Source organism: Adiantum capillus-veneris, chromosome 18, assembly GCF_014529385.1.
Source record: "Adiantum capillus-veneris isolate H3 chromosome 18, ASM1452938v2, whole genome shotgun sequence".
Taxonomy (NCBI): domain Eukaryota; kingdom Viridiplantae; phylum Streptophyta; class Polypodiopsida; order Polypodiales; family Pteridaceae; genus Adiantum; species Adiantum capillus-veneris.
In genome coordinates this window covers 85,611,465-85,683,553 of record NC_140948.1, presented here as the reverse complement: position 1 = coordinate 85,683,553, position 72,089 = coordinate 85,611,465, and the positions used below count along the sequence as shown (strand labels likewise).

The 72,089-nt window shown below is 40.7% G+C and overlaps 1 protein-coding gene across 1 annotated transcript; it reads right to left on the bottom strand.

Moving 5' to 3' along the window:
• Positions 1 to 32,687: 32,687 nt before the first annotated feature.
• Positions 32,688 to 64,679, bottom strand: LOC147435969 (uncharacterized). Its single transcript, XM_086487813.1, has 4 exons — positions 63,938 to 64,679; positions 62,421 to 63,856; positions 43,994 to 44,018; positions 32,688 to 32,935 (listed from the first exon to the last, which is right to left on the bottom strand). Exons 2-4 carry the CDS (start codon positions 63,420 to 63,422, stop codon positions 32,688 to 32,690), a joined length of 1,275 nt encoding a protein of 424 aa, XP_086343939.1. The 5' UTR covers positions 63,423 to 63,856; positions 63,938 to 64,679.
• Between the last annotated feature and the right edge of the window lie 7,410 nt (positions 64,680 to 72,089).

Below are 72,089 nucleotides of genomic sequence, written 5' to 3'. Positions count from 1 at the left end.
TATATCTCCTCACATAATCACTCATATTATCATAGCTTAGCTTAGTAATTAGCATGGTAGAGGAGATGAGCATGCATTGAAGCTTGGCTCTTGGTTGGATTTCCATCACAAAGCCAAGAGTTGTTGGTGTAGGCCTCCCTTCTCACAAGCTTGGAGTAGGTGATAAGATTTCCATTAAAGCTTGAGAAGGAGAGAGAGTCTTCTTTTCATCACACATGAGATTGTGTGAGTGTCTGTGTGATAATGCCTTGCAAAAATCAGCCCCCTATCTCCTTGGTCGACCCCTCTTGCTATTTTCTCATGTTATCATCTCATTGGACCTCCCTAGGGCTAGCCGATGACAATTAAGCAGCATAAGTGATAGCCTTCTGACATGTGTCCCCCTTTCCCATTTTGTGAGAGCTTAAGGTAATTTAATAATTCAGCTAAACTCTCATTGGACCCCTTTGCCTCCTGGCCAATAGGAATCAGGCAAGCCATTGGGCTGTTGAATGCTCATTGGACCCCTTGGGAGACTGTCCAATAGTCTTCTAGAGGACTTAATTCTCATTGGTTCTTTTATTAAGTGTTTTTAATTATATTAAACTAGATTTACTCTAGCCTAATTCTCATTGGTCCACCTCCAAGGCCATCCAATAAGAATTGGGTACACCTTGTGGGCATCTGGGCTAGGGAGCTGACATGTGTCCCTCATTCCCTTTGTGTAAAGGGAGCTTGTGTGTGTGTGTGTGTGTGTGTGTGTGAATTTATAGGGATTTGTGTGTGTGTGTGTGTGTGTGTATGTGAATTTATAGATGGCCCCCCCTTTGGATCCCTACTGTGGCCGGTCTGCTAGCTTAACCAATATTCTAGCTTTTTCTCCCCTAGCACTTCCCCATATTAAATGATCATTTTAACATGAGAAAATCATTTAGGAGAATTAGATATTGATTTTTATGACATTCTGTTCTTTGAAAGTGTAATTTTCAGCAAAATCCACCACTGACACTACCACATCTTCAGGGAAGATACATAGAAAATCTTTAAACGACTTGACCTGCCATCTGTAAACAAAATTGTGCTTTATAAACTTACTTAGATGATCCTTGAACAGTATGAAAAGATGCCCGCACTGCATCTCATTGTGAGAAAGAACTTTTCTTTTCTTCTTTTTCCCTGAATTTGTTTCGCCAACTTCAAGGTCTTAAAAAATCTGAACTGTTATTATGCGTGTACCACTTAACTCTTCAATCGGACAAATTGGTAGCTTCTTTGAAGGCCCACATGAAGAGCATTCGCCAATCAAACACTTCAGTGCAAAAAAATTAGACCCGCTAGCCTTCGAGCATAAAACTGACCCCCAAAGCTTTGTAAGGCTAGGGCACTGATTTGTGTGCGCACTACATTTCAAATCTGCACCACAAATATCACATTGACAAATACACTCTTTCCCATGTACACCATAAGAAATCTGCCTTATATGGTTTACAACATCCCTCAAGAATGACATTTGAATATGAGTGATGCAACAGCAACTGTAGCGATCTCAAAGATTGCGTACAAAATAAGGTTTCAGATTTTCAAATATCCTTTGGTGAATTTGTACCTCTGGGTGACTCTGTTTGAAGGCAAGAAATAATTCTACCTGCATTAAATAATAATATTCAGTACACTTATTGGCAAAATCATAACTTATTGTTGACATGCAAAACTGAGATCAATCTGGTGGGAGCTAGTATAAGAATGGTAACTAATACTTTTGTGATCAGTGGAAGGAGAAAAGTTACAAGAGCCTGAGTCTAATAGTAGAAAGAACTCTAAGACCTGGTTGTTATCAGACTACCTAAGGGTAGCTACCACGTTAACAGTGGTAGCTACCAGGTTGACAGTGACAGCTACCAGGTTGACAAAGATAGCTACCAATCCACCAGGATTGCCATGGCAAATTGGTAGCTTCCACCAAGATTGCCATGGCAGACTGGTAGCTTCCACCCGGATTGCATGGCAGAGTGGAAGCTATTACTCTCAGAATGGTAACTGATATTTTGTGATGAGTGTAAGGAGAAAAGTTACAAGAGCCTGAGTCTAATAGTAGGAAGCACTCTAAGACTTGTGGCTACCTTTACCATGAGTAGCACTGTAAGGCTAGTTGTTATCAGACTACCTAAGGGTAGCTACCAGGTTGACATTGATAGCTACCATGTTGATAGTGATAGCTATCATCCACCAGGATTTCCATGGAAAACTGGTAGCCTACACCAAGATTGCCATGGTAGACTGGTAGCTTCCACCAGGATTGCATGGCAGACTAGAAGCTATTACTCCCAAAGTGATAGCTCCAGCTAGCACTAGGATACTGATAGATACCAAGTTGAAAATAATAGCTACACGTGTCATAATAATCAATATCTAATTCTCCTAAATGATTTTCTCATATTAAACTGATCATTTAATGTGGGGAAGTGCCAAGGGAGAAAAAGCTAGAATATTGGTTAAGTTAGCAGACCGGCCACAGTAGGGATCCAAAGGAGGGAAAATAGGGATCCAAAGGGGGGGCCATTTGCAAAAGAGCCATGTGAAACAATGGGCCAAAAAGACCCTAAGGTTCAGCCCATTAAGACTTCCAAAATGCTAAGGTTCCAAAATTCAAAGGTTGTGTCCAAAGGTCAACCCTAGGAAAAATTGGATGCTTAGTGTGTGCCCTAAAAGTCTTTCTACATCCCTACATGGGAGGGGGCGAGCCCCAAAGCTAGGGGATGAGAGAGAAAGCCACACACACACACACAGGCTCCCTTTACACAAAGGGAATGAGGGACACATGTCAGCTCCCTAGGCCAGATGCCCACAAGGTGTGCCCAATTCCTATTGGAAGACCCTTGAAGTGGACCAATGAGAATTAAGCTAGAGTAAATCTAGTTTAATTAATTTAAAAACATTTAATAAAAGAAACCAATGAGAATTAAGTCTCCTAGAAGACTATTGGGCAGTCTCCCAAGGGGTCCAATGAGCATTCAGGAGCCCCATGGCTTGCCTGATTCCTATTGGCCAGGAGGCAAAGGGGTCCAATGAGAGTTTAGTTTAATTATTTAATTACCTAAAGCTCTCACAAAAGGGGAAAGGGGGACACATGTCTAAAGGCTATCACTTATGCTGCTTAATTCCTATTGGCTTGACCTGGGGAGGTCCAATGAGGCAAAGGCCAGACTTATTTAGCAGCTAGGGCTCGCCCAAGAGAGAGGGGGGGCTGATTTTTGCTTGGCATTGACACACACTCTCTCACACTTGACCATGTGTGAAGGGAAAATACTCTATCTCCTCCCAAGCTTTAATGGAGAGCTCATCACCTACTCCAAGCTTGTGAGATAGAAGCCTACATCAACACTCTCTTGGCATGTGGATGCAAATCCAACCAAGAGCCAAGCTTCAATGCATGCTCATCTTCTCTACCAAGCTAATTACTAAGCTAAGCTATGCTAATATGAGTGATTATATGAGGAGATGTACTTCTTTCTCGTAAGATACTTCTTTTTCCTCTCAATCTACTCTCATACCCTGCTAGCTCTCACCATCTTCGAAGGTGTGTGAGGTCTTGGGTCTGAGAACGGGGATAATTCAAGTTGTGTTTGATTAAGTGTTTTGCTTGGTGTATGAAGCTTCCATCTTCATTGCACTAGCTAGTCTTGAAGGAACACAAAGAATTGTATTGTACAATGTCTCTCTTGATGGGAGAAACCATAATACAAAGCCTTTTGGAGGGGGGACCGGCTCCATGCAAATCCGGTCCTCAAATGTTGTCAATAGCTTAATTGCTTTCTCTTTTGAAAGTATTGTCGATGCTATCTAACTAGGTGTTATGCTTTTTGTTGCTCTCTCCACCCAAGCACTCTTGTAATTCTCATTAGGAATCAACTCTAATGAAATGCCCACTATGTTCATGCTAAATTTCGCTACACATAAGATTTTAGGCCATTAAATGTTACATTGGTATCAGAGCTCAAGGTTTCTCTTTTCTTGCTCAAGAAGGGAGGTCCTCAAGCTAGCTACAAATGGTTGGTATTATTAATTGCCTGTGAGTAAGTAGAATAGGGATTTTTCAGCCTTGCAGTGCGCCTGCCTTTGTGCAGTTAACGGGGCATCACCGTCGAGAGCTATGGTCTTAATAGTGGAGTCCTACGGGGCTTGCCTACGGCTCAACCACTATTGAGCTATTAGAAGCTTGACAGGAGCCGGTGCTGTTTTGGTGTCGAAAGTCCCTCTCTTCTATTCCTTGCAATTAATGGTATTCGAGCCGCGGGTACAGTAGCTTGAGTGCTTTTTCTAAAGGGGTAAAGAGGAGTAGCAACTAGGGCTTGAAGTGCCAAAGTACACCTAAAAAGTTTACACCTAAAAGTTGTTAGAATGGCTGACAATATTAAAGAGAGTGAAATTAATGTTGATAACTTTGATTTTGCTCATGAGCAAGCTACTAATGATGCTTCAATGCTTGTTAACTATCTTGTTTCTAGGCTTCAACAAGCCATGGGCAATCCATCTCTCCAAAGTGAAGTGCAACGGCAGCTCCGTGCTCACGGGATTCTCCAAGCTCATCACCATGACGAGAGAACACCTAGGAAGCCTCCTTGTGAGACTACCAAAAGAGGTCTCTCTCCGATTCGGGAAGAAGAAGAGAATCCATATGAAGGGCTCAAGAACTTACTTCTGGATGATGCATCTCCTTCCCAAAGGAGAACTCAAGAGCCTCCACCGAAGGAACGAGAAAGAAGCAAGTCTCCCGCCACCTCGGCGGAGATGGCTCCACGAAGACGGCGGGCTAAACGCTCTCCATCACCACCAAAGCGGAGAAGACCATCACACTCTTCTCCACGCCATAATTCAAAGAGGGATGATAAAAAGCAAGAGAAGAAAAAGGCGAGAAAGAGGACACCCTCTTCTCCATCTTCTTCATCCTCTTCCTCTTATGAAAGCTATGGTGAAGACGACAAAGATCAAGACAAGAAAAAGGCGAGAAAGAGGTCACCCTCTTCTCCACCTTCTTCAAATTCTTCATCTTCTGAAGAAAGTGATGGTGCAACTTTTGAACCATCAAAAAGAAGAGGCCATAGGAAATCCTATGCCGCATGGAAGAGGTCATCCAAGCTGAAGAAATTCAAAGAGGGAGGGAAGAGCATCTCTTTCCTTACCTATGATGGCACCTTCGGTGCTACAGACAAAGTTTTGGCCTTTATCCAGCAATTTGATGCGGCGTTTGGAGATGAGGGCTTCACGGAGTCCTCTAAGCTACGCCATGTAGCTATGCACTTTCAAAAGTCCGCCAGACAATGGTGGTCTAGCCTACGAGCCAACGGTGAAGCTCCACGAACATGGAAGGATTATGAAGCAGTTTTTGGCCACCGATGCCAAAGACAAAGTACTCACGGAATGGCGAAGCTTAAAGCTCTCTCCCAATGAATCCATCCACAAATATGTAGACAAGTTTTGGGACCTCCAACTCAAAGCCACTGTCTTCAAAAAGTTGGATTTTGGAGAGCAAAAGCAACAATTTTGTGCTGGCTTAACCGAAGAAATGGCGGAGTATGTCAACTCCCAAAGGCCACGTACCATATCGGCGGTAATACACCATACTATGGTGGCCTCGCGAATCAATTTCCAAACGGGGGGTAAAAGAAATAATAAACCCCCGGAAAACAAGGGCTCCAATGAGCCTAAGGGGAAGGACAATGTCCAAAAGTCTCCTAAGGGCAATTCCAACAAAGCTAAAGAGAAGGGAGTTTACAAAGGAAAGAATAAACTCTCTCCTGAAGAGCTTGAGCGTTATCGTAAAGATAACCGGTGTTTCAAGTGCGGTGAACAAGGGCATGCGTACCGCGCTTGTCCCCAAAAGAACAACCGCCAAGATCCTCCTAGAGCTTCTTTGGTTGAAATCCAAGAGGAGGAGATTCACCAAACTCACCACAAAGGATCTCCTCTATGCCATGCTTGGGGAAAGGTAAGAGAACATGATGCTTTTATTCTCTTTGACCCTGGTTCTACTCACAATTTTATATCTATGGAGTTAGCCACCAAGCTAGGCATACAATCCTACGAGATGGGAGATATCCTACCCGCAGACAGTGCCTTCAAGGGGCAAGAAGCTTCAGTCACTCCCTTAATCGGGAAATTGAGGCTTCATGTCCAAGGCTATGTGGACAAAGAGGACTTCTTTATCTCTCCTCTCAAGCATGAGGATGTAATCCTAGGGGCACCATGGTTTGACCGCCTGGCTGCCCATGTTAAATTTCCTGAAAGGAGAATCTCCTTTAAGTTCAGGGAAAAGGACATGTATATAGATGCTAGGGAGATGGGTAACACCATCCCCATTGTACATACACTAGCTATCAACAAGTCAATAAAGAGCTCTATTTCCGTGTACATGATTTTTGTTAAAGATTTTCAAAATGAACCTAATGCTTTAACAAAAGAAAATAAAAGCAACCAAAAGGAATTAGAGTTATCCAATTTTCTCAAGCGGTTTCAAGATGTTTTTATTGACGACATCCCTTGTGAGCTACCTCCTAAACGAGGTAATGACGACCATGCAATTGAACTTCTTCCAGGAAGTTCACCGCCTAACAAACCTCCTTATAGAGTTTCTCAAGCTCAACAAGAGGAGATTATGCGGCAAGTGCATGACTTAGTTGAGAAGGGCATGGTTAGGCCTAGCTCATCTCCATTTTGCTCACCTGTGCTATTAGTGCAAAAGAAAGACGGCACATATCGTATGTGTGTCGACTATAGAGCACTAAATAGGATCACTATCAAGAATAGGTTTCCCGTTCCACGGGTAGAAGACCTATTTGATAAGCTACAAGGATCGACCTACTTCAGTAGGATTGACCTAAAAAGTGGCTATCATCAAATAAGGATAGTTGATCAAGACATTGTAAAGACCGCATTTCGTACTACATTTGGTCTTTACGAATACATTGTCATGCCTTTTGGCTTGACTAATGCACCAGCCACATTCAACCGCTTGATGGAGAAGCTGTTCAGGCCTCATCGAACCTTCACTGGAGTGTTCTTTGATGATATTATCATCTACTCTAATTCATTGGAGGAACACAAGCAACACCTCCAGGTAATATTTCAAGTTTTAAGAGAGAATAAACTCTATGTTAATCGAAAGAAAAGTAAATTTTTCTTGCAAGAGATTCAATATTTAGGTCACATTATCTCTCAAGATGGCCAAATGGATCCATCCAAGTTAGAGGTAATAAAAGGATGGCCTAAACCAAGGAATCTTCATGAACTAAGAAGCTTTATAGGTATGTGTGCATACTATAGACGCTTCATAGAAAAGTTCTCACAAATTGCAGGACCATTACATGACCTAACAAAGAAAAATGTTAGGTATACGTGGTCTGCTAAGGAGAACAATGCTTTCAAAAAGCTTAAAGAAAAGCTTATCTCTCAACCTGTGCTTACACTACCGGATCTCTCAAAACCATTTGAGGTCCAATGTGATGCTTGTGGTGATTGCCTTGGGGCTGTTCTGCTCCAAGAAGGGCACGCCATAGGCTATGAGAGTCGAAGGCTCGACCCTGTTGAGCAAGCTCTAGGCATATACGAAAAAGAACTCCTTGCAGTTCTACATGCCTTAGACTCATGGAAGCACTATTTATTGGGGACTCCTTTCATTCTGCGAACGGATCACCAAAGTCTTAAGTACTTCATGACGCAGACCAAGCTCTCCGACAAACAAATGAGGTGGGCAAATTTCCTTTCGCAATTTCATTTTCATATTGCTCACATTGCTGGCAAGCATAATCAAGTAGCCGATGCACTCTCAAGACGACCGAGAGTGAATGCGGTTTCCATAGCAACTCACAATGATCTATCTTTAATGATAGATGAGTATGCTATTGATCCCGATTTTAGAGATGTGATTTCAGCCCTTGCATTAGGGAAGAAAGAAGAACCATTTACTTTACAAGATGGTTATCTTCTCTATGGCAATAGACTATGCGTTACTAACTCACTACGTGAGAAAGTAATGTATGAATCTCATGCTCCCCCATATGCAGGGCATAGAGGGATTCAGTCTACCCTAAAGGGAATTGAAACATATTTCTATTGGCCTACCATGAAAGTGAACATACACGAGTATGTTTCCAAATGTGTGGTATGTCAAAAGACAAAATTTGATAGAGGGAAGCAACTTGGATTGCTTCAACCCTTCCCAATCCCTAATTCACCGTGGGAGAGCATATCCATGGATTTTATCTTTGGATTGCCTAAGTCTATCCATGGGAATACGGGAATATGGACGATAGTAGACAGGTTCAGTAAACAAGCTCATTTTATACCTGTCAAAAAGACTATCAAAGCCCATCAAATGGCAACCCTCTTCATTTCACAAATTTTCAAGTACCATGGCTTGCCAATGTCCATAGTGTCGGATAGAGATCCTAGAATGACCAGTAATTTCTGGAAGGGTCTCTTTGAGAATTTAGGAACAAGGCTAAACTTCTCTTCGGCTTATCATCCACAAACTGATGGCCAAAGTGAAATAGCTAACCTAACTATTCTCGATCTACTAAAAGCCTATGTAACGGAAGTAGATCAAAGATCCCAATGGGAGAAGTACTTACCCTTAGTAGAGTATGCTTACAATAACACTGTACATACTTCTACAGGAAAAGCACCTTTCGAGGTAATTGAGGGAAGATCAAAAAGTCCCTTGCTACTTAAGGTACATGGGAAGATCTTCGCTGCAGATGAGTATAGCCGAGACCTACAAGAATCTTTCCAAAAGATTAAGGATGCTATCTCTATCTCACAGCAAAGGCAAAAGGCTGCTGCTGACAAGCACAGAAGAGCGCAAGCCTTTAAAGAAAACGATTGGGTCTTGTTAAAGTTTCCCAAGGCTCGATTAAGGCACACGACGGGCAAGAATCCTACGGGCCACCAAAAGTACTATGCTAAACTAGCAAAAAGGTACTATGGTCCCTTCCAGATTCTTAGGCCAATCAATGAGATGGCCTATCAACTTAAGTTGCCCAATCATTGGCTCATACACAATGCTTTTCACGTGAGCCTCTTAAAGCCATACAAAGGAGAGCCACCTCAAGAACCAACTATTGAAGACCCACCGGAGATCGAGGACCACGAGGAGGTGCCGCAGCCCGAGTCCATTCTCCGACATGAAGACAAGGTATTAAGAGGCGGTAAGACTATCAGACGATATCTTATTAAGTTTAAGAATTATCCTTTTGAAGATGCTAGATGGATGCAAGGCATACAATTAAAGGATAACCTAAACCTTGTCAATGCTTACAATGTTTCCCAAGAGTAAGCAAATGTACAAAATGATAAAAATGAACAAAAAATTTTGTCTTATAAGACTCTCTTTTTCTTTATTTGTGCACAAAAATGAAGTAGTATGCATGCTTAGATCAAGTTTGTGGGGACGACGTCTCCCAAACACCAAAGTAGAGCTTGTCACTCTACTATGGAAGACTGATAGGACTAATGTGCAGACATGCTTGCGGCAGCCTCAGGCTCTCAAGCGCCAAATGGACTAGTCATCCATTGTGGAATGATGTCGTAGGGTAACATAGGGATCCTCTACCCGCTATGAAAAGGACTCATGAACATGCTTTATCTTCTCTACACCATTGTCGAGGATGACTATGATTTCAAGAGAGAGGTAATGTCATAATAATCAATATCTAATTCTCCTAATTGACTTTCTCATATTAAACTGATCATTTAATGTGGGGAAGTGCCAGGGGAGAAAAGGTTAGAATATTGGTGAAGCGAGCAGACTGGCCACAGTAGGGATCCAAAGGAGGGAAAATAGGGATCCAAAGGGGGGGCCATTTGCAAAAGAGCCATGTGAAACAATGGGCCAAAAAGACCCTAAGGTTCAGCCCATTAAGACTTCCAAAATGCTAAGGTTCCAAAATTCAAAGGTTGTGTCCAAAGGTCAACCCTAGGAAAAATTGGATGCTTAGTGTGTGCCCTAAAAGTCTTTCTACATCCCTACATGGGAGGGGGCGAGCCCCAAAGCTAGGGGATGAGAGAGAAAGCCACACACACACACACAGGCTCCCTTTACACAAAGGGAATGAGGGACACATGTCAGCTCCCTAGGCCAGATGCCCACAAGGTGTGCCCAATTCCTATTGGAAGACCCTTGAAGTGGACCAATGAGAATTAAGCTAGAGTAAATCTAGTTTAATTAATTTAAAAACATTTAATAAAAGAAACCAATGAGAACTAAGTCTCCTAGAAGACTATTGGGCAGTCTCCCAAGGGGTCCAATGAGCATTCAGGAGCCCCATGGCTTGCCTGATTCCTATTGGCCAGGAGGCAAAGGGGTCCAATGAGAGTTTAGTTTAATTATTTAATTACCTAAAGCTCTCACAAAAGGGGAAAGGGGGACACATGTCTAAAGGCTATCACTTATGCTGCTTAATTCCTATTGGCTTGACCTGGGGAGGTCCAATGAGGCAAAGGCCAAACTTATTTAGCAGCTAGGGCTCGCCCAAGAGAGAGGGGGGGCTGATTTTTGCTTGGCATTGACACACACACTCTCACACTTGACCATGTGTGAAGGGAAAATACTCTATCTCCTCCCAAGCTTTAATGGAGAGCTCATCACCTACTCCAAGCTTGTGAGATAGAAGCCTACATCAACACTCTCTTGGCATGTGGATGCAAATCCAACCAAGAGCCAAGCTTCAATGCATGCTCATCTTCTCTACCAAGCTAATTACTAAGCTAAGCTATGCTAATATGAGTGATTATGTGAGGAGATGTACTTCTTTCTCGTAAGATACTTCTTTTTCCTCTCAATCTACTCTCATACCCTGCTAGCTCTCACCATCTTCGAAGGTGTGTGAGGTCTTGGGTCTGAGAACGGGGATAATTCAAGTTGTGTTTGATTAAGTGTTTTGCTTGGTGTATGAAGCTTCCATCTTCATTGCACTAGCTAGTCTTGAAGGAACACAAAGAATTGTATTGTACAATGTCTCTCTTGATGGGAGAAACCATAATACAAAGCCTTTTGGAGGGGGGGCCGGCTCCATGCAAATCCGGTCCTCAACTGTTGTCAATAGCTTAATTGCTCTCTCTTTTGAAAGTATTGTCGATGCTATCTAACTAGGTGTTATGCTTTTTGTTGCTCTCTCCACCCAAGCACTCTTGTAATTCTCATTAGGAATCAACTCTAATGAAATGCCCACTATGTTCATGCTAAATTCTGCTACACATAAGATTTTAGGCCATTAAATGTTACAACACGTACACCAATACTACCATGGCAATGTGGTAGAAAGAACTATCAGACTGGTGGCTACCTTAGCATGACTATGAGACTGTAAACTAGCAGGTTGAACGTGGGCAGATTTACCAAGAACACCATAGCAGATTGGTAGGAACCCCTATCAGACTAGTAGCTACCTTTACTCAGGACAACATGGACGCTACCAAAGTCTGACAATGGTAATTATAAGGATCACAGTGGTAGCTACCAGTCATGTATAGTAAGCTACCTATTTGGCAGTGGTAGTTACTACGTCTAAAGCAATGTGCAACAATAAGAAAAATGTACAACAGTCAACTGAATTACAACCAAACCAGTGCCATAATTGTCAATGAAAATAAGCTTGTAGTTACTCAAGAAGTCAAAAAAAACATGGGTTTGCTCAAGAAGATGAACTAGGTGTTTATCGAACACTTTGCGTGCAATGCGCTTTCGACACACATCCTTTTTGTTGGGCAATACGCGAGTATTGTGAGTCCAGAAGCTCGCCACTATGGCCTTCACTTCCTTTGTAATTACATTATTTTTGTATGGTTGTCGCCTACACAAATGCAATGGTAGTTCTGTATGATTATGTTTCAATCGAGATCTAGCTGCATAGAAGTTCCTTCGATGGATACCAAGAAGCCTCGATGCAGCTGCTATATTTGTTTTTATGCTTGTGGAATTCATAACCATCATGATACTCGCCCGTTTAATAAACAACTCTACCGAGCTTTTTGGTCTCTTGATTACCGTGAGAGTGTTGTGCATTCCATTAATCAATACCCTCTGCTCATCATTAGAAACCTCACCTCCTATAGATTGAATTTTCAGGTCTCTCAATGCTCGATGCTTGAGTTGCCTTGTTGTCAAGACCCTCTGTGCACTGCTTGAAAAACTTGATCACCTATGCAGTAATTTTGCGGTGCTAAAATTCATTAATATCAACGTGTTTAATTCTATCTTTCCTTTCTTTGATTCTCCCACGATATGCGCGCTTTTGGTTTGCTTCATAATCCTTGATTACACTCTGTTTGCATGATCTTCACTTGGCTGAGTCACAACAAAGGCATGTGCTACTTGTTAAACTCACAACATCCTCAACTAGAATGATTTCCACCATCTTGTGAGTCTTTGAGAGGTAGAAAGAGGATGCCACCGTGGGTACCTTGTCCAAAGCTAAGCCCTAAACACTAGCTAGGGATTCGCATGCAATGTGTGTGTGTGTGTGTGTGTGTGTGTGAGAGAGAGAGAGAGAGAGAGAGAGAGAGAGAGAGAGAGAGAGAGAAGTGATCGAGGAAGGAAAGCAGATGGGAACCATAGCAAGAGAGAGAGAGAGAGAGAGAGAGAGAGAGAGTAACGAAAAGGCATAACAACCTTCGATCGTGGTCTCTCTCACGCTTTTAAAAATATCATTATTAAATTCACTCAAAAGTTTCCCTCCACCTTTAGATTTGGGAGGTAGCTACTAGCGTGCTAGTGTGTCCGGGACACAGATAGTAAGTCCACGTATTCATGCATCCACCCGTAGGTTAAAAATTCACTACCAGTAAATGGAGTTTTTGGTTCAGTGCCAAACCTTGGGTTTAAGGTGTACCCATTAACCTCATGAGAAGAAGAACAAAATAGAACTTGGAACAAAACCGGATAATTTGGGAGGTCTTACCACTCATGTGTGGCAGTGTCTATACCTTGTACAATCTATTTTGACTAGGAAAAACATGAAAAAGGTGGATATAAAAAACATCATTGTCAATAGAAAATATTGGACATTTCGTGTCTCCCTCAATCACATGAATTTGATTTTTACCCTTTTGAAAGCATCTGTTTGAAGGATGATTTATTTTACCACTCTGAACACACGGATTCTTCTTGAAATGGTCCTTTGTCTGGTGATTGTTGCACCCACAAATGGCACAAGATATGGTACCAATGGATGGTCGAGACAAAGTTGAGGTAGAAGCACAATTACTGACTGCATAGGCACTGGAAGTATTAAAAGAATTGATGGGGGAAACAATATATGCACTAGGAATTATGGGAGAATTGGTACGGGTTACCCTTCTTCTTCCTGCAATGAATTGATGATACCATCCGAGGAGGGAAGCGGATCTTTGTCCTTTAAGATGGTAACAATCTGATGGAATTTATCAAGCAACTTTTGTAACAAAACATCTATGGGATCTTCTTTTGGCACTGGGGCTTCGACATAAACAAGTTGAGTTTTAATACTCTTCAGTCGGTTGACTAAAGATGTAATGTTTTCATCAACATGCATAGCAAGAGAGTACAACTCCATCTTGAGACTCATCATTGAATAATTAGCTTTAGCACCAAAAACCTTCTCTAGCTATATCCAGGCAAGACTAGAAGATTGCACATCATCCAAGTAATGAATAAAATTATCTTTGAGAGATGTGAGCATAATACCTAATGCTTGCTCAGAATTTCCACCATGCCAGTTGGAGCCGAGTTCAGTGAAAACGGCCAAGGTAACCTACCTATCAAAGGAACAGCTTGAAGAACGTAATACCACAATCTTCACTAGCAAGTTCAAGAGCAAAGATGGAAATCAGGTAGAGTTGCAGATGCTACCCAGAGAAGTTTATGATGTAGCCGTGCACTTTTCAGGATTTAAGCAAATCTTATAAATTCTATAATTTTCGAATACATTTTTGAAATGTTCAAAATGATCAGCTTGTATTGATGAATTTACACATAAATCATCCATATATGCTTCCAAAAAATTCCTAAAATATTCTTTAAAATCATGGCTCATCAATCTTTGAAAGGTGGCAAGAGCATTAGTTAACCCAAAAGGCATAACCCTATAGGCAAAAATACCCCATTCAGATCCAAAGGCAGTTTGATATTGATCTAGGATCAACCAAAAGTTGATTGTACCTCAAAAAGCCGCCTAAAAAGTTGTACGCTTCTTTTCTTGCAACCTGTTCTATAACATGCTTGGTGATTGGAAGAGGGTAGTTATCTCTAATGGTCGCTGCATTCACTTTTTTGAGATTGACACATACCCTTAAGTTTCCATTTTTCCTGGGTTACCACCACAATTGGAGACACCCAATTTGTGTGTTCAATCTCATAAATGAATTCGGCTTCCTTGAGCTTGTCTATCTCTTTTTTTATCATTTTGGCAAATGTTTCATTATAAGTATATGGACATTGTCTACTTGGTTTTACATCATCTCTTATAGGTATGGTATGCTGACAAATTTTTGGATCAACACCCTTCAAATCTTTATAAAACCAAGCAAAGATATCTCGATATTCTTTCAGTAAGCTTAGCAAAAACTCTTCCTCTTCTTCAGTCAAGTCATTCGCAAAATGTAGGCGGGTCTGGGCTCTTCTTACTACAAGACGTGCTTTATAGTAGCGACGCTCGTAGTGCGACGCTCAAACATAAAAAAGCACAGCGTTGCTATATGCATCGCTATGTTTAAAGTAACATAGCGACGCTCATAGCGGCGCATATAGCGACGCCGTCAAGGATAAAAAACATAACCGAGAGCGTCCAAAAACTCAGATCTCATATCTGAGTTTTTGACGCGCGCTCAAGCAAGCAAGATAATGCTCTCCCTCTCTCTCTCTTTCTTCTACACACACACACACACACACACACACACACGAGGAGAGGAAGGGGAGCCAGGTATGCTCCTTCCCTCTCCTCACTCTCATGTTCCCTTCCCCTCTTTCTCTCTCCCTCTCTCTCTCTCTCTCTCTCTCTCTCTCACACACACACACACACACATGAGGAGAAGAAGGAGAGCCAAGTATGCTCCTTCCCTCTCCTCACTCTCATGGTCCCTTTCCCTCTTTCTCTCTCCCTCTCTCTCTCTCTCTCACACACACACACACATTGTGTTTTTGAGAGAAAGAGAGATAGAACGAGAGAGCGAGCACAAGCATAAACAAAAAACGCACACACACATGCATAAACAAAGAAAGCACACACACATTGAGAGAGGAAAAGAGAGAGAGAGAGAGCATGCATAAACCAAAAATGCACACACACATGCATAAACAAAGAATGCACACACACACATTGAGAGAGGAAAAGAGAGAGAGAGAGAGGGAAAAGAAGAAGAAGAAGAGAGTCTTAACATCGTAGGAAACTATCCCAAGAGACCTTAAAGATCTAGTCAACAGGAGTTAAACTCAAGACATGTTATTCATTAGGGAAATGGCATAACCAATCTATCACACTTTGGTGATAGAAAAGTTATACCATTAATTTCCTCCTTTTTTTATTGGCGTGCACACACACCCGAGAAGAAGAGAGTTTAATTTAATGTCATAGGAAACTAATTAAAGAGACCTAAAAATCTAGCCGACGAGGAGTTGAACTCAAGACCTATTATTCAACAGGAAAATGGCATAACCAATCTACCACACTTGGGTGATAGAAATATTAGATTAGATTTAGGTTATTTACCTGTTATTGAAGAGGGAAAATGGCATAACCAATCTACCACACTTGGTTGATAGAAAGTTTATACCATTTTCTCTTTTTATTGGCACACACACACACACAAGAAGAAGAGAGTTTTATTGTCGTAGGAAACTATCCCAAAAGATGTTAAAGATTAGGTTAGATGTAGACTTACATTAAATTAGATTCAGGTTTATTTAAGTTAAATTAAATTAGATTTAGGTTTATTTTTAGTTAGATTTACATTTGATTAGATTTAGATTTATTTACGTTAGATTTAGATTTACGTTATATTAGATTAAATTTAGGTTATTTACCTGTTATTGAGGAGGGAATTGGCATAACCAATCTACCACACTTGGGTGATAGAAAGGTTATACCATTTTCTTCTTTTTATCGTTTAAGATAAGGTTAGAAGAAATGGCGAGAAAATTTCCGGCGTTCACAGCCTCGACAGCCCATGCGGACCAGCAATTCCACCTGCATGTTCGATTGCTACTACCATACAATAAGCCGTCATGTTCAGCTAATGGAAGAGCAAATTGAGACTACACAGAAATTAGTGATGCAAGATGATGATTCCAAGGGTCACACACACACACACACCACATCCCGTCAAATCTAGATTAAGAATTAAGTGCCTTGAGCAGACATCAGCTACATTGCAAGAATGGCGTACCTGCATGCTACAAACAAAGATCTACTGTGAAAAGATGTTGAGATGCTGTGAAATGCTACAGCTAGAGAAGAGGAAAAGGGGTTTTGTCCACTACATGCAGTATCATGTAGACGTGGGTGTGTAGATTTCTTGTACCCACAAATATAGGAATTCACCAATAAAGACGAGACTATAACCCGGTGGTTTTGATCTCCGTGCACCTCTAGAATGAGGTGTGCGGGGATTGGACATGACTAGAGAATGTGAGGTGGTTTACAGTGTGAAGAAAGAGAGAGAGAGAGAGAGAGAGAGAGAGAGAGAGAGAGAGAGAGAGAGAGAGAGAGAGAGAGAGAGAGAGAGAGAGAGAGAGAGCGAGAGAGAGAGAGAGAGAGATAAAAGACGAAGAATGAAAATAGAAGATTAAATTTGTTGTCCAGGCTATAAGATTTTTACCCTCATTATGAGTAGTGACGAGGATGTGGGGCCGTCCAACCGAAACACCTATCTCTCAACAAGGATCTTATGTCCTTGTAACCATTGCAAGCATGTTTTGCGACGGACAAGACACGTTTCTTTGCAGCACATTCACGAATTTGGCGAGTTCGATCCTTCTATTATAGATCGAGTTGTTGCCAATTATAACTCGTCGGACTCTGACGTTGGCCAACAGGCAGCAATCTTGCAACCCAATAGACGCGTTCGTAGGCGCTTTGGTCAAGCAGCATATGTGAGGCCACAAGATGTAGCCTCTAACAGCTTGGGGGATGATCATGCAGACCACATTCCCAACGAGGCAATGTTTGAGTCCGAGATTGTTGAAATGATCGAGACGATCATGGATTCAGAAAGGCTTATCTATGATGATATGAAAAAAGAAGTTGACACGCCATTGTATAATGGAGCACGTGTGTCTAGATTGAAAGCGCTCCTGGTTCTTCTCAACATGCAGACAAAGTTTGGATGGAGTGACACTAGCGTCACAGCGCTTTTCAAGTGATCTATTACAATTAGTTTACTTTAATAAAACTCTAAATTTATAATGATCTTATGTATTTTTACACAATTGTACCGTATTTTTATGTTGTGTAGATTGCTCAAAGAGCACATACTACCAGCTGATAATGTGATGCTAGATTCTCGAGAGGAAGCAAGAAAGATTTTGCGAAACGTGGGGATGGATTACAATTCAATCCATGCTTGTCCTAATGACTGCATTCTTTTCAAAGGGGAATACATAGACATGGAGAAGTGTCCGAAATGTGATTCCGAAAGATATCGAGTAGATCTCCACGGAACAAAAATTCCGCAAAAGGTTTTGCGACATTTTCCTCTGCTCTAGTAGGTGATATTTCATCCTACAAAGTCTGCATCAAACTGGTGGTACGTCATAGAGGTAGCCCCTCGTAGTGCATGGACGTATGAAGGCTACCATGTGCTAATCACAGCGGCACCAATGGAGGAGATCGGAGAAGATGCTCAGTCAGAACCCGTGGAGGTGGTGCCAGACGAACATCAAGCTGCTACTCTCTGTGGGGTGCATGCAGAGGATCTACAAAATGAAACAGAGGACATCTGTTTACACGGAGAGCTCTATATAGATATAGGAAGTTATGATGAGCTATGTGAGGATGAGAGAGAGATCTCGTAAAGCCATAAATATTGTATTTGAACAATTTTGCTCCGTTTTGTAAATTCAAAGTTATGCACTTGCCTCTTCCATCACTCAAGTTGAATAGAAGAAGAACGCTTTCTGTTGCTGATAGCCTTTGAACATTCCAAAGCTACAAGCACATTTAAGTTCTTGTACGATTCTCCGGCTCTTTAAGTATTTGCGTCATTGCGTCATTGTATTTATATGCAACATTGCATCATTGGATTTTTAATGGTCTTTACGTCCACTCCAGGTACGTATGTTCTAGGTATGTTCTCATAAGCAGAGACGACGAGCACCTCCTCTCTCTCTCTCTCTCTCCCTCCCTCTCTCTCTCTCTCTCTCTCTCCCTCTCTCTCTCTCTCTCTCTCTCTCTCTCTCTCTCTATCTATCTACTTGTCTATGTTTTCTACTCCATTCATTCAATATTAAGTTTAAATGTTCGTGTGTTTAATGCAAGTATGGATGATGAGGAGTTTCTTTCTTCTTCGTCACCCCAGCAGAGACAGTGGTACGTGGAGCGTCATCGCTCTGGCGCACCATCACACGTTCCTACTCCATCTGCATCTCCCTCTCTTTTGGAGTCCTCAGCGCGCTCCAAAGCTTCGGTGTCGACGAGACGATCTTCACACTCGTCTAGGCACGAGCGCTCTAGTGGTGGCGGTGGTGGTTGTTATGGGGGTGGCGCCACCGATGCTTCGACACCGCCTTGTGCTCGATGAGGCTCTTTACCCTCCTTTTCTTTGCCCGTCCCGACACCAGCCATGGCATCGCCATCGACACCAGGTTTTGCGTGGCTGGCTGTCATTCCCCGCAGCTACACACCACTAGCTACCTCTCCAGGAGTCACTCCAGTGGACACTCCTCTCTTCAGGGCTTAGACTCCAGTGGAGACACCTGGCGTCCGTACCCCCGTTGACACGCCGCTAGAGACCCCTTTCGAGACACCCAGGTTCACGCGTCAGCGGAGAGAGGGCTTGCCTTACTCCGTCAACTTCAGCGGCGGCATCATCTTGGATGATGAAGGAAAGAAGGTGATTGCGCGCATGCGCGGTCTTTGCTCTCAGGTGTTTAGACACTACATACTAAACACCTAGAGTGAAGTACCAAATGAATTAAAAGACAGAGTCATCAGCATGCTTCATGACCAGTTTCCCGTTCCAACACGGGATGACCGCTTCAATGAAGATGTGATGAAGGTTCGAATGCGCGAATACTGCAAGCACAAGTGCTCCGAAGTGCAAAAAGCAATCAAGCATGCGTGGAGCAGACCAGATTGGCTGGCCAAAGAAGATTGGAAGCATGCGAAGAAATAAGTGCGCAAGAATCCCGAAAAGTGGAAGCTCCAAAAGGAGGCAGCTAGAGCGCGAGTAGAGGCAGGAAGCTCGCACCACTTGGAGAGCGGCGGGTGGGCATCATTTGAGGCCGATTTTGTAAGTGTTTTCACATCTATGTTTGATAGTTTAGGGTTTATGGGATTTGAAATTCTAACATAATGGATTCTTTGTATGTTTTGACAGTGGTCGTTTACAGGTCGTGATCCCACACCGTACGAGCGTGAGTACGCAGGCAGGAAGGGCATAAACGCCCTTATAGACATCGTGACTTCTCGCGGTGGCATGGTTAGTATTAGGGTTTATTCTTTTCTATTTATTGTATTGTTTTATAAACGTTGCTATATGTTTATACTTACAAAAAGCTATCTTATTGTTCTTTTTTGCAGAATCCGACAGATACGCCGCTTCGACGCGATGAGACGTCTGATTAGACGACGTCAGTTTAGCCATACCTAGATATCATTAGTTTCTTTTTGACATAGATTATGTATCATGAGACGACTTTTATACGTCTTTTTGAAAACCATGTATATTTTTTAAATAATGACAATGGTTTGTAACTATTACATTTGCAATGATTAACAATCAAGTGATTTTGCTGCTGTGTACAATTGTCATTGATTTACTTTTATCAATTCATGCTTGTCATTTTTGTATCTTTATTTTGCAAACAATACGTACTATGGATGATGGAGTTAATGATTATATTGCCTTGTGGGTGACTATTTTGGGTCTATATTTACCTTTGCACTTTTTTTCAAAAGTAAATAGACAAATGAAACATTCAATATGGTTGATGGTCGAATGCCCTGCCACCATGAGCGTCGCTATATAAGGCTCTCGAGTGTCGCTATATAAGGCTCTGTAGCATCGCTATTGATGGCCCTGCAGCGTCGCTATATAGCGACGGCTATAGCGACGACCATAGCGACACTTATAGCGACTTCCCCGTATCGACGTTGATAGCGACGATCTTAGCGATGCCGGGGGTTATAAAAACCAAGTGTATTTCCATCGCTAAAAGCGTTACAAGTGTACACAACCTCTTGTAGTGTCTCTTGGTTCAGCTAGATCTATTTTCTTTGCATTTTTAGGTCCTTCGTATGACTCATCATGTTTTCTCAATTCCCTTACAGGTTGTTTGACTATAATCTTTCGGTCGTGGAGAGTATATTTCTTGTATTGGGATAGAACACTCATTACATCTTTACTCTCTTCCTCGGTTGTTTCCATTTTTGTGGTATACATATCCTTTAGAGTTTCTTCAACTCTTGATAGTTTTCTTCATCTCTTGATATTTTTTATTTTGTTCAACTCGTGTCATGGATGATTCATCATCCTAGTGCTTAGGTTTTGATCACATTTCCTTTCTCATTTTCCTTGATGTTTTTGATGTTCCTTGTTTGTTGTGTGAAGGATATCTACCCGTGATTTTGTCTGTGACACAATCATGTGTATCTATCTGCATCAAAATATGTAATCTGCTAGAAACTGATGGTATAGGTCTAGATTTCAAATTTTTTCTCTCTTTTTCTTCTATACCATTTTTGTCTTCTTGGTTTTTGGTTTGTAAAGTCAAAAAACTTTTCCTTTCCTTCTTTTAGGAGTAGTTTGGCTTTCACATGTTCTTTTTCTGACCAAAATCATTAGATGTAGGTGCGAGCAATGCCCATCAGTCCTTTTCAAGACTAAAATCCAAAAAGCTAGCTTGGAAAGCCAAATACAAGTCAAAATCAAGTCAAAATTTGTCAAGAGGCTACAAATATATAATAAAAGCTAAGGTTTTTGTTTTTTAAGTCTAACCCCTAGCTAGACAAAGATGCAATTTTTTCAAAGCTGAAGCAATGATACCCACCTACATACCTTGTACATCATGTATGAGTTTTGGAGACAAATGGACTATGATAGCTCATCTATCGTGAATGATGTCGGATAAAGCCCTTTTAAGCAAGTTACTAACTTGGGGAACTAACTAGGGTTTGTCAAGCTTTAATTAAGTCATGTATCAAGTAGAAGCGGTATAATGATTTACAAATCACACAAAAGCTAACAATGGCAAATGTGATTTTGATCACACTAGGAACAAAGGAGTCACCAACGAAGAAAAGCCAACACAAGTGGTAGACAAACCAATATTCACAGGGTTACATACCTTGTCCTTGATAAAGCGAATCAAATGCTAGACATGGGTTTTGAATCTCAAATTTGAAAAATTATCCCCCCTGGTATTGGAGTGCAACTTGGCCTAATAAAGTTGAAGGTTTAGTTAGACAATTTCTACAAAATCCTTACAAAGTTTTCATTGACTCAAAAGATTTGAAAACCAATCATTCAAGTCTATAGATTAAAGAAATGTTTTTCGAGAATCACAAATACTCAAAATTGATAGATTTGTTAGAGCAAGTGATGGATGGATCTTTCTCTATCCATGATGATAAGAGTCAAGCTAAATGAGATTGGGTTCTTTTTTAATTTAGATATGACAATAACCCTATAATGAAAGCAACATAAAGTTTGTCATCAAGTATGATTTTCATGGATCATAGTTCTTGTTGTGGTTTGACAGAAAAACAAGCAGTGGAGCACAAGAAAGCAAACAACAACAAAGACCACATCACATTGACAACCACATCATCAGTGTAATTTATTTGGACACCGACCTTGAAATATTACTCAATTTTTCGACGAGAAAATGAATCTAAATTTAAGAATTTAGAGAGCAAAATTTTTGAAAATTTAATTTATCATTTTTTCAACAAAAAAAAAATTTAGACCTTAATTGGTCATTTTTTCCAATATCACATGTACGGATAAAAGAAATATCTCTTACAACTTTTTATATAATAGAAAACAGTGATTTAAGTAGTGCCACCTAGACTTTTCAAATAAGTATCAATGTCACAACACACCTTATATGTACTAGGGTTTTGCTAGGAGACAACATCTTGTTGAGTAGGGTAAGGTCTTTGAAATCTAGATGAAAACTAAATGAGGAAGTGTGAAGATCTTAGATCTCCTACATAAAATCTAGTCAATCAAACCTACTTGGCCCTCAATCTCCCCTACCATCAAGCTCTTCAGTCGGCATATCTTTGGCAACTAGCTACGCCAAAATACAAAACCTTATAGAAAAGTCTGGCAAAAAACATCTTAAGGTCTACACCAATGAGAGCCAAAAAAAGCTCAAAATTTTCAAAATTCTGCAAATTGGTGAGTTTTAGCCAAAAAAAAAAAACAATGCACATCATGTCAGGGACAACATGAATTTGGAGGGGGGAGTGTTGATCCGTGGGTCAACAGCACAACATAGCCCAACAAAGCCTTATTTTTTAGATCTATGAAATGTTGTGGATTATGATTAAAACCATCATTTGTAATGAGTAGTTAGTCTAGTTGCAGAGCCGAGGTGCAATGGCACTTCTAGATTATAAATACAAAGTCATTTGACCCCTTGAACTCATTAGGTTTAGCATATGGTAGCCTTAGTATATAAGGTACCTAGGTCATTTTTAAACAAAACTTTTTCATAATCAAGTTTTAAGTTGCTATTGACTCTCTATGAGAGAGGAAGAGAGAGAGCGTGAGCATGGTTGTTGTTTGAACATTCTTTTTAGTGGTAGTCTCGCTCGCTACGGAGGAAGAGCTACTGGATGCGAAATCTGTATTTGCTGACACCTCTCCATAAACCGTACAGTTATCCACTAAGTACAATGCCTCTCTCGTCACTTGCTCGAAACTTGTACAAGCTTTCAAGTGCAAGTCCTTCTTGAGAGTGTCGTTCCTCAGTCCCTCAATAAAGAGAACAGATAGTCTATCATCTTGTGGTCGTTCACGTACTGGACATCTCTCAATGTATTGTTTGAAGCGAAGTGAAGCTTCCTTCACTTTTTCGTGTTCTCTCTGTTTAAAAGCATATATTTGTGAGACCGTATTGTGCTTAATCCCTCGTTTTGAGAATTCCTCAACAAAATCTCTTAGCAAATGGTCAATGTCATGGAATCCCCCTATGTTCAGTGGTTGAAACCATGTCAATGCCGTACCTTCTAGAGTAAGACCAAATCCCTCGTATTGTGTATGGAAATCTGTTATCTGCTCAGCTCTTAAGACTTGCTTAAAGAGTGACACATGTGCATATGGATCTCCTGAACCACCATACTTCTTTGGCATACACTTGGCTACTTGAGATGGTCTCATGCGTCTATGGTCGGCTACCAATCTCATTGCTCCTGTGTCCCGGCTAAAGCTTTCTCTAGCATCATGGACTTCATGGGTTACCCTTGTCGGTTCCCCTGCCCTGAATCTACTACTAGGAGGTAAATGTGATGGTTCCTCTTCGAACCTTGGACCTAGAGTGGTATACGTGGGGATTGGAACTGCACTACCTCGATTCGTATCCATTGACTCTCTGGAATGTAATGATCCCATTGGTCCGGGCTTCGAGTACTGAGGTTGACTGAAAGAGTCAGCAGCCTAAGTTCTTTGTCCTCCTGTCGTCATTGGGTTTTGCCCTCCATTTGTTGGTGCTGGTCTTTGTGAGCTAGAAGTAACATAATACTGATGTAGAGGTCCCCCAAAGTATGTATATCCTTCTAATTCTTTCTTGCCCATTGTTGAGTATTGCCTGCCATACTTGTCGTAAGTGCCAATTTTCACTTCCGATCCCTCTGTGTAGGTAAAGATATAAAGTCTTTTTTGGTCTGTCAACTCTCCGGTGTAGGGTTCTTCACATCTATAATAGAGATCTTGCTCCCCATTATTATATTTGTATAGCCCCACATAGATGTTATCAGTGTTGATCCTTGTAGTTTCATTCTCTCTTCTTAACCTCGCACCAGGGAAATTCATTATTGGTGCTTTCTCCTCAAGTTCTTCATCTACTTTGGCTTTGGTGCCCATCAATCCCCACTTGTCCACAATGTTAGGGTTTAGGACTACCAAGTACATGGTACCCTCGTCATCTAGATATCTATCTCCGCTATAGCTCACAGGCACTAAGTCCTTGAACTCACTAGGTCTATCTTCTATCTTCAGACAATAGCGGTCCATTCCATCCTTGTAGATCTTGGCACCTTGCTCATTGTCGTACTGATATTTTATGAACAATAGCTTCATTGTGGCGGAAGGGCTTGATGATCCTGCTGCCATATTTTCTCTGTTGTTCAGGTTCAGGTGTTCCAAGTGTTCGGTGAAAATCTCGTAAGATCTCTCCGAAGAAGTATCAGAGACACTTCCTTCAAAGATCGGCTCTAATGGTTGCACCCAACTTTGGTTTACACTTCCCTCGGTTGATATGACACTTGCTGGTTCCCCTTGTTTTGGTTGGTTATTCTGGAGGTTCCTGCCCGATCTCAAATTCATCAATTCCCCTAAAGGACTTTAACTTTTCCGTCTCGGCAATTTGTTTTCCCCAAGTTTTTGTGGTCATAATTGATCCAAACTGATTGATACTTGGTCAATTGTTTAATCTTGTCAGTTGGACAACTTCTGTTTCATCAAGTGAGAATTTTGTTGCAGTTATGCTGAAAAAGACATTATACGCGTATGATGTCTTTTTTCACAGATTTAGACTATTTTGGTTATGCTCACTCTCAGTAGGCCCCTTATGCTCTTTCCACTCACAAAATTCAGTTTGAACTCTGTTTGAGCAAGTTATGGCTAATTTAGGCTTTTCTTGGCAATTTTCCGCTTTTGACTTGTTTTTTGGGTCAATTGTGATCCAAATGGGATGAAACTTGAAATATAACCTCTAGACAGCTATTACAATGGATCTGTGTTAGCAAAGTATCAAAATATGTCCAAAATTAGGTCAAAGACATCATACGCGTATGATGTCTTTTTCATCAATTTGGGTCAAAACTTGATATTTATGCTTTCTACAGTGTTTGTAACAATCTTGTCAGGACAGATATAAAAAATAAGCAGTGGATGTGCTAAAAGACATTATACGCGTATGATGTCTTTCGTCCCAGATTTTGACTATTTTTGGTTTTAAGCCTTCTCCAATGTTTATAATTGAGTTTCAAGTGTTTTTGTCAGGTTTGAATGTTAAAACAAGATCTGAATCCAAAATTTCCTATTCTTTGCGTTTCTTGGACTCCGACTTGTCTTTTCGGGTTTCTTTGAGTGTTAATGCCCTTGTTTTAAGTTGAAATTAGGGTATAACCCCCCTTTTGAACACTCTGGTAAAGTCAAAATTTCTGTTTTGGTCTCTGTTTGGTCATTTAGACATCATACGCATATGATGTCTAAAGTTCTGACACATACCTACAAAAATGGAGAACCAGCAGCCAACATTATTTCCACTAGCTCCAATGCTGGAAATGGAGGCGTACTATAATCTGATGGTAAGCAAATCTTATGTGTAGCCCACCCACTCCAAATGAAGTCATTGGTTTTTTTGGTCACATCTTTAGTTTTGTGAGGGCATTTGTTCATAGTATGCGTGTATTACAACATCAACTGTTGACAGCTATACATTTAAGTGATTTGAAGTAAATAACATATTATGTACATCTACAGTTCTTAGGAAAAAGCAGAAGAGAGACACTACAAGCAATGAATTACAACTCCCAAAATCCAGCTCTTTCTGTAATCAGGGAATATGAGAGAGTAAGAAAGAGGAAACAACGGGAGCAGAAACAAATGAAATTTGAGCGACAACATCATGCCCTCAACGATGAGGAGAAAAAGAAAATCTCCTCGGAGATTGTGAGAGCTTTCAAGAGTAGGACTGAAGGTTTTAGTATAGAAGCAAAGTGGAAAATCGGGAATCTTGTTGCTCAGCATCTGCATGTTCAGGCGATCCATGATGAGTCTTTCCAGGAGGAGGCTGCTGTACAGACCGCAATTGTCTCCAATGTCCGCAGCACACTGGCTACCGTCAAGCAGCCAGGTTCCAATGAGGAGTTGTTTTTGAAGAATTCCTATTGCAAAGGAAAACATGCCAATTGCAAAAATTTCCAGCGTCCTAAATGTCAATCGTCGCACCTTGCAAAAGGCAAAATCACGACAGGCAAAGCCCGATGTTGATGGTCGATTGTTTTGATTGGTTGCATGTCACAAGCAACACCGTCATAGCCCTATCACTGATGAAATTAAGGAATTGGTCTACACATTTTGGAAAGTGGAAACTCGCGTTTCACCGAACAAGAAGGATGTTTGTCGAAAGAGGATGGGGAGGAACAGGTACATAGAACACCCAATGCACCTCCTAGACAAGCCTCAGGTGATCAATCAAATACTTGTACCATAACTTATGCATTGTATGCATTGCATCTCTAGTGCTTGGTAACTTGTATATGCTGATCAATAGCATATTTATCTGTAGACTTTTGCTAGTTAGCATATAGAGTATGATAGTTAGCATGTCTTGGGTTCTAAATAGCATACAGAGCTAGCTGGTTAACACAAAATGTATGCTAATTAACATACCTAGTGTGCTAGTTAACAAACCTAGTATGCTAGTTACATACCTAGTATGCTCAATTGCATGATAAGTACGTTGTGTAATAGAAAGTGATTATGCTAGTTAGCATATGGATTTTGGTAGGTAGTATACAGAGTATGCTAGTTAGCAGGCCTAAATAGCATATAGAGTTAGTTGGTACCACAAAAGGTATGCAAGTTAACACCACTTATGCTAGTTAACACCTAGTATGCTCACTAGCATGATCGGTATGCTATTTAAGAAAAGGGTTATGCTGGTTAGCTATAACTAGCAGTTGGGATGGGTATGCTAGTAAGCATATGGAGTATGGAGTAAGCATACTCCATATGCTAGTAAGCATATGGAGTATGCTGGTTGGCATAAGGGGTATGCTAGTTAGCATGCCTTGTGTTCTACCTAGCATATAAAGTTAGCTATTCAACACAAGATGCATGCTAATTAACATCATTTATGCTAGTTAGCACCTAGTATGCTCGATAGCATGATGGGTGTCCTAATGCGTATACTAGTTAGCATAGTGAGTATGATAGCTAGCATATGGAGTATGCTAGTTAGCAGATACGCTGTGCTAGTTAGCATATGGACTCCTCTAGTTAGCATGCCTTGGGTCCTAAATAGCATACAGAGCTAGTTGTTAACACAATATGTATGCTAATTAACATACCTGGTATGCTAGTTAACATACCTAGTATGCTAGTTAGAATATGGAGTATGCTAGTTAGAACTAGCAGCTGGGCTGGGTATGCTAGTTAGCATATGGAGTATTCTAGATAGCATGCCTTGTGTTCTACCTAGCATACAGAGCTAGCTAGTCAGCACAAGATGTATGCTAATTAACATAATTTCTGCTAGTTAACACCTACTATTCTCAACAGCATGATGGGTGTCGTAATGAGTATGCTAGCTAGCATATGGTCTGTGCTAGTTATCATGCCTTGTGCTCTACCTAACATACAGATGGTCTGTGCTAGTAAGCATGCCTTGTGCTCTACCTAACATACAGATCTACCTGGTAAACACAAGATATATGCTAGCTAACACTCTTTATGCTAGTTAACATACGTTGTTGCATGCACATTAGGATGTTGATTGTCACTATGATTTGTTTTCATGAAATTGTTGGATGTCCTAGTAAGAAATCTGAAGACTGATTATCAATTGGATGTTGCAGGTTGAGTTCTTTTGTAGATTCAAGGAAAAAAATATAGATTGCAAGATTGGCATGAGAATGTTTGAGATGTTGAAGCCATTCTTTTGTAGGCGGCTGAAGGATAGATACACATGCTGTTGTGAATACCATGTGTAGATTTCTTTTTTGAAGGACACACTGAACCACATGTGCTCTCGTGCTTCTGGGCTGCATAGAGCAGGTTGTGACTGTATATGCAGTATTTGTGCCGCAGGTGAGAACATTAGCAAGGGTTGCTTGGCTTCACCCCACACTTTCAAAGGTGTCACACATATGTGGGAGTCTGTTCTCTGTCCAAAGCCCGCAGATGCAGTTTTCCATAGAAGGGAATGCCTGATGGGAGAGTGTTTGACATGTGGAGTGAATACATTGGAATTATGCTACTTGGAGACAGCAAAGCCAGGTAATAGTATTAATGTGAAAGTATTTGCATATGTAGAAGCTCAAGACAAGCATGAAAATAGTAGCAAAAGAAAAGATCTTTTGCACAAAAAAATGCAGTGCTAGGAGTTTCTTCAACTCTTGAAGACCAAGCTAGAGATCTTTATCACGCATAACTATGTGGCTCGATGGCAAGGATAACAATTCAAGGATTGCCTTCTTCGGTTTTCGGACGATGTCGTCGTGTCACTTGTTGATTTTGCAGAGAATTATGCCTTCAAGGAACAAAATGAGATTCAGTCAATGCATTGGCACTCTAGTCAAGTTACCATTTTTGTACACATAACATACTACTGTAGGGCAGGGGAGGTAGTCAAAACCATCCACTTCTTCATATCAGATGACATGGTGCATGACACGTTGTTCGTGCAACACTGCTTCATGCTACACCGTGACTAGTTACAACAAGAGGGTGTCACTCCTAAGCAACATTGGGTGTGGTCTGATGGTGCGGCCTCACGGTTCAAGGGAGCCAGGCCTTTTTACTTTGTTGCAAGATATGGTGGACTCACAGAGTTGGGGATGAGTTGGTTCTTCTTTGGATCAGGGCACGGCAAGGGAGAGCATGATGGTGCAGGAGCAGTTGTGAAAAGAACCTTGACCCATGAACATCTAAAACCTAATGGAGCTATTTTGTGGTGTGCAGTTGATGTGTTTGCTTATTTCCAAGCCAATCTATCGTAGGGAGCACCTTCACACTATCCTTCAAAAGAAAGGGAATGTGCCCGTGTGTTCTGGGAGGTTAAAGAGGGGGAAGTGCACAGGGAGGTGAAGTGGAATTGTGCCACAGTGGAAAAAACTCGCTCTCTAAATGCTTTTCATGGCCACAACCTTGGGGATCCACTACCCTTGCAACAAGAGCCTTGGCATGCTTCTCTGATGCATGCATGCATGGAAGATGGAATCGTTGCGTCAATAAAGCTCACGTGCAGCCTTGGGATTATCATACTCTACTACCATTACCTGATGAGGCTGTGTCAGATTCGGAAGATGAAGCAGCTGCCTATGATGACTTCACATACAAAGGTCATCATGATGTGTTGAGTAGCACTCTATGTGCTGGGGACACATTTGCTATAAATCCAGATGCTTTGACCAACATGGTCAAGTGTGTTGCATCAAAGGAGAAGGTGGAGAAGGGGTACCTCGATGAGTGGGGAAATGCAATTGATAGAGGCTCATATGTTGTGCAAGGTCTATATTATGAGCAATTGGATGCATACACCTTCAAGCTAGACCACAAGTAGTCCATCGTCCACGTACTTTCACATTTGGTACGATGTATCAAAATACCTCGATGAGTGGGGAAATGCAATTGATAGAGGCTCATATGTTGTGCAAGGTCTATATTACGAGCAATTGGATGCATACACCTTCAATCTAGACCACAAGTAGTCCATCGTCCACGTACTTTCACATTTGGTACGATGTATCAATATCCTTCTTGCTCGGATATAATGCAGTTTTATCAAAAACTTGTGTCTCTTGTGTGCTTTGTGTATACATGGCTTTGGTGTCTATCACAGAGGGGTCTCAGTTTAAGAGAGATCATTTGTACAACCTGTCTCATTGTTTTATGTGGGTATTCTAATTAGCATAAATGGTTTTCTAATTAGCATACTATTAATTCTAGTTAGCATATAAACTGTTCTAATTAGCATACCTTTTGCTGGTTTTCAAGGAGAAGAGATGGCAGCTTCCTGTATACTGGGTATGCTAATGCTAATTAGCATACTGTTTATGCTGATTAGCATAAACTTATATGTGCTAGTTAGCATAAACAATATGCTAATTAGCATAACTTTGCTGGTTTTCAAGGAGAAGAGATGGCAGCTTTTTGTATACTGTGTATGCTGATTAGTATACTATGTTGTGAGTGGAATTCGCATTCTGTGGGTATGCAAATTAGCATAGTTTACACCATTAAGAGTATGCTAATTAGCATAGGTTTGCTAGTTTCAAGGAGAAGAGATAACAACTCTCTGTATATTGTGTATGCCAATAAGCATTTCATGTATGCTAATTAGCATATTGTATGCTAGTTTCAAGAAGGGATGGTAGATTTCTATATAGTGTGTATGCTAATTAGCATACTATGCTGTGAGTGGAAGTTAGCAAAAACAAAAATCCACAGTATGCTAATTTGAGGAATGCTAATTAGCATACCAAGCATGCTAATTAGCATATTGTTCATGCCAGTTGGCATAGACAGTATGCTGATTAGCATACCATTGCTGGTTTCAAGGAGAAAACATGGCATACATATATATTGTGTATGCTAATTAGCATACTATGGTATGCTGTGAGTGGAAGTTAGGACAAACAAAAATGCTCAGTATGCTAATTAGAATGTATTCTAACTAATTAGCATACATGGTATGCTAATTAGCATATTGTTTTGGCTATGTTAGCATAAACAGTCTGCTAACTAGCATAAACGTTATGCTAATTAGCATACCTTTGCTGATTTCCGACAAGAATGTATACAAACTCAATGTTTTCAAGATGCCAATAGTAGTATTGTCTTCAAAACAAGAATAGTACAAGATCTGATCATTACTATCTGAAGTGACAGCCGGAATAGTTACAAACATTGGAAAGGCAATTTACAAATTTCCCTCATAATGTTACAAAACTGCACAGAGCCTCCTACTCTGGATAAGATCATGGTTTATCACGCTTATACACTCGCTTTTGCCCAACACCCGTTTGCTTCTTTGTTTGCTGAGCTTTTGGGTCTCGTTGGAATTCTTCTTCTTGCTGAGCTTTTGGTTCTTGCAACTCTCTTTCTTCTTCTTCTTGCTGTTGCTTCTCTAATTTTCCCTCTGTAGCCTCTCTCTCTTATGTCTTCAGCTTCTTCATCAGCCTTCCTTTGTCTCCTACGCATGGCTTCATTACGCTGAGCTACTGTATGCCGGTGCATTTCTGATTCCAGCTTCCTGATCACTTGATGTGAAAAAAAATATGGGGCAGTATCAAATGGATTTTCAGTTGTATACGCTGAACGATGCTCCGATTGCAGCCATAGGAACACCTACTACTCAAAGTATCTATCACGAAGTTTTTTTGCCACTATTCTTTGGTCTGGTCCTCTATCTTAGGAGTAACAAACCAACTTCCTTCAGGGTTCTGGCACACTTTGTACATACTATCGTCAATAATTAGACTGTTTTGTGGGCCAAAGTTGCAGTTCTTCCAAAACAATCTCAAATCCTTCAAGAATACAGGCTTATTATATATCTGCCAAGGCTGGCCAGTACAATGACCCCGTGTAAAAACACCTCTCAGCTTATCCCGCTGCTCTTTGAACATTGTTTCTAATATTGCATTCACTTTAGGTGCCATGCTGGTGCTCCATATATACACATGGTAAAAATGGAGGCACCATTCCAAAATTTTGTGGTTGTCTTTGCGACAAAATACCAACCTCCTATCTTGTACATTGTACTTTATCATTTCCCCTGCATGTTTAGGGGGAATGTCACCATGCATTGGCTCTACAGCTTGAACAAGCAGGCCATTTAAATCAAGAACCAAAGCGTGACCCTCGTCTGGCAATGGCTTTGGCATGCATATTGGGTCTGGCAGTGCATACCACTCAGCATAATTAACTTCCCCCGAGGGATGAACATAGTTGAAGTACTCATTTATTTTTGTTAAGCGTTTAAGATAGCTAGCCAGACGCTTCTCAATCTCGGCTTTTTCTTTTGTAGCTGTCTAGCCTTGGCAATATGTTGCTTTTGTATGGTTTTGCATGCAATGGCATAATTAAAATCATGCAGGGCAACTAACAGCAATTTCTCTTGCCCTGTGACACAAAAATGGTATCGAACAAAGACATCATAAAGGACAAGCAAAAACTACTGAACAATTGCACAGTAAAATAATATTGAAAAGAGTTTTTCCATTACAAATATCTAGAGAGATACATGCCACAGGTTGTGGAGCTTGCTAACACTACATAACTTGGACACAATAGGGAACAGATTCAGCATAATTTCTTGCAAGCACGTGAGCAAATGGCTTTCTTTTCACCTCTGCTATGGTCGTTTATGTCATCCAGGGTGCTCGGAGGGGCAGCACATTTCTTGTCCCCAGGTTCTTCCAGAATCTCTTTAAATTTCACTTTGTTTACAAAACCCTGTAGGGGGATGTCATCACCGGCGTCTTGCACAGTCAGCCCACTGTCAGTACTAAACCTTCCTCTTGAGAACTCCTACCTTCCTCCCGCACACTCCTAACTGTTTCCTCTTAGATGCTTGTTTGATCATTTGTAGGGGGCTTGGGTTTGTGATGATCAATCATAATAAAATATTCATCATCATCATCATCTGTTCCTTTACCATTTGCAGTAGCCTCGTGCGCTTTCGGATTCTGTCGCATTACATCTTCCCTTTCTTGCTGTCTATCCAACTCATCAGATTCATCATTACAGAGCTTCTCTTCTTTCCTTTGATTGACAGGTATCTTGTCAGGTTCATATCCTGCATCATTGATACCTATGTATTCCATTCACCTGTTAATTTTCATCGATACCATTATGATTGCTTGTATGCATAATGTGACAAGTAGCATTCCATGTATGGTAGGCATCTATATCCTGTAGACATTCATATTGTCTATGCTTACTATGCTAACTAGTATACAATATGTGCTAACCACCATGATTAATATGCTAACTAACATACAAAATATTCTAACAAAGAAGTGTGAATATAGTGTGTATGCTAACTAGCAGAGAATGTATGCTAATTAGCATATATAAAATGTTAATAGGAAAAATTGTGTGTATGTTAATGGTATGCTTATGTTTGATAATGTGGCAATTAGCATACATGCTATGTTAATTAGCATAAATGGTATGCTAATTAACATACAATGTATGCTACCATAGATGGTATGCCAACTAGAGGATAAGTCATGCTAGTAAACATAACGTCTCTGCTAATTAGCATACCATTTTTGTTGGTTAGCATATTGTGCATGCTAACTAAAATATACATTACGATAACAAGCAAAGAGGTATGTTAGCTATAATACAAATTATGCTAGCTAGCTCAAAATGTATGCTAACTAGAATAGAGGTATGCTAATAAGCATCCACATTTTGCTAGCTAGCAAAGAAGGTATGCTAACTAAACTTTGAATGCTTGTTAGCATGCACCAAATGCTAGCTAGCATATAGAGTATGCTAATTATCATACCTTTTTTATAGTTATCATACTTGCATGATAGCCATCATACTAAATGTTCTAATTAGCATAAGAGGTATGCTAATTATCATATATAATATGCTAATTAGCATATCTTGCTAGCTAGTTAGCACACATGGCTAACAAGGCATGCTAATTAGCATATATAATGTGCTAATTAGCATACTTTTTATGCTAATTAGAACATTGTGTTTAGCCATGTGTGCTAACTAGCTAACAAGGTATGCTAATTAGCATATAAAATATGATAATTAGCATACTTTTTATGCTAATTAGAACATTGTGTATGATGACTAGGATGCAAGTATGATAAGTATAAGAAAAGGTATGCTTATGCATGCTGATTATCCTACCTTTTTCCTAATTAGAATACTTGCATGCTAGCCATCATACAATATTCTAATTAGCATAAAACGTATGCTAAATAGCATACCCTATATGTTATTCAGCACACTGTGTGTGCTAATTTGCATACCCTGTATGTTAGTTAGTGCATAGGGTATGTTAATTAGCATACTTTGTGTCTAACTGGGAAACTCTCTATGCTAGTTAGCATGCATAGTTTGTTAACTAGCATAGGAGGTATACTTATTAGCATACAAAAATGCCAAGTAGTATTCACAATGCTAACTAGCATACAGGGTATGCTAATTAGCATACTTTGTGTCTAACTGGGAAACTCTCTACGCTAGTTAGCATGTATATTATGTTAAATAGCATAGAAGGTATGCTTATTATCATACAGACTATACTAACTAGCACACAAAAAATGCCAACTAGTATTCACAATATGTTAGCTAGGATAACTATCTGTGCTAACTAGCATACACAGTATGCTTACCACCATGACAATGTATGCTAGCTCTATCTCATAGTATGCTTACTAGCATAACTAGGTTTGAAAACTACCATACACAATATGATAGACACCATACCCACTAAGCTAACCAGCATACCAGTTGTGCTACCTACCATACCTTCTATGCTAACTAGCATAAGTAGGTTTGACAACTACTGATAGCCGTTTTTCGGCTCTCTGTAATTTCCATAGCGAGTTACCTCACCCTATCAAATCACTCAAACACTGTGGTTGCCCTCACCCTTTCACTATATATAGGTGTGTGTGAGTTAGGGGACTTTTCCCATATCTTTTTAAAAACCCTCAATTAGCTAGTCACTGGGCTAGTTGAGCCAAATATATATATATATATATATAAGTATATTATGGCTCATTTGTGTGTAAATATTTCATTGTATATAGGGCTTAAATAAAAGGAATTTTCATAATTATTTTGGTATTTATTTAAATATTTCTACCTATGGTGTATTATTTATGCTATGTACATTGACTCACCATTACCATATTTTTTCTTACCATTTTGCATACTCTTTATTCCATATAAAAAGAATTTCATGCAAGCTTCTCTTATTTTTGGTGTAACTCCATCCCAACAAAAATCCAAAAAAACTAGTTCTATTTATGTGTATATTTTTTCACTATTGTGATTTTTTCCTTCCTACATCTATTCTCTATTACTCCAATAAATTAGACCACCAAAAATATTCATCTTTTTATGGTAGACTTATAATGAGAGAGATTTATTTTGACCCCTTTATATTTTTTCCACCTATATTATTTATGTTTGACATGTATTTTTTTAGACCCCTCAATATTTGATTTTCTTAGTTGTACGATTCACTTATATCATGATCTCAACAATATCTTCAATTATAGACCTACCAAATAAGGTCAAGGGTATGTGGCATGCATGCATGCACTATGGGGGGCTCACTCTTGGAGATATTCAAAAGAATCATCCAAAGAAGGACCTCACAAGGACTTTGTGCAGTGGAAAAAAACAGTTGGTTTTGCTGAATTTTTAAAGATCACATGCTCTCCGAATTTGAAAAGGTGATACAAAAAGTTGTATCTCGTAGGCTGAACTTTTACCTCCAAATTTTTCATATTTTTTTGAGCTACGAGCTGTGAGCTATGATTTTATTGGTGGACTCCAGTTTGCCCATGCTATGCAGCCACACTCCCTTTTCCACTTTATCATTTTCCTCTTTCACACACACTTCTCCACTCATCATCCCCACCTCTCTCACCACTCCTCTCTGCACCCTACTCACCTTCTTCTCAACCTTGAAGAATAAGAGAAACCATGGTGAACTAGTGTCTCCTACACACACTTCCATTCCAAAATTGACCACCTAGTCTCATTTTTCCTCATCCATATTACCTATATCTATAAAAAAAACCACAAAATTCAGCCTCTTCTCTTGAAAGACAGCACCATGATTAATCATATTCAATCACCTTGGCTCTCAAGGAAGGTCAAGAGTGGAGAAAAAACGTACCGTCAAAGCTAGTGGACCGTCAACAAGCGTCAAAATTGACCCTACTCAAGACACTTGGAGCATCAACATTGTAAGAAATCCATGTTTTCTTACCTATTAAGAGTTTTTCTTTCTCCAAGATTTGATCTATGAATGGAAGAGGATATGGGTTCTTCTTAGTGGCTACGTTTAAGAATTTAAAATCTACACAAATCCTCCATTTTCCATCCTTCTTTGGACTGACTACTATTGGACTCACCCATTCAGTGGTCTCCACAAGGACTATGAACCTTGCCTTCAATAACTTGTCCACCTCTTCCCGCAAGGCTTCCATTTGCTCTTGACCCATCCTTCTTAGCCTTTGCTGCACAGGCTTAGCACCTTCTTTCAGCTCTATATGCATCTCTTCTCCCTTGAACCCTCTGATCTCTTCATATGAAGTAATGAACAAATCAGGAAAACTAGCCAGCATGTGCAAATATATCTCCTTCTCCATAGCTGAGAGGTCTCCACTAATCATTTGTGTCATCAATTCCTGCTTCTTTGACAATTCAACCTTGGTTTCCATCAACTCTTCAATCACTTCATAAGGCCCTTCACTTTCATCTTCAACCTCATTCGCAAATGCAACTAAACCAGACTCCTGGATCCCTTTGTCCATTAAAAGCAATGCAACATCAGCATCCTCATCATTGCTGGTAGTACTATCACTGTCCTCATCACTCACTGTGGAATAGTCTTCATCACTAGACTCATCCTCATCTTCAAAAATCTCTTCCAATCATTTCCTTGTGTCCATATTATATAGCTTCTTGGTACCTATCTTCCCATAGAGGCTAATCGTACCACGTCTCCAATCTTGAACAGCTCCCACTGCATGTAACCATGGTCTACCCAATATAATAGGATATGCTCCAAATCGTGCTGTCATCACACAAAAATCGACCACCGCCTTTGCATCATATGCCTCCACTTCTAAGCTCTTTACAACACCCAAACATTTTACTTTTTGATGGTTTGCCAATTTGATTCGGAAGCCTGACACCCCAGTCACTGTAAGACCCATCTTCTCAACACATGAGTGTGTTATGACACATATTTGGGCTCCGCCATCAACATAACCTTGTCCTAGAATTTTCTTTTTGTGCCACACATCTACTATTGGAGAAATGACTGATATCTCATCCATCGCCAACACCTTCATTGAACCTCTCTCTGGCTCTTTCGCCATTGGGTTAACCATCCTCTTCCATTGTCTCTTTAACTTAGGCACCATCTCTATTAGCTGCCCAAAAGTAACATCTGCTTTCCTGCTCGTCAGATCCTCCTTCAAGTCATAGCTTAATTGCCCATCCCCTAGTGGAAAATCTGAAACATGAAACTTGCGACGAGCTCTCTTTTACTCTTGGCCTTGACATCCTTGCCTTCATGGCTGTTTCCCTTCTTCTTACTAGGACCTGGGGCACTTCTTCCTTCCTTGTCCTTTGTGGTCCTCTTCCCAATAGGCATAACTAATGTATCCTCTAGCTTTGATGCCTTCTCCAACGTGACTACACTTATCACTTTTTTCTTTCCCTTTTCCTCCTAGGTTAATCCACTCGTTCCTTCTTCTCCCTTAATTTCAATGCCATAACCATTTGACCTAGTTAGCACCTGTCTTGGCAATGGATACATGTCTCCCCCCATCCTTGGTGGCTTATCACATTGTGGGGGCTGATGTGGTCGAACTCTCCACAATTATAACATGTGGACGTCTGCCTCCAAAACCTACCATTGCTTTGTCCAACACCATTCTTGGGTCTTTCTTCACCTCCTGGGATGATTTGCAACTCTCCCTCGACCTCGATTATTTCCCACTTGACCTAGCAAGTTTAGGCTGAGATTCTTCATTAAATCTACCACTTGCCTCATGTCTTGCCTTAGCCCATCATCTTGCACTGTTGTAGTGACAACTGTTGGCATAACCTGAGGAGTAGCAGAAACCACTGGTTCATGATGAACCCCTGGCATGCGACCTTGCAAAGAATCCATAGGCTGAAATTTAGACCTCATGGGCAAAGACTCCACCCCTAGCTGGCTCATTTTTCTCAGCTTCCACTCTTTGTTCCTTGCTACCTCTAGTGCATCTTCATATATCATAGGCTTCTTTAGCTCCACTCTCCAACGTATATTCAGCTTCCACTCTTTGTTCCTTGCTACCTCTAGTGCATCTTCATATATCATAGGCTTCTTTAGCTCCACTCTCCAACGTATATTCTCCCAAAGACCAGACAAGAACCTGTCCTTCTTCATCATGTCAGGTGGGGGTACATGTGGTGCTAAGGACTTGCACATCCTCTCCCATGCCAATGAGAACTTACGTATGTACGTATCTGCTGGCTCACCTTCCTTCTGCACCAAACCTTGTACTTCTTGCCACACTTTGTCAGGATCTTCTATCTTCACAAACTCCACTTCCAACCCATGTCGTAGATTGTCCCAGCTCAAACTTACGGGTGGATCAGCCCCACGCAACTCCTCTTCAAATGCTTTGGACCAAACTCGTGCATCACTCTTCAAAAAAATTTGGAGAAGACGTAACATCTGCGCTGGGTCATGGATCTAGTTGCTAATGCAGGCAACCTCCATCTTTTCCAAAAATTCTTCCACATCTTCAGCACTTCTTCCATGAAACTCCAGATAAGAGAAAGCCATGGCTACCCAAGTTACGATGCTTTGAGAACCCCTTCAAACACAGTGCAATAACCAAAAACTTTTGACTGACTCAATTCCCAGAAACTTCAATGGAGCTCAACTTTAGATAAGGCCAAACACATGCACATCAAATGAGTTTTCATAGTTGATCATCGGAATCACAACAGGCAAAGGACATTCCAGTATCTCTCTGAATCTTCTTGGCCCGAACATAAAGACTATATGTTGCTGGAAAAAATCTGCCTGGACACATGAACATTTATCTGGATTCTCTGAGTTAAATGAAAAGGAGTAAATTGAGGGCCATTTTGATCATCCATTAAAGTCAACCATGCAGCTCCCAAGAAAGCACATTTGACTTATCCTCTCATTTTGCCAGAATTTCAGCAGCATAACAACATAAATGGCTCAAAAGACCAAAAAACCAGCCATCATAACTTGGAAAAATTTTGACAGAGTTTCCCCAGAAGTAGAGCAGTAGGAACCCAAAATATAGACTGTATATGTATGCATCAATTGCCAACAATAGAACCCGAGCATCAATTAGGAATCACTAGTACATAGCCTATGGTGAGGTCACGAAAAGGGTGCTCCAGCTACCTGTATCACCGAAAGGATCTCCACATTTGAGAATACCCCAGCTCAATAAAACCTCACGCTATCGATCCTCTCACGAAGGCTAATGTAAATTAGGTATAGTCAAGTATCAGAAATGACTATCTTCTAGACCAAGTCTCAGAAATGGCTGGGACTGCCAAATAAAACCAAATATGGCTCCACAAAGGCATACAATGGCAGTTTCCACAAGTAACTTAATATCCAGCAGACAATGCGCTCAAACAGGCGCCAAATGATGCATACCCACGGTAACTGCAAGTGACTCCACTGTCAGTGTATCACTCTACTCCAGATACCTATACCTGTGTGAATCATGTGTACTTGTACCTGTCTCTGTAACCTATAGTCTGGAACCTGTAATCCCGAATCTCGAAGCTTGAAGCTCGAAGCCGAAGGTACTCGAAGAAGATCCTCAGTTGGGGCACCAAAAGAATGTGAGCGGGATGAAAACACACACAACGCCTCTATAATGACCCGAAACACACTCTTGGGATAATACACACACACTATGGAGCACCACTTGGCTTACACAACCCACCTGACCGAGACAGGGAACACACTGATGGAGTGAGAGGAGAGAGACTACTATCCACTTGCCGACTCCACACAGAGAGAGAGAGAGAGACACACACACACACCCAAAAAACTCAGCTCAAAAGAGGAGAATTTCTGATGTTTAGATACAATTGAGCTTGGGCCAACACCAATGGGGCAAACAACTCACACAATATGGTTCAATTATACCAGATACAATCACAAACTGGAGCAGAAGCTTCGCTCATAGGAGAAACTTACACAAAAAAAACAACAGAAAAATAGTGAGGAATTTTGCAAAATGCACAGAACCATTGCGTTCGAAACGGCCCAAAACCCTAGTCTACAATGTCAAAGTGCTCAAATCCGACCTCGGATGAGCAGTTTACGGCCAAAACAAGCTCCAAAATGAGCAAAAACACAGTTGTGGATGTTCCTCCTCTTCTCTCCACTGTTTCCTTGGTTTTCTCCCTATTTTTTCAGTTCCCACGCTTAGCTTTATTAGTTGTGCACCCTTGGCCTTTTAGATGACCTCAAACGGACCTCGAACAAGCCAAAAACTGACCTCGCAATGCATAGTTGTCACCCTTTTGCGTCCTCCACACACCTGGCACTCAGATTTTTCCAATAATGCATTCCACCACCACGTGGAGTGGCTTCAAAAAATGGTCCTCATGATGAACTTTCTGCATAATTATCACAAGAAAACATCCACGTTGTGTGCGTACTCATCCACGTGCAAATATTGACCCCATTCCACCTCCTGACGCCACTAGATGCCATCTGACGCACTTGCTTACCTCATGTTGTCGACGTGCGGATAGCTTCCTCAAGAAGTTTTATGCTCTACCAACTCCTCCTTATTATAGAAAAAAGCACGCTGGTACTGGTGATAGTGAAAATCGATACACTATGTACATGATGTCCTACCTGTACACATGTGGGCCCCACGTAACCACGCAATCCTTTATTCGATGCACCATGCATTTGTATGTACATGCGCAATCCCTTTCTCCAAAAAAACTCTTGACAACGGGTGACCAAAATACTCTCTCACCATGCCCATGTGAGGTTCTTGTGAATAGTAGTCCATGCGGGATTGCAGACACCCTCCCTAAATTTTGCAGCAATGGAAATATAGTCCTTGACTATGGCCATGCATCATGAGCCAACAGAAGTAGATAAGGAATGTAGAGGAGATTCCATAACATAGATGAAAGAGATACTCTTTCTTGCCACAGTCGTGCCAAGGGAAAATAAAGCATTAAGACGAAGTATAATGAGCCATGTACGGAGCATTTAGAAGGAAAACAGTAACAAAAATCTTAATCGTTTGCCTAGCTCTAGCTCTGCATCCTCCTCTATGATCATATCAATAAGTGCCTCCTTTACTTTGCAAGAAGTGCATGTCGCTTAATCAAAACATTTCATGTTAAAATATTATGCAATATAACATATAGTAATATGTGAAAGAGTTAACTATAACTACATGAATCTCTTCTTCTCTTCTTGGACGAGAATTGTGCATCACATCATGGTTTGATATCACCTCTTGTAGCTCTATCTCGTGGCCAAGAACATGGCCCTTCTCCATATCTATCCACCATGGGAAATTTTCTACCTCCAATTGAGTCAATGTGTGCATAGAAAGGGGGTACATGAAACCATCCTGAGTCGCCACCTAATTCCACTCTCTTGCCATAAATGGAATGGCTAGCAAGATACCCTTGGATACCAAGAATGCCAAGAATCTACAATAATTGATAACAAATCACACAAAGGTATCACCACAAAAAAACCATAATAAATTTATAGAAATTGATCAGTGGCTCACCTTAAAGTCAATCGTTGTGTTGCCATCCATGATGTGTCTACCTTCTTCAATGTCTGCTTCTCCACATCCTTTGTCTTTGCTTCAAGAGACACCTCAATTTGAAATAGGTATGGACTTGCTTCAAAACTGATCTCATCAAAATAAAATCCCATGGTGAAATCATGTGTCAGAGGTATCCCTCTTGGCATATCCAAAAAGTCTCATACTAGTTGCAATACCCTATCAAAAACCCAAGCCAATAAACACTCCCTGTGAAGCCAATTATAGCCCAACTATAATGTGAGGTTACATTAGACAACAACGTATATACATCACTTATTATATAAGTGTTACTTACATTCGAAAGATGTGGTCTCTCTTATTAAGACTGTATGCACCCCTTGTAATCTTTTTCGCTTCCCTTAATGAGACCCAATGAATCTTGATTTTCCAAGGGGCATCTTGAACTGCTATCAAATTGAGATTCTCTAATGCAGCCCAAGTATCAATTCCCCATTTTAGGGACATAGTTCTTGCTAGCCAATCAGGTCAATGGTTGGGATCCACAATGTTCAATAGTAGCTAAAAAATAAAAAAGCAAACAGTAAGAAAATAAATCAATCAATCTCATAAACTTCTATTGAATGCAAATACATTAAACACCTTTCCTATTTGTTCTTGATATTTTTGTATAGTATCCTATTGGATTATCCCATGTCTTTCTTAAAGTTTTTGTCGAACAAGCCGTGCTTCACATACGCTAATCACCTTTCCTTATCTTTTTTCATTTGAACCTAAAGTCAAAATCAAGTTTACTCAAATGGTCTTCATTACAATGACATGAAAAATTCAAACAAAAACATTTGAATCATAACTTACATCATAAACCAATCTACCAAAGTAACTTCATGTAAGTGGGTATGAAGGCTCTGTACCCTTTGCATATTATCTACATACAATAGCAACAATAAGATTTTGATCTTCACCAAGCAAACCCTTTAAGTATATTTCTCATTCAGCAACACACAAGTTTGCGGTATTCACAATCTCATCACGAAGATGAGGGCTACTAAGGCATGAGTATTCATGCTACATTGAAAGACAAGGAAATCATTTTATTTAGACAAGGAATTTTTTTGTGTATTTACTATAATGTATATAAATAAAAATAAAACAACTTACTCCTTCATTCTTTGCAAGCTGCTAAGCAAAGCTATCTTAAGAACCTTGGTGGGATCAATGACTGTGCATAAAACTTGACAATGCTTCTCCTTTGAGGTTGAAAACCGTTGCTTTATTGCGTCTATCCATGCAACAGTCCGCTGATGAAGAGACTTGATCAATACTATCTACCTCATGATATGGGAGAACATCAAAGCTCCTCCCACTTTGAGATTAGCCAGGGGAGAGTGGATTGCTCAAGGAAAAATAAAATTATATCTGTCATGGATCAAACTTAAATGTTTTCCTAAACGTTTTTCAAATAATACCAACAGAAGTTTTTGAAATAAATTGGACATATTTTCCTTTGTACATATAGCATAATTTCAAAATATATCATAACCCTTTAGTGCACATCATATGAGGTTTGTCTTGAAAATAATATCAAAATCTCCTATCTTTTTTTAAAATATTGCATTAATATGAAGCTTACTCCAAAATAAGATAGATACAAGTTTTCTAAAATAAAATTGATAGAGTTCCCTTGGCATGATTTCACAATATAATAGAACACGCTAGATCTCCTCACATGATGGAAATAGATTCTTAAGCAAAACCATTTATACAATATACCTTGTTGGAGGGCGCCTTCCCCATCTTGGTGCTAACTTTTGACCTGCCATTGCTCACCAATTTGTGCTTTCTTTTATCTCTCTACCTATGTCCACCAGAGTGAGCTTATTATTTAAGCATTTCTTAAAGAAATTGATATACTCTTGAGAAGCGATTGAGAAAAGCATCTTCCATGGAGCTACAAATCTAAATCACTACATTTCGGCATGTTCTTATTCAGGAAGCATGAGGATGGCTATGTTAAAAACAGAAAATTTCTAAGTTTTTGATCAAATATTGAACGTCCTATTTGATCTTCACTATTGTGGCAAGAAATGTATTATTACCAGCCACTAGCAGTCTTGAGAAATTATCGCATGCCGGTGTGCAAGGAGACTGGGGTGGAGAGTTCTTTTACTACAAACCTAAACCAAAGAGAAATATTTACTAATTCAGTCAACCTAAACATGTAGAACAAGATTTAGTATTGATTTTAAGTTAAGAAATGCATTATTGTGATCTTTGCAATGATAGCACGTTGACATGCAAGGAGACAAAGGTAAACTACAAACCTGAGCAAAGCAACGAATCAAAAACCTGCATAAAAATTTGAAACAAAGAACCTAAATAGGGAGTTTAAGTTGCTAAGGGTCGCTAGTGAATCAAAAACTTGCATAAAGTTTGGTAAAGCCATTTTGTTGGTATTTGAAACACACATGTGAACCCTATTGTAATAGTACCCAACCAAAGGTTTCTTGATTAGCAGTGTACATAGGCTTAAGTGGTACATATATTTTTTGTAACAATGCATGCATCTATAATTTATGTTTGCACTTTCTTTGTCAAAATGAGCTACATAGTAGAAGTCAAGTCCACGATTTAACAATAAGTTCACAAGGTGATAGCTACTGGTATCATCTTTAGCAATACCAAAGAAATAGCTACCAATAGCCAATGAATATGGATATTTAAGAATATTTGAAACCAAAAACTTGTCAACACTACTCAAAAAAGGTGGAAACTCAAAGGCTTTACAATATATGTATGTTAAAACATGAATCAATAATAGTTCAATTACTCACTTATCAATCACCACTATTCATCGACACCTCCATCTCAAAGTCAAGCTTGGCATATACATACTAGTATGGAAACAATAACCTGTTGGAAAGCAAGAATTTAGATTTCTCAACTTGTGAAGTGTTTCTAATGAGGCAGGATATATTAAACATCCCCAAATGAGTACATATTAACAAAAGTTATGATCCACTTCAATAAGAATAACCATTAATGATTAAATTGAACTCAAAATATTCCTTGAATTTCTTAATGGTGTAGTGATTAAGACTTGAGACTTGAAACATCTTACATGCAAATCAAAATATCCATAAAGGTCAGCACTGTTTCTCAAATCTGAACGAAACTCCAGTAATCTAAATTAAATAATCTCACTCAATACATAAACATTTAGCAAAAAAAATAAATTATATCATACTAAAAGGATTATAAATACAAAACCATTTATAAAGGAATCCAACCTCATGAAAATAATCACAAAGGGAGACAATGTTGTTCTTGTTAGGCTTCTCTTACAAGTATTTTTCTTCCTCGTCTAGAGATGCATATACACTCAAATATTTGTGTTTCTATGACACTAGCAAAGATGGTAGTACTTTATGGAGGACTTTTCTTAGAGCTCCTAGAGAGTACCTATTGGTTCAAGATTCTACACAAATCCTAGTATTCTTATCAAAATCTTCTAAAATGGTAGTGAAAGGTTCCTTGCAGACCAAGAATACAGTGATTTCCATCTCTGCACGTGGTTTCTTGCTCATGTCCTCTCAAAACAAGTTGACTCCATAAGTAAACACCAGATTTTGTGAGCACAAAGTTATAAAGCACAAAATGATATCATTTGAAAAATCTAGTTTCTACATACAAAGGCGCGAAAGGCCTTGAGAAATACAAAAAATTGCACACAGCAAACCATGAACAAACAAATCTTCATACTTGACAAAACTGCACAATGTATAATCCATACTATATGTGAACAAAGAGAGATATGGAGCGAGGGAGAGTAAAAGAGCATGTGCACATGCACCTTCTAGAACAGAGTTATACACCGGCATGACGAGAGAGGAGAGGGAGGAGGAGAGAAGAGTAACGCATACACTAGGTGCAATCTCCCCCCATGCAACAGTGAGCAATTTCCTCTTGCACGTATTTATTCATAGATTCTTCAATGCTAAAAAATGAAGACACATTGGCTAGCTGGGCATAAATGGCCATAGCTCGTAACGAGCACTTGAGTAATAAATGTACATTTTCCTTATCCATAACATACTCTGGGGTTGGGAAAGGAAATACCCTCAGTTGCAAGGTACAGAATTGGTGGAGTTGAGTGCAAGCTACAAGATGTTGGGTACATGCCTGCATAGCACAATGAATAACTAAAAACCAAAAGAGTAGCAATGATTAGTAGGAAGCAATTTAAAGGTGCAAAAATGTGTAACATGTGAATGGTGTGATGGGAGTGCATAAAACGAAGCAAATGTACATAAGTGAGGAGTACACCATTGGTCAGAAATGTTGTTTCAAATAGAACACCATATATCACCATTCTAGCTTGCCATACCAATTCATCATATCCTTTGATATCAATCCATACCAAATGTGGTGGGCCAGTTCCACATATAATGTAACCATGGACAGTCGTGCCTTACGAGGCATAGGCATTGTAGTACACATGTATCACCATCCATAAATTTTTGTAACAATATTGCAAAGTAGACAGTCATGTCTCAAGAGGCGTAGGAACTCTCATACACATGTAAATAACCATAAGTTTCCATAACAAGGTGTGGAGCGGAGATTCCTACCCTCTTCAGGTGTAGGAGCTCTAGCATGTGTAGAAATTTTTCCATTTTAATTTAGTTCAACCCAATAGATCCTTGCCATAACAATGCACAATGTCTAAACTAGTGTGTTGGGTAATGTGACCAAGGGTTTGTGTAAGATGAAGGCCTACGTGGTTAAGTGTATTGTATACATGAGAGTAAGTTCAAAAACACTGATGTTTAGAATGTGCAGTCTTGGCACCTTGACCCCACAATCGCAAAGGTAAAAATAAATTAAGGTGGAACACAAACAAAAAGTGGCCATAACCTTGTTGAAACTAAAATGTGTGACAACTTAGCGGGAAGAAAAACTCTGCAGTTCAACTCAATAGCATAGATCAACTTGAGTCACAAATAAAGAGAGCAAGTCATAAGAAAGAAAAACTAGTTGAGCATTTATCAAATGAGAATATTAGAATGGGAGATTGTGTTATAGAAATTGGAAATACTCTCGTTAGATAGATGTACTCAAATACTAAGGCATGATAAAAATACACCTGGAAATTAAACTGATAAGAAATCTATGTAAGGAAAGTTTGTGTACGAATGTATTACGATGAGGGGGAATAAACACTTGTACAAAAGGTAAGTAACCAAAAATCACATCCGCAACAAGGTCTAAAATGCTATCTTAATGTCAAGTCCCTAGATTAATGGAGGCCTTTGATCCCATCTCCCATGCCCGTATGTGATATCACCCACTACTACATGAGTGCTACAGTAGCTTTGGTGATAGCATTTAATACATCTATCATAGATACTAAGAAGCCTTTATAAAGTAACAAAAGTAACAATACAATGCTACTTTCTTGTAGATATCCTCCTATAGAAAATAATCTTAATTCAACATAACCAGACTAGTTCACCATTCTTATGACAAGCGTAGCAAATTCAAAAAGAAAAGATTTACTCTAGACGTACACATTCCATAAAAAATTTGTTGCAACACTCTCATAATGTCCTATACATTTGGTCTTACAATGTACTCTTGTGGTGAGATCATGCTAGAGAGGTGTTTGTCATTGCAGGAATAAGTCTCTAGTGAAATGTTTGATTGAATATTAGTGAATATGCTACTAACAGAAATTCATCACCTGCTTGCATAAATTAATGGTTTTCGATCCACCCATTTTGGTAAAACCTATCAATGAATTATGTTGACAAAACTTCATTGTGCCACTTCTACACTGATATGGGCCATATTGTAAACAATCTTTTAAGGTTGTCTTCTATCAGTACACAAGTTTGAGAGAGAGAGAGAGAGAGAGAGGGAGAGAGAGAGAGAGAGAGAGAGAGAGAAAGAGAGAAGACTTGACACCGGATGTGGTCCTAAATCTAAATACCATAGTAAGTGAGAACCTCACACTTGACACATCAACCATAAAAGAATTTTAAGTATCCACCCCTAGCTTAGGTCTTGGTAACATAGTCTCTACATCATCGTTTTACAAAAAATTTAAACATGAAGAAAATAATTGTGACTCTCCTCTAATAGAGCTTAATAACTTAAGCCTTAGAAAAAAAATTCTAATGTTGTTGCACTATTTTTTCAATGATTTGAACATCAAATCCAAGCTATGAAATACCATATAGAACACTCATAGTGTGTGTGTGTGTGTGTGTGTATCATCCGAATTGACAAGTGAGTGTGTGGGTGGCACGAGGTCATCGACATGTGAGATTGTGGACAATCGAATACAAGGTAGGGTTCGCAGCTTGGTTTTAGCATTGATATCAATCGTGGTCCAAAATGGAAGGGGGAGAGGGAGGGAATAGAGAGAAAAAGGAAATGAAATCTTATATTAAATGTCCTCAAAAAGCCAAAATTACCTTTGAGACTAAACAATCCTTGTGGATATAATCCAATGCATGAAGGCTATTGATTAGGCTCTTGTGGGCACTGATGACTTCCTTGTGGCTGGTAAGTTCAATGTTGTGAAGCCTTTGTCATTGTAAAAGAGCACAAAAGCCTTGAGGATTGAGGATCAAGACCACTAGTTTCTCTCCTGCCAACCGTCTGCCACATCTTTCCTGCGTAGGTGTTGGGAAGAAAAATGAATGTATTGACATAAGATCACTTGCAAATTTTGTCCTCTGTACATGGTAGTTCCATTTGGAGATTACTTCAATAGCTGTTGACGAGTGTAAAGTGCGACACGAACCCCAACGGCCTTGAAAACGCCGGGAGCCGATGCACGCCACAATCCGGTCACACTGAAGTGAACAGGGGGCACCACCTAGCTTTGAGCGGCTAGGACGTAGACAACAGTGATTTGAAATATCAGGGACTCTCCACACACACACAGAGGGAAAATGAGAGGTGATGAAAACCCTCGGGGGTGTGAGGGAGAATTATTTTCTTGCGATATTTATAGCAACTTTATTTCCAACGAGGTGGCAATTCATGGTGATAGAGAGATAGAGGGAGAGATAGGGAGCCTACTTGGTGCATTCTCTAGAGATGACTCACCGACACGAGAACCTTGCTAACATGAGTGTGTGTGCATCGACCATTGGAGTCGAGATGTAGACATAGATTCTTTGCATAGTACAAATTCCCAAAGAAAATCGCTACACTAAGTCCCCTCTCTTGTGATGCAAATGTTGCCAATTCCTCCCACCCAAAATACTACCAAGTGCTGACCTCTGATCAACTTGCCCCCCCCGATAGTGACCTTTCAGTGCCTTTTTATAGGTGCTGGCTACTTTAGATTAGGGTAATATGATTGGATTAGGGTAATCTAATAAAGGGAGACAAAGAAAGGCTGTGGGTCCAGGGTGGTTGACCCTTGCTTTGTCTTGGAAAATATTATAAGGAAAACCCCTAGGTGGGCCTTTGTGACCATCACCTAGAGAGATGAGAATTTACAAAATTGGAATTTTTTTACAAGATTTGGTTTTGCAACTAGAAAAATGAGAAAAACCTACGGATCTTTACTAAAGAGGGAATCGTGGATGCAATGCCGGTGAACGGTGGCCTAGCTGGTGCATCGGTGTAGCGCATTCGTCACTTTCGGGGTCGGCGGGGGCATGCCTTCGACATTTTTGCTTATTTTAATGTCGGTGACACACGATTTGGTCGTCTCTTTTCTTTTTGTCGATGTCCTTTGGTTTTTTTTACCTCTTTTATTTTTGGTGGGTGTGTATGGCGTGCGTGTGTATGTGAGGATTTATACTCGTGCGTGTAGACGTGCGTGCTATATATGTGAGTGTGCTCGTGAGTGCGTATATGTATGGGTGTATGTATGGTAAGGTGTGCGTGGGAACGGGGGTATAGGTTAAAGGATATATACATATATATATTTATTTATATATTATTTCTTCTATGTGGTGCATGCCACAGAGATGGCGTGAGGAGGTGTGTGTGAGTGAAGGGCGGGGGGGGGGGGGATGGTGTGTGTGTATGGGTGTGTGTGTGTGTGTGTGTGCATACGGCAAGGGTGTGTGTGTGGGTGTGTGGGTGTGATAGAGAGAGAGTGATCCTGTTGACTGGCTGCGCGCCTCTGACTAGCTGAGAGTGACAGAGAGGGAGATTGTTGAGATAGGCTCCCTGCGGGTGCAGTGCGATGAGAAAAAGAGAGAGGAAGAGGTTATGTGGAGGGACTGAATTGAGAGAGAGAGAGAGAGAGAGAGAGAGAGAGAGAGAGAGAGAGAGAGAGAGAGAGAGAGAGAGAGAGAGAGAGAGAGAGAGAGAGAGAGAGAGAGAGAGAGAGAGAGAGAGAGAGATTCCATGCCCGCCGGGCCGCTCACTCAGAGGGAGAGAGTGAGAGCTAACTGAAGGAGGGGAAGATAGGGGAGGATACGGCGGTGGTCCGCCGGTGGGAAGAAAACAAGAGGGGAGGGATAGGGGGGGGGAGAGTGAAGCCGAGGGGGTGTGGACGAGAGGGAAAAAAATAGGGGTGAGTTATGGCAGCCCATTGGGCTGGGATATGGACGAGCGGAGAGAGAGAGAGAGAGAGAGAGAGAGAGAGAGAGAGAGAGAGAGAGAGAGAGAGAGGAGAGAGAGAGAGAGAGAGAGAGAGAGAGAGAGAGAGAGAGAGAGAGAGAGAGAGAGAGAGAGAGAGAGAGAGAGAGATTGTGAATAAAGAAAGAGAGAGAGAGAATTTAAAAAATTGGCATCCCGCCAGGGAATAGTGGAAATGTTTTTTTTAATGCGTCCATTGCGCCGAGTGATGCAGCGGGCAGGGTAAGTCAGAGAGAGTGGGCTGGCGGAGCCGAGCAGTAGGAGAGAGAGGGCTTTGTCTTCTGGCGATAATGGAGAGATGTGGCCAAATTGGTGGCTCCCCGCCAGTGGTTAAGCCTAGAGGGGTGGTGAATGTTAAAGAATTATTTTTTTCCCCCCCCCCTTGGTAATATGCTCTCCCCTTCTTGGGGTTTCGTTCTCGCGATCGCGGTTTCAAAAACCGGTCGTCATTAGCCCTCCCGTCTGGCTGAAGGCATTCATGCTTCTAGCCCTACCTGTGATTCTTTAGTCGTGAAGTTGGAGGGTCCTCCCTCTTATGGAATATCCAGCATGAACTCTGGAGCAAACCTAAGGAAATACCTCTTTAGCCTCCATCCATTGACTCTAGTCTTGTGAATTGTCCCATCTACTTTCATCAGCTTATAGCTGCCATTGTCATAGCGCCTTTTGACAATGAATGGTCCTTCCCATCAGGGTTGAAATTTCTTGTCCTTCCTGGTGTCAAATTAGCTGTTGTATCTCAATACTAACATTCCTTTTTCCAGGCCCTTTTCCTTAAGCCCTTGATTGAAGGTGAGCCGCGTCGCTCTGTCTGCGTTGCATAGTGATTGATTGCATCTTCCCTATCTAGTTGTAGCATTTCCAGATCTAGGATGTGGTTGTAGAGATTTACAAATGGGCATTGTAATTGGCTAGCCATGACTCGTAAGCTTGCTATTTGTACCTCAATGGGCAGAATTGCCTCCTTTCCGTAAACTAGATGGAAAGGGGTGAAACCTAATGATGTTCGAAACGTCGCTCAGTAGGCCCATAGAGCAGCCATGAGATGTTTATCCTAGTCACCTATGTGGTTATTCACCTGCTTTGTGATGATTTTATAGATCATTCCGTTTACCTTTTCTACTAGGCCATTACACTGTGGATAGTATGGTGTGGAATGTCGGCGTGTAATGCCTAAAATTTTCATCACTTCTCCCACCAGATCGCCTCTGAAACCTGGTCCCCTCTCAGATATTGTCTCAAGAGGAGTGCCAAAACGACAACATATGTGCTCAAATATGAACTTTGCTACCTCTTGGACTATAATGCAGGTGGTGGATACTGCTTCCGCCCATCGGGTCATGTAGTCTATACCAACTAGAATTTATAGTTTACCTGATTGGGCCCTTGGTAGGGGACCGATTGAATCTATTCCCCATTTTTCAAATGGACCGTATGCGATGATAGGAGTCTGTGGTTCATAGTTAAGTGTGCAACCACTAGCCACTTGACAAGCCTTGCACGTTTTACACCAATGATGCGCATCCTTGTTCAGACTAGGCCAAGAGTATCCTACCTGTAGAATCTTCCTACTAGTGATATCTAACACAAAATGACCACCGCAGATACCATCATGGCAACTTGAAATTACCTATGTGATCTCATTGGAGGTTGGTACTCGCCTGAGAATCTGATCCTTGCCTTTACAATAGAAGTGGTCTCTTACAAGGCGGTATCTTGTAGCCTTCCTTACCAGCCACTGTTTCTGGCCCCTAGTGTACCCTTTACATTCTCCCGTGTCTAGAAATCTAATAATATCAGGCATAGCATCACTACCTTGGAAGAGGGGTAGTTTTCGTTTGATTGCTCCTATGGGAACGTCTTGTATTCTTTCCTTGGCTAGAGCATCTGCCTCCTGATTTTCTGTCTTGGGGACATGAAATAATTGCACTGCTTTGAACTTCCTTAAAAGATCCTTAACTTGGCGTAGTTGACCAAGTAAAACTTGACTTTTACAAACCGAATTGCCCTTTATCTACTTTATCAAAAGCATAGCATCGCCAAACACATTTAGACGCTGAATCCCTTGCAAAATACATTGTTCTAACCCAAGAATTCAAATTTCATACTCAGCTTCATTGTTGGAGTGGGAGTGTAATAGTTGTCCGATGGAGAATACCCTTTCCTTTTGCTCATTCAAAATGACGATGCCAACTGCACACTGGTCCACTGTTCTCTTATATTCTCTGTCAAACGAAAGAGAGTGAGCTCTTTCTAGTTTAGGACTTTCTACCATTGATGTCTCTTCTTTTGCTTCCGTGTTGACCTTCATCTTCTTCTCATAGTGGCGATGAGTAAGAATACCCGCTAAACTAGCCCTGGTGGATTTTTGTACTTGCATGGTGTAGTCAAACTCTTGTAACCTAACTAGCCATTTAGAGATCCTAGATGAGACATCCATGTGTCGCATTACATATGGAAAAGCCTCCTCTATTGTCAGAATCACAAAGGGTCTAGGCAGTAGATAGCAACATTGATGACCAAGTGCATAAACTCAAGTACTTGTTACGTTTTTTTGGATGCAATGTCAGTATGTGTATCCTCTCCAAAAATTGAGTCAACGAGTTCAAGGGTTTGAGTGGAATGAAGATATGCAAGAGTCTTTTGAAGGTATCATGGAGGTATTGTGTGCTTTAACAATAGTGATTCCTCTTGACTTGCAATTGATTTTCTATGCATTTATTAGTGTGGGATCAGTAGCTTTTGGGTCGGTTCTCTTAGAAAAGCAGGGAAGGAACTTCAAACCAGTCTATCTTGAGAGCAAGATGAATAATGTAAGTGAGTTCTCCTGTAATAGTGGGTCTTTTCCTAGGTTCTTGCTTGTCGCAGGCTCAAAACCTATCTGTTGCCCCAAAAGTTCTATGTGCTCACCACATCAAATCTTTTTCCAGATGTAGTACAACATTTGAAAGCCTAGCAAGCGCATCTAAAGGGGACTTTAGAGCTTCAAGAGTTTACTTTTTTTTTTTTGGCTTGCATATAAAGCATAGCCAAGCATATCAAAATGCTGGAATTCAATGATATCCACAAGGTGAATCAAGCCAAAGGGTTTATGGACAAAGACAACCTCTCAACATATAAACACAAAGGTAAAGACGGTGCAATAACCAACACCCTCGTTACTAGGCTTCTTAAAGACTAACATGGTGTTGAAAGGCAACAAGTTTAATGGATCCATTTTCCACACCTGGAAAATTAAAGTAAAAGGCTATCTTATGCGGAAAAATTTATGGAGTGTCGTGAAGCCGTTGTCCCCACTTATGAAGCAGGGACATCGACTAAGTTACCAAGGCATTTCTGCCCGAGCAACAATGCAAGCTTTTCTTTTTGAGTCATCCTCTTCTTTGCTTTCTTATCCGCTTGCATTGTACCTATTAGGAAAATACAACTCGTATCTAGAAAATTTCACAAATTTTGCTCTGAAATGCGTTGTGTCTGAATTGTTGGCAAATGATGTCCATTTTACTTCAAAACATTTTTGGGGCATGCATAGATACATAAAAACATGTAAAGATTAAAACCATTCAATCCAGGTAAAATTTGCAACCAAAGTAAAAAATCATGATTATTTATAGTGGGGAAAGTTTTCCAATTTTTTGCATTTTTCCTTCGCAGGCTTGAAAAGTATGTGATTTAGATACTCTGAGTGAAGTGTGGGCTCATTTGAGTGCATAGGATGGAAATGGTGTCAGATTTAGGCTTCAAACTCTGAAACAGTAGATATGAAGGAACTTTGGGTTTTTGTGATACAAATATGGTTAAACTTGATTACTGGGCTTGTCACATCATGTACTTTGGTCCCATAAGGTCAAAGTTGAAATTTGAACTCATTTTGATAAAAAAGTAAATAATAGCAATTCTTAACTTTTTCATCAAATTGGACATTTTTTATTGCAAGCTGGTTCTAGACATGCTATAGACCCTTTGTGTGAGATATGGGATGATTCGGATCAAAAAATGTGACAAATAACTCAAAATGTGGACAAAGGAATCTTTAGTGCATTTTTTGGAAAAATCTGAATTTTTCTTAACCTTTTGGGCTCAAATTTGACATCTGGCATGAGATAGATGTGTACAAGTGATAGCTGAAGCAAAACAATGATTCTGAAGCCAGTTATGCACAAAATTAAATAATCGCGATTATTAACAACAATCATATTTTTTGTTTGAAAAGATAATTTCATGACCTACACATTTTCATTACATCTAAAACAAGTCCTAAAATGAGTTCGGCAAGATTTGGTCGTGCCGGCATCACTTCGTGCTCTTCTCTACTTTGAAATGAACAATTTTTGTTACTACTTGGTGTGTAGAGTTGTTTGGTTACTTTTGAAGCCATGGACTTGTCCGCTACATAGTCCTCATGTTGCTCATCCAGTTTGGGCTCATTTGGAGTCAGTTTGACTTCATATGTCAAATTCGACGCTTTGTAGTCTTTGAGTTGTTTCCTACTATTTGAGAGCTTGCCTTGAGTTTTTCCTTGAAACCATCTAGGTACATTGTGTATAGACCTTGTCTATAAGCTGCCCGTTGTCAAGAAGTGCGCAGTGCGACTAGGAAAGCGTCGGGCCTCTGACTGTGAGGATTCGTAGAAAAATTAAGCAAGGCATAGACGATCTGAAGCCAAAAACACACAAAAAAAGAAAATAACTCCAGCCATGAAAGCTCCACTTTGAAAAATAACCAATACTAACTCAAAACTCTTGTGTGTGTGAAGATTAGGTGTAGCCTCGCTCCCAATTGCACAGATGCAGTGCTCATTCGACCTGTTAAAAACCCTAAATTTACGCTTCGATTCTTCATCGTGACCATTTCATGGAAGCTTCAGTACTTCATTGGAGAAGCCCAAGTAGTTATTTGAGGAGGGGAAACCCTAATTGGAGGCCTCACAACCTCAACCATGTAGTGAAAGCAGCATGGGACTGCACTAGCACCCTGTAATGGAATGGCTGTATCTTCTTGATCATGTGCCCAAATGAGCTCATTCTTGGCTCTAAAAATTCCCACACAACTTGAGCAACAACGCCAACATCGTTTATGTGGAATTTTGACCTATTTTGAGTATTTTTAAGGCTATTTTTGACCATTTTTAGCCCAAAAATGTCACTTTTTGATCGTAAAAAGCCCAAACGAGCTGGGAAAAATCCCTAAAATTGTTGAAAAATCTCATTGGGCTCAAATTTCATGTTGAACATCATTTTCCCACTTGGTAAGCACTTTGGATACGTCTTTTACGTCAGGGCACGAAACCTGCTATTTTTGGCCGAGATTGTCCGCATTGAGCTTTCTAGGCAAAACGAGCGTGCCACTTCGAAACACTTGACATTTGTACATTCCTAAAGCAAATTAGGAATATATTTATGTGTAAAATCATTCCATGGTTCCACGTGCTAGGCCTCGCCCGCCCGGCAAGGTATGTACACGAATGCAACCGTGACATCCATTTTCGCATATATCACACTATGTACATTGTAGCATTTCATCCCACACATCATAAACATTAAGAGTGAGGTAGATACTTTAATTTCAAATTATGAACGTGCCATCGCACGACATCCAACCCGTCTAAACCTGCACATCCTCCGGCATGTGCCACATATATCTTTTGCAGGTTCAGTCTTCATTTAAGTCAACATACATGTCAATTTCATCATTGCTTGCAACAAAATATAATGCATCATCCTCTTGTTCTTCATCCACATCCATACCATTTTCATCAGAGCCTTCATTTTGACCTTCCTGTGAATCAAAGGGATCTGTATCACCTCTTCTTTTGAATAACTTGATTCTTTTGCCTGCAATGGGAATCTTCATTTTTGTCCGATCTAATTCATGCAAGGTATAAGTTGCATTCCCATGTACATGCTGAACCACATAAGGACCAAACCATCTCTTTGAAAGCTTTCTTATTGTTGAATGTTGGTTGTCAAAACTGCTGTCATACACCAACATCCAATCACCTTCCTCAATAGCTTTAGGTGTGAGCCTATGCCTCTTATCAAATCTGTCCTTATTCTTTAACCTTGCATCTTTCAATCGTGCTAGTGCAATCTCAATATCTTGGGGCCTTCTTTCTAACTGTTGTATGCGCAAAGAAAGAAGGTCTTTGCTACTCACTCCATCTTCCCAAGGTAATACATTCCATGTAGGAATTAGATCCTCAATTGGCATTATAGGTTTCTGACCATGCATCAACTCAAAAGCCATATAACCAGTAACCAAGCTATGAGGTGTACGATCAGCCCATAAAGTATAAGGCAACAACCTAGGCCACTCTCCCATTTTACCTTTGCAAGCCTTAGCTAAAGCTTTAATGATAGGAGGATGCCCACGCTCTGATTTTCCATTTCCCTCAGGATTATATACAGTAGTGAGAGCAAGTTTAATGCCCAACCTAGAGAAAAACTCCCTTGCTTTGTCAGCATCCAACTCACCCCTATCCACTGTTATTTTCCCAACATAGCCATAACAGCTAATTACATCATCCAAGAGGAACTTACATATCCCTTCTGTGCTTTTCGTTCTTAGAGCACGACCTTCAACTTGGTTGGTTAAATCTTCCCGTGCAAGCACTATGTATCCCATTTGCCATAAGCCCAATGGCATTGTAACCAGATCTACTACCCACTTGTAATACATGACCAAAGGGTAAGTAGGTGTAATAGGACTAAATTTTGAAGTTCTTAAAGTCAAAAAGAATATAGTAGGACATATCTTTCATTTAGCACGATTTGAAAGATTGTTGAATAGTCTATTAAATAGAGCTTATATGAATGAGTTTGAGATATTAAGAGAGAATATATATTCTTTTTTTAAAACTAATACACTAAACATGTATTTGATAAAGATTAATGAATAAGAGATAGTCTGTCTATAAACAGTAAAATAAAGATTTTTATTAATATGAGTGTTTTATATTTATGTGTTATAGCTCAAAATGCATGGGTAAGCTTAAAATAACTTGAAAAAGTAGTGGAGACCCAAAAATAGAGGTTTTAGGAGTCACAACCTAAAAGTTTCGTTTTCAGCCAAAGAAAGACGTTTTTCGCAATTCTGTTTGTGCTGTCTTGTAGACCAAAGCTATTCCCGTCGTTTTGAGTACCTGGACTGCTCTGTTCTGAGTTCGTTTGTAAAAGTTATGATAAAAACAAATAGAAGGCAGCAGCAGTGTAGTATACACAGGGACAGATGGACATACAACATCATACAACTCTCCCTGCTATCAACCAAGAAGTGGATTTGTTTCTTCATAGTAGACTATTGCAATTGAGATTATGAAGGTATATAATTATGTTTTTTTACTTTGATTATCATGTTGAATTGGTTGCACGAGTATGTTCTTTTGGCTATTTTGTAAGCGATATTGAAATCAATGTGTGAAACAGGATCTGTGCAAAGTGTCATGATATAAATCTAACCTTTACGGATCGCTTAGCGATCATGTTCTTATCTTATTCTCGCAGGTATACTTGGTGCAAAAATGGTACAGGCTTTTTGAGGAAAAGAAAGATAAAAGCACGACGGGTGGTGCGTTTGGGGATCATTCACAGATCTCCTCTTCTGCGAGTGCGAGTGCGAGTGCGAGTGAGACGCTGCATGCAAGCGGACTGAAGCTTGGGGGTAGTCGGGAGGTTCGAGCTCCGTACAACGGAGTGCGCCCATATTCAATTGCTCCTCTGTTGTATCAAAAGTCTACAAAGATCCATCAATAAAAAGATCTCTTTCTCTACCTTTTGCTGTCTATCTCTATTCTTCCGTTCCTGTACATTTGAATACATTTGACAGGTTTCACATGACTCCACAAAGTGAGATACATCTTTATACATACCTTTCCACCAATACTTCTCTTTCATTTTAGTAAAGGTGGCCCATACACCTCTATGTCCAGCATAAAGACTCTCATGAAACTTTTTCATAAGCTCATTTTGAGCGTCCTTATCATTCACGACTCTCATTGGCATTCCATTTCTTTGTTTTGGACGCTTCCATAAGTACCCATCTTTCAAAAAGTATCCGTAGGCCTTTCTCCGTATTCTTTTGAACTCTTGATCAATCACCCCTTCTTGCCTTGTCAAAGTGCTCAGATAGCGTCCAATGAGCAACCAATCACCTTGATATAGGTCCTCTGCAAATGACTCAAGTGCATTTGACAGACAAACATGATCGCCCTTGGCATGAGAGATACTATAGAACTGTGTGCCTACATCATTGCCCTCGACAACCATGTCTTCTTCTTTTTCATACCTTGCTCTTGAAAGCATATCTGCAACTGGATTATCTTTCCCTGCAATATGCTTGAATTCTGGGTTCAAGGACTTTATGTAGGCAATCCATCTCAACATAGCAATGTCAGGAGTTGAGCAACTTGTTATCATTCCAAGAAGGGGTAGACAATCAGTCTCCGCTATTACATTTTCTCCTATCAAATACTCTTTGTCACATTTCAACGCTGTGACTACTCCCCATAACTCTCTTTTTACCTGTGGATAGTTGCATTGACGAGCACTTAGTACTTTTGCTCAAAACCTCACCACATATCGCTTGCCATCATTATCATCTTGCCCAATCGCCCATCCAATCCCTGTGGGGCTAGTATCCACTGTCACAATTACATATCTTCCACATTCATAGTTTGCTTTTCTCAAAGTTGGAGACATAAGCAGCAACTTGTTTAATTTCCTCATGGCATGGGTATGCATTTCTTCCCATTGAAACTTTTTGTTCTTTCTCAAAAGCTGAATCAAAGGCTCTGCTACATGTGCATAATGCGGAATCCAGATAACATAAAACACGCATGCACCCCAGAACCTTCGAACCTCAATGACATTTATACATTTCTCTTTCATTCTCTGGATTACGTCAATCTTTGCAGGACAAGGCCTTCTACCATATGGCCCACACATATGTCCCACAATAAGAACTTCATTCACACCAAACATTGACTTTTGGCCAGACAAGGTAAGGTTCACCTCTTCCAACCTTGACAAGATATTATCACAATCATTGATATGGGTTGTCACATACTTTCGGCACCCCCTCGAGTCTAGAGCCACATATTTATCACTTACATCACATCCTTTGATTGGCACATCATCAAGGAAAGGCATTGTAGTTTGAGGTATGAAGTCACGTAGGACTTTCTTCATACCATTCACCATATGTGCAACTGAATTAGTTGCCCCCCGAGGTAAGGTGCACATCCTTACTAAACCCAAGGGTGTCCTCATGGTAGTCAAGTCCCTGCTTGGAACTGATCATACCTTGAGTACAAATCTCCCATAGAATATATTGCCCTTCATGCAAATGCCTCTGCAAACTCATTGACAATTGGCCCTATACCCACATTTCTGATTGTCACCTTATTTACAGGTTGCATATCCTGAATAAAGCGTAAAGAACCATTTTTCTTCGGAACTATGAACCACCTGTTTGAATACGGAGCACAAGAAGGCTCCAAGACACCCACCTTGATCTTTTCATTCAGCAACTCAATGAGTTTTGGCAAATGAGCCTTTGGAACAGGAATAGGTCTCAAGTTCCAAGGTACATGAGGGATAGTGAAGATCACCATAGGAGCAACGATGGATGGATCAACACACCCTATCTCATAAAGCTCAAATGCAAAAGCTTTTCCGTGTTTGGCAAGCATGTCTTCAAAGCATATCTTTTCAGCTTTTGTCAAACTCTCCGTACAACCAACCTGTAACTCCTTCAAAGAATCCTTTGTGAACTTGTGTCCAATCTTGCTTGGGTCACGAAGGCTAGGTTGCAAAGCAGCTTGTTACATCTTATTTGTGTAGTCTTTTGGTAGAGGTAATGCCACTGGTTTCACTTTCTTTGCCACAGACTTATACTTAGTCTCCACTCGTACATCAATACTTTGAGTATTTTTGAAATCCTCAATGGCCATATACATTTCTATTCAGCATACTTTCACAACCTCACTTCCCATATGCAAATTGCAATCCATAAAGACTCCAAATCTTGCATAGTATCCACAAAAGAACACTGATAATCAAACACACCTGCAATGCATTCTTCATCTTCTAGCAAACCATTCACCTTCAAGCGTTGAGGCGGTCCAGGGCGAGCAACAAGAAGAGCGGCCTCTAAACACCCTTCGAGGCTCCCGTGCTGCTCAATTGGGGTTGGGGCAAGCACAATCAGAAACAACAACAACCCACAGCCAGAAACCAAACAAGAAAATGGGCACCAGCTAGTTGTAGATGCGAACTAGGGCGCACGTGATATCTCCTTGTACTCAAACGCACAAAGAGAGGGGAATGCATGATATCCACACACACCAAACACAAACATTCACCACGCCAGAGAGAGGTAAAGAGCACAAATCAACTTGAGCAACTCAGTCTTAGCCTTAAAGACTAGATGCACACAAAGCTTGATGAGAAATAGAGAGACAACACAAAACTTGACCTTGTTGTCAATACACAAATTGTCTTAGGGTCACGGGAGCCCTCTCACCGAGCACCCTCTTACAATTTACCTTTTAGGCAAACAATTCAACAAGCCCTCAAACCACCAAGCATGAAATGGCACAACAAACTTCAAGGACAATATACCTTCAACCACCTGATGAGCCAACTTATCAAGTCAATTTGGAGAGAAGAGTCGTAGTTGCAGCATACAATTGCACCCAAAACTATGAATCTTATTTATGGACAAGAGTAGGTTACAAGTGTGATTGTAGAGTATAGTATCACTCCACTCCTCTAGATGGCATAACTAACTTCAAGCTTCTCCATGCACCTATGTGTAGTGATGGAATAGAGCACTCACAATGCACACACTCTACACAACTAGGCTTGAAGAGTGGTGTGTTATGTGTTGAGAATGGTGTGGTGTAGTGTGATCATGTGATGATTTACAAGGGAGAGAAGGGCTCTATTTATAGGTTTTAGAAGCCCCGATTAGGATTAGGCCTAATCAAGTTTATTTGAAGGAATAAAAGATTATGCATATTTTTATTTTTTTAATGAGGGTGGGTCTGTCTTGTCCTTTGAGTCACATGGATGTGGGCTCAAGCACTACAAGAGGTTATGTGCTCTTGTGACGCTCTTAGCGACGGAAATACACTGGGTTTTTATAACCCCCGGCGTCGCTATAAGCGTCGCTAAAAGCGTCGCTACGAGAGCGTCGCTATATGCGTCGCTATAGGCGTCGCTATAGGCGTCGCTATAGGCGTCGCTATATAGCGACGCTTATAGCGACGCTTGTAGCGACGCTTATAGCGACGCTCTCACAGAAGAGTATAGCGACGCATATAGCGACGCTACAGAGCCATAAATAGCGACGCTTATAGCAACGCCTGAGAGAACATTTTTTTGGTGGCAGGGCATTGAATGCCCTGCCACCCATCAACCATATTGTACTTGATTCACTTTTTAAAAAAAGTGCAAAGGTAAATAATAGACCCAAAATAGTCACCCACAAGACGCATTGTTTGCAAAATTGACAATTGTACACATCATAGACAAACTGAATTGATTGGCAAATGTAATAATGACAATTGTACAACATCATAGGCATAAAGAATTGATTGGCAAAAGGAATTGCGGTGACAAATGTAATAATATACATGGTTCAAAAAGACGTATAAAATCCGTCTCATGATACATAAGCTATGAGAAACCCTAAACTAATGCTATCTAGCTACGGCTAAACTGACGTCGTCTAATCAGACGTCTCATCGCGTCCAAGCGGCGTATTTGTCGGATTCTGCAAAAAAAGACAATAAGACAGTTTTCAGTAAGTATAAACATATAACGACATTTATAAAACAATACAAAAAATAAAAAAGAGTAAACCCTAATACTAACCATGCCGCCGCGAGAACTGAGAATGTCCATCAGGGCGTTTAAGCCCTTCCTGCCTGCGTACTCGCGCTCGTACGGTGTGGGATCACGTCCTGTCATCGACCACTGTCAAAACATACAAAGATTTCATTATGTTAGAACTAAAAAACTCATAAACCCTAAACTATCGAACATGCATAAAGAGCAATGTGAAAAGACTTACAAAATCGGCCTCAAATGATGCCCATCCACCGCTCCCCAAGTGGTGCGAGCTCCCTGCCTCTACTCGCGCTCTGGCTGCATCTTTTTGTTGCTTCCACTTGTCGGGATTCTCGCGCGCTGCTTTCTTCGCATTCTTCCAATCTTCTTTGGCCAGCCAATCTGGCCTATTCCACCCATTCTTGATTGCTTTTTGCACTTCGGAACGCTTGTGTTTGCAGTATTCGCGCATTCGAATCTTCATCAGGTCTTCATTGAAGCGCTGATCCCGTGTTGGAACGGGAAACTCATCATGAAGTATGCTGATGACTCTGTTTTTTAAATCACTTGGTACTTCACTCCATTTGTTTAGTATATAGTGTCTAAACAGCTGAGAGCAAAGACCACGCATGCGCGAGATCACCTTCTTGCCGTCATCATCCATGATGATGCCGCCGCTGATGTCGACGGAGTAAGGCAAGCCCTCTGGCCGGTGACGCGTGAACCTGGGTGTCCCGGCAGGGGTCTCTAGCGGCGTGTCGATGGGGGTACGGACGTCAGGTGTCTCCACCGGCGTCTGGGCCCCGAAGCGAGGAGTGTCGAGTGGGGTGGCTCCTGGCGGAGTAGGTAGAGGTGTGTAGCTTCTAGGAACAGTCAGCCGTGCAAAACCTGGCGTAGACGGCGATGCTGTGGCTGGTGTGGGGGCGGGCAAAGAAGGGGAGGGTAAAGAGCCTCGTCGAACACGAGGCGGTGTGGAGGCATCGGTGGCGGAATCCCCACAACAACCGCCACCGCCACCACTAGAGCGCCGGTGTCTAGAAGAGTGTGACGCTCGTCTCGTCGACGCCGAAGCTTCGGAGCGCGCCGAATGCTCCGAAAGAGAGGGAGATGCGGATGGTGTAGGAACGCGCGATGATGCGCCAGAGCGATGACGCTCCACGTACCACTGTCTCTGCTGCGGTGACAAAGAAGAAAGAAACTCCTCATCATCCATACCTGCATTAAACACACGAATATTTAAACTTAATATTGAATGAATAGAGTAGACAATGACGCAAATACCATTAAATACAATGACGTAATGACGCATATAAATACAATGACGCAATGAATCGAGTGGTAGAAGAGGCAAGTCGAAAACTCAGAATTTTCAATCAAAAGAGCTAGAGCTTTTACAGCACGGAGCAAAATTGTTCAAATACAATATTTGTGGCTTTAAGAGATCTCTCTCTCATCCTCGCATAACTCGGCATAACTTCCTATATCTATATAGAGCTCTCCGTTTAAACACATATCCTCTGTTTCATTTTGTAGCTCCTCTGCATGCACCCCATATAGAGCAGTAGCATCTTGATGCTCGTCTGGCACCACCGCAGCGGCTTCTGATTGAGCATCTTCTCTGATCTCCTCCATTGATGTCGTTGTGATTGGCACATGGTAGCCTTCATACGTCCTTGCACTACGAGGGGCTACCTCTATGACGTACCACCAGTTTGATGTAGACTTTGTAGGATGAAATACTACCTGCCAGAGCCACATAACTTACATAAGAGCTTTCAAGCACATAACTTGTAAAAGGGGGATGTTAACTATTTATATACTTACTTGTTCACAATGCTCGGGTAGTACGAAAGTGTCTCTTAGGTCAGTCCATTTCTTAGTAGAATCCACCTCAAGAAAACCAGACTCTCCTCTACGCACAGTAGCGTTTCGACCCTCCATGATTATCTTGAACCATTGCACGTCGAACAAGTCGACAAAAAATCCTCTGTAATCGATCCTCAAAATCTCTTGCAGCGTGCCGAAGTAAGTGAGTTCCGCCACCACGGGATCTGCATCAGAGGAACGTCGTCGACTAGACTGTTCAAATTTTGCCATGATTCCACAATCTTGAGTAAAACGCTTTTTGTCGATTCGTTCCACCCTAAAATGTCGACCTTTACACCATGCTGCTGTGTATGACTTATACTACAACGAACAAAGATTATGAGTGGCCGTTCAAACGTTTATAAATAAAGTCACTTGCTAGTCGTACATTGCAAACTTACCTTGGTCGCGCAACCCCGAGAGTACTCCCACTCTTCTTCAGTCACTTCGTCACCGCATTGTTGTGCGCTTTTCAATTGGTTGTGCAACCATCTTAAGCTCATGAAGGTTGGTAGGCTCTCCAGAACCGCTGGATAGTGCATCGGTGGTCGTCTTCCCCGTCTCCACTCGATTCGTGCCCTTTGTCGCTCTTGCTTTGCATCCTCATATTGTGAAATCCACTTTTGCATCACTGGATTGTGAAGCATGCAAAATCGGTTGATTTTAGCCTCTAGATCTTCCGTCATCTTCTTCTCAACACCGAGATTGCACATGACAATCCCAGATATGCGCTCATCATCTATGGTTCGCCATAGCGTATCCCGGGATTTATCAAATCCGTCTAACCACTCTCCAATGTACACTAGGGACTCTGATACCAACCAACCTTCTGCCATGCTACCCTCCGGACGTGCCTTTTGACGCACATATCCCTTAAGCGTTTTCATGAAACGCTCTAAGAAGAACATCCATCTGGAATGAACTGTGCCAGCTATTTCCACCTCATCAACTATGTGAATAAGAAGATGCACCTGAATGGTTAGCATTGTAGTAGGAAAATGTTTCTCAAACATGCACACAAGCTCCGCAGCATTTAGTTTGGCGAATGGTATGGAGTCTACGTCGATCTCCTTTTGTGAGATCCATTGCACCAGCTTTGCAAGTTTGTAGATTGTGTTACGGATGTCGAGAGACAAACATCCCTCAATGGCAACCGGTAAAATAAACTGTAAAGTATGTGCAGCAATGATATTAAAGTCCACATTTTATGCAATGATATTAAAGTCCACTATGAACGTACCTGACACATTTTATGCCAATCGTGTGACTTCAAACCGGTAAGCTTTCCTTCTTTAGTAAAACACGTTCGGAGCGAGTGCATTACGCCAGTGGGGGTCCGCAAAGATCGAATGGCCTCTTTTACTTTGCGTTCTTGGGCTCTTGTGAAAATCCATGGTGCTTTAGGAAGTTTTATCGATCCATCAGACGCTGTTTGCGGCCAATATTGCTCCATACGATCCACATTTCTAAGGTCAACTCTGGCTCCCAAAGTATCTTTCTTGCCGGTCAAATGGTCCCATAGTAGATTACCCACATTCTTGAATATGTGCATTGGATCGAGCAAGTGATTGATCACGAGTCGAGGCCAGTATGGTAACTCGTACCATAGAGATAGTCTCTTCATCCCTGGAGGCAATCCGTCATCGCACATCTCCTTCTGCTCTAACCATGCTTGTGCAGACATCCTTGGTGGCTCTCTTCCCAAAAAGCCGTCGCGTAACACATGATTCTCCGGAAGATACGCTTGATGACCTTCGTAGATTTGCTTCTTCAGTGAGGGTGCCCTACGTGCATTCAGTCTAGGTCCACATGTGACACATGCTCTGTATCCGCTTGTTTGAAGCCCTGCATGTATACACATGATAATAGATCAACTATGGGGAAAAACAAGATTTACAGTGTCTGAGAGAGGAGTGTCAATAGATCACCTGAGCATTCTGTTAGCCCGGGATAGTCATGCATGGTCCACATTAGAATACCTCTGATCAAAGCATTCCGTCGTCCTGTGTGTCGGCTCATATCCACCACCTCTATGCCAATCCACAATTGTTGTAGCTCTTCCAATAGTGGACGAAGATACACATCCATATTCCCCACTTTATATCGCCCTGGCACAATCAAGCTTAGCCATAGGTGCCCCTTCTTCGTAGTCAACCACGGGGGAATGTTGTAGTTGACGATGACAACGGGCCATACACTGTAAGATGTTGATCTTTGACCAAATGGATTTACGCCATCCATAGCCAGGCCTAAGCGCAAATTTCGAGCTTCCCTGGCAAAATCCGACCATGTTCCATCTATATGTTTCCAGGCTGCGCAATCTGCAGGGATTCGTAGCACACCATCCGAAGATTTATTCTCCTCATGCCATGATGCTAGGGCGGCCATGGACTTACATTCGAAGAAATGCTTGATGCGAGGAAGCAAAGGAAAATGTCGCAAAACCTTTTGTGGAATTTTTGTCCCGTGGAGATCTACTCGATATCTTTCGGAATCACATTTCGGACACTTCTCCATGTCTGTGTATTCCCCTCTGAAAAGAATGCAGTCATTAGGACAAGCGTGGATAGAATTGTAATCCATCCCCAAGTTTCGCAAAATCTTTCTTGCTTCATCTCGGGAATCTGGCATCACATTGTCAGCTGGTAGAATGTGCTCTTTCAGCAATCTACACAACATAAAAATATGATACAGTCGTGTAAAAATCTATCAGATCATTATACACCATGAGTTCTATTAAAGTAAACTAATTGTAATAGATCACCTGAAAAGCGCTGTGACGCTAGTGTCACTCCATCCAAACTTTGCCTGCATGTTGAGAAGAACCAGGAGTGCTTTCAATCTAGACATACGTGCTCCATTATACAATGATGTATCGGCTTCACTTTTCATATCATCATAGATAAGCCTTTCTGAATCCATGATCGTCTCGATCATTTCATCAATCTCGGGCTCAAACATTGCCTCGTTGGGAATGTGCTCTGCATGATCATCCCCCGAGCTGTCAGAGGCTACATCTTGTGGCCTCACATATGCTGCTTGACCAAAGCGCCTGCGAATACGTCTATTGGGTTGCAAGATTGCTGCTTGTTGGCCAGCGTCAGAGTCCGACGAGTTATAATTGGCAACAACTCGATCTATAATAGATGGATCGAACTCGCCAAATTCACGAACGTGCTGCAAAGAAACACGTCTTGTCCGTCGCACAGCATGCTTGCATTGATTACAAGGACATAAGACCCTCGTTGAGAGATAGGTGTTTCGGTTGGACGGTCCCACATCCTCGTCGCTACTCATAATGAGGATAAAAAACTTATAAACTAGACAACAAATTTAATATTCTATTGGCATTCTTCATCTTATCTCTCTCTCTCTCTCTCTCTCTCTCTCTCTCTCTCTCTCTCTCTCTCTCTCTCTTTACCTCACATTCTCTAGTCATGTCCAATCCCCGCACACCTCGGTCTAGAGGTGCACGGAGATCAGAACCACCGGGTTATAATCTCGTCTTTATTGGTCAATACCTATATTTGTGGGTACAAGAAATCTAGACACCCACGTCTACATGATACTGCATGTAGTGGACAAAATCCCTTTGCCTCTTCTCTAGCTGTAGCACTTCACTTCATCTTAACATCTTTTCACAGTAGATCTTTTCACTGTTCGTCTAACTCTAAACCCTAAACCGTAAGTAATTCTTGCGTGGACTCGATCTAACGTAAATAAGCGTAAATCTAAATAAACGTAAATCTAACTAAAAATAAAGCTAAATCTAATTTAACGTAAGTCTAATGACTAGAGGTTGTCTAGATGGTCATTGTGTCGGGGATGTAGTGACTCTTGCCGCCCTGAAGATCCACCTTCTTCCCTATCTTCTGAAGACATTTCACCAGTACTTTTGGATCGACGGAGCCCACTATGAGTGAAGGCAGCAATACCCTATATTCCATTGAGGGCTTTCTTCACCCGCTTCATGCAGGCATCGCAGTCTATGGAGACCCGCATCTAATCTAATATAACATAAATCTAAATCTAGCTTAAATAAATGTAAATCTAGTTAAAAATAAACCTAAATCTAATTTAATGTAAGTCTACATATAACCTAATCTTTAACGTCTTTTAAAATAGTTTCCTACGACGTTATAACTCTCTTCTTCCTGTGTGTGTGCGCGTGTGTGGATGTGTGTGCCAATAAAAAGAGATAAATGGTATAACCTTTCTATCACTCATGCCAAGTATGATAGATTGATTATGCCATTTCTCTCTTGAATAATAGGTCTTCAGTTCAACTCCTCGTCGGCTAGATCTTTAGGTCTTATAATTTTAATTAGTTTCCTACGACGCTCCCTTAGTTTCTCTTTCTTTCTCTCTCAATGTGTGTGCGTTTTTTTGGATCGTATGCATGTTTTCTTTCTCTTTTCCTCTCTCAATGTGTGCGTTTTTTGTTTATGCATGTTCTCTCTCTCTTTTCCTCTCTCAATGCGTGCGTTTTTTGTTTATGCATGCTCTCTCTCTCTTTTTCTCTCTCAATGTGTGTGTGCATTCTTTGTTTATGTATGTGTGCGTTTTTGCACTCTCTCTCTCTCTCTCTCTCTCTCTCTCTCTCTCTCTCTCTCTCTCTCAAAAACACTATATGTGTGTGTGTATGTGTGTGTGTGTGAGAGAGAGCGCGATGGAGAGAGAAAGAGGGGAAGGGAACATGAGAATGAGGAGAGAGAAGGAGCATACCTGGCTCTCCTTCCTCTCCTCGTGTGTGTGTGTGTGTGTGTGTGTGTGTAAAAGAAAAAGAGAGAGAGAGAGAGAGAGAGAGAGAGAGAGAGTGAGGGAGAGCGTTACCTGCTCTTTGCTTGAGGGCGCCGAAAAACTCAGATCTGAGATCTGAGTTTTTGGGCGCGCTCGGTTATTTTTTTTACCCCAGTGAGCGTCGCTATGAGCGTCGCTATGAGCGTCGCAAATTTCTTTGTAAATTTGCGACGCTCATAGCGACGCTTATAGCGACGCTCATAGCGACGCCGGGATTTTTTTTTTTTGAGCGTCGCTGTGTGAGCGTCGCTAATGTGAAGAGCCTCTTGTAGTGAAGGGAAGAGAATTATTGAGGATGAAAGGAGAGAGGATTGAGTGAATAATTTGGGAGTGCCTACTCTAGTAGAGGGTGCATTTTACAATAAAGTTAGTGGTTAATAGTTAGTAATTATCACTAAAAAATATTTACAAAATCATTCACCAAATGGTGAGATATATGATGAGAAAAGTTAGAGAAGGGATAAGCTTGTAAAGCAAGGTTGAAGCTTGGAGAAGTTGACATTCACCTCTTTACAACACTAGTAGAAGAAGCGGTCAACATGGCGAAGTAGCGCGTGTCGATGAAGCTATGTTATCTTCAAACCTTGGAAAATTCATGATAAAAGCCTTCATTTGCAGAGGTTACCCTTGGATTTTTGCTGATTTTTGAAGTTCTTTACAAAGCTGAAGAGAGTGTGGTAATATGGACATATATGTAGAGAGAAAGGGGGACACATAGGGTGTAGAAATGGAGGATGAAGGCTATGGAGGTGTGAAAAGGGTGAATTAGGACATGGGAGTTGCAGGTTTGGGAGTGGGAAGGAGAGGGAGGAGTGTGTGTGAAAGAGGAAAATGATAAAGTGGAAGAGGGAGTGTGGCTGCAAAGCATGGGCAAACTGGGGTCCACCAATAAAATCATAGCTCACAGCTCGTAGCTCAACAAAATATGAAAAAATTTGAGGTGAAAGTTCAGCTCACCAGCTACAACGTTTTTTTGTATCACCTTTTCAAATTCAAGGATTATGTAATCTTTAAAAATTCAGCAAAACGGACTGTTTTTACCACTGCACAAGGTCCTTGTGAGGTCCTTCTTTGGATGATTCTTTTGAATACCTCCAAGAGTGAGCTCCCCATGGTGCATGCATGCATGACACATACCCTTGATCTTATTTGTTAGGTTTATAATTGAAGATATTGTTGAGATCATGATATAAGTGAATAGTACAACTAAGAAAATCAAATATTGAGGGGTCTAAAAAAATATGTACATGTCAAATATAAATAATATAGGTGGAAAAAATATAAAGGGGTCAAAATAAATCTCTCTCATTATAAGTCTACCATAAAAAGATGAATATTTTTGGTGGTCTAATTTATGAGAGTAATAGAGAATATATAGGAAGGAAAAAATGACAATAGTGAAAAACTATACACATAAATAAAACTAGTTTTTTTGGATTTTTGTTGGGATGGAGTTACACCAAAAATAAGAGAAGCTTGCATGAAATTATTTTTATATGGAATAAAGAGTATGCAAAATGGTAAGAAAAAATATGGTAATGGTGAGTCAATGTACATAGCATAAATAACACACCATAGGTAGAAATATTTAAATAAATACCAAAATAATTGTGAAAATTCCTTTTATTTAGGCCCTATATACAATGAAATATTTACACACAAATGGGCCATAATATACTTATATTTTTTTTATTTTTTTGGCTCAACTAGCCCAGTGACTAGCTAGCTGAGGGTTTTTAAGAAGATATGGGAAAAGTCCCCTAACTCACACACACCTATATACAGTGAAATGGTAGGGATAGCCACAGTGTTTGGATGATTTTGGTAGGGTGGGTTAACTCACTATGGCAATTACGGAGAGCCGAAAAACGGCTATCATTAGCCCTCCCCCAAGATGATGGTATATTCATGTACCATCATAGAGCATCTTTTCCAAAGAGAGTGATTCAGAGTCCTTGACGAGGTCTTCGTTGTTTGGCCCCTCAGAATTTTGGTTTGAGTTACATTCATGCTTCACGGAATAGTAATTACATGAGATAGCTGCCTTTTGACAGATCTTTGGTAGATCCTTTGGTAGAAGGCGACTCAAATAAGGCTTCAAGCGATACCCGTTTACCTTCCTGGAGTGCTCTTTCCCATTCAAGTCCATAAGTTAATAGTAGCTTGAATTCAAAGCCTTCTTGACTATGTATGGCCCCTGCCATCTAGTTTCAAATTTGGCATCAAAACGATTGTCGAGTCAATTGTCATACCTTAGCACAAGATCTCCTTCATTGATGCCTTTGTCCTTTAGTTTCTTGTCAAGCTTCTCCTTCGCCTGCGTACCTTTCCTCTTGGAGCACTCGTATGCTGCTTCTCTTTTCCACTCAAGCTCAGCTAAGGTAACAAGTCGATCCATCCATGTTTCTTGATCATCTTGTGCTGCTTTGCCATGAAGTCGTATTGTTGGAATGTTGAGTTCAATTGGTTGTAAAGCTTCTTGACCATAGACCAAGTGAAATGGTGTGAACTCCGTGGCTTCCCTATATGTGGTTCGATATACCCACAAGGCACCATCCAAGAAGTCATCCCACAACTTTGTCTTGTTTTTCACCATCTTTCTAATGATTCCTGCAATGACACCATTAGCTTTTTCTACCAGACCATTGGATTGGGGATAGTAGGGTGTACTATGACGATGTAGAATGTGAAGTTCTTCACAGAATTTTGTAAGCAAGCCCTTTCTACACCCTGGACCATTATCAGAAACAATCTCCAAAGGTGTGCCGAATCTACAACAAATGTGAGTGTAGACAAATTTGCTCACTGTCCTCTCATTTACCTTTGCCACACTTTGTGCTTCTACCCATCTCGTCATGTAGTCTATGGCCACCAAGATATACGATTTCCCATTTTTAGTCCTAAGCAATGGATCCATAGCATCAATGCCCCATTTTTTATTTTGATTTTCAAACATATTCGCAGTCCGAGACGATAACCCAAAAACGGTGCAAAATTTATAGAAACTTTCTTCTGCAAGGTTATAGACCACATCGATTCCGATGGCTCAAGCGAATAGTTTCTCATCGATTCCGATGCCTGCAGCGGCTAGTTTATCTGCAAAGTTGTAGACCACATCGATTCCGATCCCTTACGCGGGTAGTTTCTGCAAAATAGTTTTCAATTAGCAGAAAAATCAAAAACATAAAATGAAACTTGCTTTTCGGGTATGTACGCAGTCCGTGAACGATAACTCAAAATCGGTGCAGAATTTGAAAAAACTTCCTTCTGCAAAGTTGTAGACCACATCAATTCCGATCCTTTTCGCGAG

What these genes read in the sequence shown, in the direction of transcription:
- LOC147435969 (XM_086487813.1), bottom strand. Translation starts at nt 63,422, where the DNA reads ATGCGTCATTACGTCATTGTATTTAATGGTATTTGCGTCATTGTCTAC. An exon ending in AAGATGCAGCCAGAGCGCGA is followed by an intron (nt 44,019 to 62,420) that starts GTAGAGGCAGGG and finishes ATTTTTATGCAG; the next exon opens with GTTTTTGATTCGTTGCTTTG. An exon ending in TGATTCGTTGCTTTGCTCAG is followed by an intron (nt 32,936 to 43,993) that starts GTTTGTAGTTTA and finishes TGGAATACATAG; the next exon opens with GTATCAATGATGCAGGATAT.